The following is a 72089-nucleotide window of genomic DNA, read 5'->3' as shown; positions in this document are numbered from 1 at the left end:
CTCCCCTGACCCGACGGACACCTCCGCCTCCCCCCTAGACTCATACATGGCGACAACTGCCCTCCCGACTCTTCCACCAGACACGACTTCTTCCCTGGAGGCCCGGTTCTCGCTGGAGGAACTAGAGTTGGCCATCACTTCTCTACCGGCGGGCAAAAGCCCAAGTCCCTCCGCCGGGAACTGGCTCCCTCCTTGTTATCTGCATTTAATACTGTTTCTGACTCTGACCCGCCACCTCATTCATTCCTCAAGGCATACATAACAGTAATCCCTAAGGAGGGTAAAGATCCTTCCCAATGTCAAAATTATCGCCCCATATCATTACTTAATTCCGATACTAAACTGTATGCCAAATTGATTGCCAACCGTCTAGCTACCCATATGTCGGACCTGGTCCATATGGATCAGGTTGGATTTATCCGAGGAAGGGAGGCCAGAGACAACGTCTTGAGGACCTTCTCCGTGATCCATCAGGCTAAGTATTCCAAAACGCCGCTGTGCCTACTGTCTCTGGACGCGGAGAAGGCTTTCGACCGCGTTGACTGGTCTTTCCTTAGAGCTTCCCTCTCTCAAATTGGCCTGGGACCACAGATACTAGCACGCATCATGGCACTTTATTCGGTCCTGCAAGCACAAGTCAGAGTTAACGGACAACTTTCTAAACCTTTCTCCATTTGTAATGGTACGAGGCAAGGTTGCCCCCTCTCACCACTATTATTTGTACTGTGTATGGAACACCTTCTTGTGGCAATCCGTCAAAATCCCGATATTAAGGGACTAACACATGCCTCCTACCATCACAAATGCTCAGCATTTGCTGACGACTTACTCCTCTTCCTCTCTTCTCCCCTCCTCTCCCTCCCCTCCCTACTGACCACTATTCGCACCTTCACCTCCCACTCTAACTACAAACTGAACCTCTCCAAATGTGAGGCGCTTAACATATCACTCCCTTCGGTCCAACAATTGAAAGACAACTACCCTTTCAGATGGTGCACCTCCTCGCTCAAGTATCTAGGTGTCCAGGTCCCAAAATGCCTTAAAGAAATGTTTTGACTCAACTTCCCTCCAATCATGCTTTCCATTACCCGAGACCTGACCAGATGGGACCGGAGGGACTTCTCCTGATTGGGCAGGATTAATATTGTTAAAATGAATATCCTCCCGATGCTGCTATACCTCTTTTCATGCATTCCTACATCCATACCGAAGGCCTTCTTCCAGAGACTCTCTTCGTTCCTATCTGGTTTTGTCTGGTCACATAAGCCCCCGAGAGTGTCCCGACGTATACTCACTAGACGGAGGATTGACGGTGGACTGGGGCTCCCTGACTGCCTCTTTTACTTTCTGTCAGCAGTTCTGACGAGGGTCCTAGATTGTAGGGCAGAACAGGTCACCAAACAATGGGCAGTGCTTGAGAGACTAACATCACCGATTGACCCCAAATCGCTCCTGTGGCTCCAGAGTAGAATGTTAGCATCGGACACGCAAGCTAACATACCACCGGTCACTTCATCTATACTCCAGGCATACCGTTCCCACATGCGCTCATCACCTCTCCACAAACCAGATGGCCCCTTGACTCCTATATTTGGTAACGCGCCCAAATACTCTATTCCTTCCATAAACAGAGGACACATATTTTAGCACTCCAGGAGACGCATTTTAAGACTGACCATATTCCCGCACTCCCCACTAGGTATTATTCGACCTGGCTACATAGCACCAACACTGACACTAGGACCAAAGGAGTGTCTCTTGCTTTTCATAAATCTCTCCCCATCTCGGTTCTTGACACATGTATAGACCCTAATGCCAGGTATGTCTTTGCCAATTGTGACATTCAGGGTCGTCGATTAACTATTGCTTCTATATATTCTCCCAACCATAATCAGGTGCCCTTCCTACTCAGTGCTCTGGACACACTAGCGTCCTTTGCTACGGGACACATAATCTTCTGCGGAGATCGGAACCTACCCGTCTCCCTTGCTGGATACTTCCACGGGACACTCTTTGATATCCTATAGGAAACTGCGCGCCATCCGTGTCAGACTACACAAGCTACGACTGATTGATATTTGGCACACTTTCCACCCATCTGATCGAGATTACACCTTTTATTCCAACCCACGTTCATCATACTCCAGAATAGATTACATATTTTGTTCCCATCACCTTCTACCCTCGGTAAATTGTTCTCACATAGGCTCCATAACTTTTCAGATCATGCCCCAGTCTCGTTTTCCTTTATGCTTCCCTCTCTCTCTAAACCACACTCCTCTTGGAAGCTCAATGAGTCCCTACTCCTGGATGCATTGTGCCTTCAAGATGTCAAAGACACCATAGCTAATTTCACAGCAGACCACTGCTCTGATCCATCCTCCCCCCTCATTAAATGGGAGGCGATGAAGTGCGTGATTCTTGGTGTACTGATCAAACACGGCTCTAGATTAAAGAGGGAAGCATCAGCCAAACTCTCCTCTCTCCAGCTTGAACTTCACGCTCTTGAGACCTCCCATAAACAATCCCAGCAGGAGAGTATCCTGAGGGAAATCATCAGAGTACGGCAGGAACTCTTATCCTTACTGAATACCAAACATAGGTTCTACAGACAACTTACATGTAGATTCTTCTATGAATGGGGGAACAAGTCTGGCAAGATGCTGGCTAGAGCTCTCAAAGAAAAACGCTCTTCCCTCTTTATCCCGCAAATCAAAGGCTGCACGGGTTCCCCTGTTCATCTTACTACCGACATCCTTGAAACGTTCCGCTCGTACTATGCCTCCCTATATCACTTACCTGCCCCCTCCTCCCCTGACCCGACGGACACCTCCGCCTCCCCCCTAGACTCATACATGGCGACAACTGCCCTCCCGACTCTTCCACCAGACACGACTTCTTCCCTGGAGGCCCGGTTCTCGCTGGAGGAACTAGAGTTGGCCATCACTTCTCTACCGGCGGGCAAAAGCCCAAGTCCCTCCGCCGGGAACTGGCTCCCTCCTTGTTATCTGCATTTAATACTGTTTCTGACTCTGACCCGCCACCTCATTCATTCCTCAAGGCATACATAACAGTAATCCCTAAGGAGGGTAAAGATCCTTCCCAATGTCAAAATTATCGCCCCATATCATTACTTAATTCCGATACTAAACTGTATGCCAAATTGATTGCCAACCGTCTAGCTACCCATATGTCGGACCTGGTCCATATGGATCAGGTTGGATTTATCCGAGGAAGGGAGGCCAGAGACAACGTCTTGAGGACCTTCTCCGTGATCCATCAGGCTAAGTATTCCAAAACGCCGCTGTGCCTACTGTCTCTGGACGCGGAGAAGGCTTTCGACCGCGTTGACTGGTCTTTCCTTAGAGCTTCCCTCTCTCAAATTGGCCTGGGACCACAGATACTAGCACGCATCATGGCACTTTATTCGGTCCTGCAAGCACAAGTCAGAGTTAACGGACAACTTTCTAAACCTTTCTCCATTTGTAATGGTACGAGGCAAGGTTGCCCCCTCTCACCACTATTATTTGTACTGTGTATGGAACACCTTCTTGTGGCAATCCGTCAAAATCCCGATATTAAGGGACTAACACATGCCTCCTACCATCACAAATGCTCAGCATTTGCTGACGACTTACTCCTCTTCCTCTCTTCTCCCCTCCTCTCCCTCCCCACCCTACTGACCACTATTCGCACCTTCACCTCCCACTCTAACTACAAACTGAACCTCTCCAAATGTGAGGCGCTTAACATATCACTCCCTTCGGTCCAACAATTGAAAGACAACTACCCTTTCAGATGGTGCACCTCCTCGCTCAAGTATCTAGGTGTCCAGGTCCCAAAATGCCTTAAAGAAATGTTTTGACTCAACTTCCCTCCAATCATGCTTTCCATTACCCGAGACCTGACCAGATGGGACCGGAGGGACTTCTCCTGATTGGGCAGGATTAATATTGTTAAAATGAATATCCTCCCGATGCTGCTATACCTCTTTTCATGCATTCCTACATCCATACCGAAGGCCTTCTTCCAGAGACTCTCTTCGTTCCTATCTGGTTTTGTCTGGTCACATAAGCCCCCGAGAGTGTCCCGACGTATACTCACTAGACGGAGGATTGACGGTGGACTGGGGCTCCCTGACTGCCTCTTTTACTTTCTGTCAGCAGTTCTGACGAGGGTCCTAGATTGTAGGGCAGAACAGGTCACCAAACAATGGGCAGTGCTTGAGAGACTAACATCACCGATTGACCCCAAATCGCTCCTGTGGCTCCAGAGTAGAATGTTAGCATCGGACACGCAAGCTAACATACCACCGGTCACTTCATCTATACTCCAGGCATACCGTTCCCACATGCGCTCATCACCTCTCCACAAACCAGATGGCCCCTTGACTCCTATATTTGGTAACCCTGCATTCCCACCAGCTCGCCACTCCCCAGCCTTTCTCTCTCGCCGTCATGTTGACAGCCCTTCTCTCATAGCATTCCTAGATCAGGGTGATTTGAAACCGCTAGTAGAGATTGTGTCACCCGCCTCGCCCACAATACTACACCATTTGCAATATGCCCAGCTTAGACACTTTTTTTTTTTTTTTCTAAATTTTTTTTTATTTTGCAACATAATAGACTACAGAACCATAAATATATGCAATATTAAATAAGAATACAATATCAGTATATAACGAAACATAATTATTCGAGAAAAAAGAGAGAAAAATAATTAAACAAGGGTATTTAGGTACTACAATATCCACTGGCCAGGGGAAAAAAAAAAAAAAAAAAAAAAAAAACCCCTCTTATACAGAAACTAAATTACGTTAATGTCTTATAATCCATCTATTCCAAATCGCACTAAATTTGTCTGCTAGACCTCTCTTTAAGTAAATCGCTTTCTCCCAAGCGACCACCTGCTCCATCTTTTTAAGAAATTGTTTTTTGCTGGGAGGAGATGAATCTTTCCACAGTTGTGCTATTAGTTTCCTAGCATTGTACAAAACTCTCCCAATAGCCAGCTTTATATGAGCTGGAATGTCTAAATTATCTAAGTACCCTAGTATACAAGTTTTGAGATCCAGAGGCAGGTCAATATCCCATACAGCACCTATATATCCAATAATTTCTTCCCAGTACCGCCTGATATCTAAGCAGCTCCAAAACATATGTATAATGTCCGCGGAATCTTGGAGACACCGAGGGCATTTTGAATCTTTAATGTAACCTATTTTATGAAGAAGGGCCGGGGTTCTATATGCTCTATACACAATATATAATTGAGATAATCTCGCCCCTTCTCCCAGGGCCTGACTGGGAATATTATTCAGTACTGTTTTCCATTGTTCGTTACTGATATCCGCATCCCTCTGCCATTTCATAAAGGCTGGTACCGAGTGCATCGACCTGCCACTCGCGATAAGAAATTTATATATTTTCGAGATAAAACCCTTCTGTTTCTTCTCTTTTAGTATTACATCTAAGACTAAGTCTTTTTTTACAATTAAAGAGAAACATTTTTGTTGCGCGCTGGCCGCATGGCGCAGCTGTAGATATTGAAAGAATGCATTAGCGGGAACATTGAAATCCTCCTGGAACTCTCTGAAGGAACGGAGATTGCCAGCTTTAAACAGATCATTTAGCCATACTACCCCTAGTCTCTTCCAGTTGTCAAAGCCTTGTAATTTTTTAATTTCTAAAAGCTGTGGATTACCCCATAAGGGAGTATACTCATTAACTCTCCCCAACCCTCTCATATCTTTTACTTTATTCCAGACTCTATGTATTAAATTAAAGGTTGGGAGAGCTGAGTTTTTACTTTTCTTAAATTCATCTGTTTCTAGGGCTATTATTAAATGATTACGTGTCAAAGTGCTTGTTATCATAGTCATGCTAGGATTAGCAGACTCCGTATTGTCCCATCCCCTAAGGTGTTGGCACTGTGCTGCCAGGAAGTATATCCAAGGGTTAGACAAAGCCAATCCGCCCTCCTGTTTTAAGCAATACAGATGTTCTAATTTTAATTTGGGCTTACGCCCATTCCAGATCAACTCACGAAATTGAATATTAATTCGCTGAAAGAGACTGAAATTTATCCAAACAGGAGAGTTATGTAAAAAATAAAGGAGTTGTGGCATAACTGTCATTTTAATAAGATTCACCCTACCAACTGGGGAGAGATTTAATTTCCGCCATGCGGCACTTTTCATCTTAATGCGATTGAGCAAGGGTACTAAATTTAACTTTTCGTAGTCATGTACAGAGGATGATATTTCTATACCGAGATATTTGATTTGGGTCGCACATTCTAGACTTACTTTCTCGTCCACCTTTATATAAGATACCCTTCTATCCAGAGGCATTAAGTAGGATTTATCCCAGTTTATGCTAATTCCGGAAAATTTACTAAAACAAGTAAATGTTTCTATCGCCTTTTTAAGAGAGCGGCCCATATCATTCAGATATAATAGAGTGTCGTCTGCATATAGAGAAATTTTATTTACATAGTTTCCATACTGAAACCCTTTTATCTCGGGCGTAGCTCGAATAAATTCTGCGAGAGGCTCCATTACAATAGCGAACAATAACGGGGAAAGAGGACAGCCCTGTCTCGTTCCGCGTTGCAATGGAAAACTGCGAGAAGTCTGTCCATTTACCCTAATGCGTGCTAATGGGTCTTTGTACAGCAACCTTATCCAGGTTATAAACTTTGGGCCAAAGCCCATAGCCTCCAGAGTCGCCCAAAGGCAGGGCCATTCCACAGAGTCGAACGCTTTCTGCGCATCCAACGCAAATATGGCCCTGTCTTCTGGGGAGTCCGAAGGAACCTGTAAACTTAAAAAAAGGCGTCTAATATTTATAGAAGTAGATCTAGTTGGGATAAAGCCTGTTTGATCAGAATGTATAAGTTTTGCAATAATTTTGTTTAGTCTCAATGCCAAAACCTTAGCTAAAATCTTTACATCGCTTGTCAGCAAGGAAATAGGTCTATAAGATGCGGGATCCGCAGAGTCTTTACCTTTTTTCAAAATAACTACGATAATTGCTTCTCGCATTGATGCAGGGAGGAGGCCTGCATCCATGGAATGTTTAAAAAGATCTAAAAGTTTTGGCAGCAAGACATCCCCATATTTCTTATATAATTCAACGGGAAAGCCGTCAATACCAGGTGCCTTATTATTTGCTAATATATTAACTGCATGTTCTAATTCTCCTAGCGTAATCTCCGCCTCCAGAAATTCACGATCTTCCCCTGAGAGTTGTGAGAGTTTGATTTGTTTAAAGAATTCCCTCATATCTCTAGAGGGATATTCACTTCTTGACTGATATAACCGTGAGTAAAACTCCACAAACACATTTAAAATTCCCAAATTTTCCTTCCATTCCTTGCCATCTTTGTCTACTATTAAAGATATATATGGCAGGGGTTCTTGTGCTTTAAACACATTAGCTAATATATGCCCAGCCGCTTCACCTTCTGCATACTTTATTTGTAATTTCATCATTCTCCTATTATTCGCTGCTTCCAGCAAATGAGTTCTTAATTCCGTTTGGGCTTTAAGCATTACTTCCCCCGCTTGCCTAGAGGGGTCTGCCGAGAATCTAGACTCTGCTAAACAAACCAAGTCATGTAAAGTGTCTGTTTTTGAAGAGATTATACGCCTATAATTGACAATAGACTTTAGCAGAATCCCACGAAGATAAGCCTTCATTGCGTCCCATGTAATTTGAGTGGATGCAGTATTATTATTCAATCTGAAATATTCTGAAATCTCCAATTTTATATACTGAGTGTCTTCTAAGATAGACAGCCAATATGCGTTAAGCTTCCACATAGGTCTCACCGGGCTCTCATTTTGTACTATAATTTTTACCTTCAGGGGGGAATGGTCTGACAGGGTCCTGGGTGCATAAGAAATATCATTGATATATGGAAGAATCAGAAAATTTCCCAAGGCCAGATCAATCCTTGACAATGAGAGATACGTAGCTGAACAGCATGAATATTGTCTGGCTACTGGATATCTTATGCGCCACAGGTCCGTCAGACCGGCCTCTGTAACCAGGTTACCAAATGGGGTGATCTTAGAATTAGCTACATTTTGAGTGGCAGAGTATCTATCTAGAGATAGGTCTATGACATTGTTAAAATCCCCGATCACCAATAATAAAGCCTCGACATGTAGCAGCATAATAGAGAAAATTTTCCGCATGATGTTTGATGAGTATGGTGGAGGTATATATATATTCAGGATTAAGAATTCCCTATCATAGATATTACACACAATACCTACATATCGGCCCTGATCGTCCACATATTGTTTAATAAGTGAGAAAGGGAGCCTACGGTGGATAAAAACACTCACCCCTCTAGAGAGATTAGTGTAGGTTGAATGATATGCCGCCTTAATCCAGGATTTCTCAACAATGTGTAGACGATCCAGGGTTAGATGTGTTTCTTGAAGGCAGAACACTGATGCCTGAGAAGTAGATAGAAAATGAAAAACGGCTTCCCTTTTGTCATTGTCTAACAGACCTCGAGTGTTCCAACTAATTAAAGAGAATGACATAGCTGAGAGGTTTTAATAGTACTGATAAAAGAGTGAATGTAACATAAGAGAGGGGGAAACGAAAAAGAAGAAAAAAAAAAAAAAAAAAAAAAAAAGTGTTTACCAGTACACAGGCCATAATGTAGTACCTTGAAATAAATTTTATTAACACAACCCAAACACCCTTAACCATATCTATTTTCTCCATACTTGGAGAACGGGAGGTATCTATTCCTGTACCTGACCCTCTAAAGACACCCATAAGAGGTCACTGCCTCCATCCCCTAACCCACAATCCAAGCCCTAATATCTAACCAAAGCAACTCTTGCTGAGGGAGAAATTTATGTCACTCAGCCCCAGTATTACGTACTACATAGACAGACAGTCTAGGCAGGCCGTCTAGGTCTTAGAATGATAATGCTTAATACGGTCCTCATTATTATCAAGCCAGTTAGTTGCTGCCTCTGCACTATCAAAAAAGAGTATCGTATCCAAAGCCTTCACCCGCAGCCGTGCCGGATATAACAAGGCATATACAAGCCTCATTTGCTGAAGTCTTTTTTTAACCTCCTTAAATTTGAATCTGTTTTTCTGGACCTCCATTGAATAGTCAGAGAACAACAAAATGCGCATTCCATTAAATTCCAGGGCCCTTGAATCCCTCGCCTTGCGAGTTATAGTCTCCTTGTCTTTAAAATGAAGAAAGCGGGCTATAATAGGGCGGGGTGGTCGACCTGGAGACAGCATTCTAGACGGTACCCTGTGGGCCCGTTCTATAGCGGGGTTTAATATTAAGGATTCCTGACCAAATTTCTCTCTGATCCATTTTTCAATAAATTCCACAACATTTTGGCCCTCGACCTTCTCCGGAAATCCAACAAACCGAACATTATTCCGCCTGGAGCGGTTCTCCAAATCATCTAACTTTGACTGTATAACAGATATCTCTGTAGCATTCAGGGTAATTTGTTTACTGTGACCCCCCACTTCATCTTCTATCCTTGATATTCTTTCCTCTGCCTCTGTAACCCTGGAAGAGATTTTTTGAACTTAATTTCTCAGTATAGATATATCCTGTTGTATATGACCCATCTGTGTGGAGAGGCCAGTTATGGCCGAAAAAATGTCTCTTAATGTAGGTTCCTTCTCATGTTTATTTGGCTGACCATAATCCTTATTAGTGCATAGTGGTATACCCTGGACAGCATCTGCATTTCCTGCATTAGCCATAGATGTATATACCGGTTCAGGAGAGTTAATATCATAGGACCCCTGTTGCAAATGAATCACCTCCCTCTGGGGAGTATTGTTTGGTCTGGACGGACCTTGTAATTCCCTTAATGATAAAGAAGGTTCACTGCTTTCAATCACAAAGTCCTCCATGTATTCCTCAGTACCCCCCAGCGAAGTCTCAGCGACCACCGCCTCCTGTATTGCCAGTGCCTTTGCCAGAGCCTTAGCGCGCCTTTTAGCTGCCGCTGCTGCCATAGATAAAAGATTATCCTCCCCCTGCTTATAGCCTTAAGTCCCCTCAAACACTTCAGACCTCAAATAGGAGTATTACAATATGTGTGTTTTCACTCCAAGTTTACTTAGGGCGTATATCCACTCACCCCGGCAGGAGCTGTGTCTCTCAGATTCAGTGGTGCTTATCCAGCACTTCCACTTGTCCCCAGCACCTCCACTTGTCTTTGGTAGCTTGATGCTGCAAAGAGATCTTCCTCCAATCTATTTTACAGAGGGGTGGCTGCCCCTCTTCTCTGTTTCCCCTTGTGTTAGTGATCCCCGTGCGCCAGACCACCACGGGGAGGGGGGGGGGGGGGGGGGACGGGGAGAGGGATGGCGTGCGCAGCTTCAGCGTGTACCCTCCGGCGTTTCCGATCCCGCCGACTCTCCCGCCCCACGCCACACCAAGCCGATGCGCGTCAGCCAATCGAAGCAGGGCTCTCCTCCTCCAGCCGTGCCCGCCAACGCCGTCAGCGCCGGAGCTCCCAGCCGAGACCAGACAAAGCCACTGGGGGTATAGTATTCCTAGAAAGTCATATTCAGGAGGCTGTAGGCTGTAGGCTATAGTAGGGATCCAGCTGGGGGTACCGGGCTACGGGATCCAGGGACTCAGTGAGACATGGATATGCTGGGACTGTGGGTCGGCGGGTCAGCGAGGCAGCGTCAGCCTCCTACGTCATCCTCGGCCAAGCTCCTCCCCTCATCCTCGGCCAAGCTCCTCCCAGCTTAGACACTTTTACACCACCGCCCGCACTACATTACAACCCCACCGCTCCATTTCCCCATTTGAGAAACTCTGTATATCTCCCTCCAGGGCTGTTCGCCCAATCAGCTATGTATACGCTCTTTTCCTGGACTCTCTACGTTCCGATCCGTTGCCTTTCAGGCTCGGATGGGAGAGAGAACTTGACTGTGAGTTCTCGGATGGGGATTGGAACAAAGCTGTCCTCCTGTGCCATAGGGGGTCGATATCCAGCAAACAGCAAGAAACAAACTACAAACTTTTAACAAGATGGTATAGGGTCCCATCTTTATTATCCCGCATTTATCCGGGGGTGCCGGACATGTGCTGGAGATGTGGTGGGAGGGGTGGTACACTGTCACAGATATGGGTCCATTGCCCCTCACTGCACCCTTTTTGGTCCCAAGTCCTAGATATCATACACAAACTGACCTCTATACGTCTTGACCTTGAGCCAGCCCCTCTTCTCCTGTCAATTGTTCCCTCTTCTATCCCCTCGCAGCACACCCGACTGCTCAGATTTATGCTCCTTGCGGCTAGGTCTGTCATACCCAGACTATGGAAATCCCCTACCCCGCCGTCTCTTACGGCGTGGATCCAGGAGCTTTCACACATCCACCGCATGGAAGAGCTTATTGCTGACTCCCGCCAACTCCAATTGAAACATTATGCAGTCTGGAATCCCTGGACCACCTTCCTGTCCTCTGCGGAATATGCGTCTGTTCACACTGACTCCTAACACGGGAGACTCCCCTTTCGCGTTTCCCATGCGTGTTGCTCACAAATTAGATGTCCAATAGCTGCCGCCTGGGGTCTGTCTCTGTGCCCGCCCTCTGCCGAGGTATGTACTCTTTTCCCCCCCGCCTGCCATCTATTTCCCTTCTCCTTTTCCCCTCTCTCCCCCCTTTTCCTCACCCCACCCACAGATTCTATTTCCTCTTTTTTTTTCCCTCTCCTCCCTCCCTCCCCTTAGCTCCCTAGTCCCCATTGTTAGTTTAGATGGTCATACATTTGTTGCCGAGGACACATCTCCTATCTAGTGTTACCCTAATGGTACTACCCCTAGTAGTCTTCTCGAGATTGTTTCCCGAGATGGGTTTGGGGTCCGACCTCGATGATTCTCACCCCTGTGTTTTCTCATATTGACTCACCTATGATATTCTGTTGGGAAACTCTATGATGTAGCATTTTTGCACCTGAGATGTGATGTCCTATGTGCTTATATTTGTTTCTTATTTTCGACTATGTTGACTCTCTACGATTCATGCATTGTTTCAATGTCATATGTTGAAAACCTTAATAAAAATATACTGTTGAAAAAAAAAGAAAAAGAAAATTTGTGCCTGTACTGTGCTAGTACCGAACATTTCCTAGTGGACTGCCCTATTCGTCCTCCGCGTCTGGGAAACGCACGTACACACCCTGTTTATGTGGGAGTGGCGTGTCTTGGCATAAATTCTGCCCCTCCACGTCTGACTGTACCTGTGCGGATTTCTCCTTCTGCTAACTCCTCCTGCTGTGGCCTTCTTGGACTCCGGTTATGCAGGAAACTTTATTTTGGCCTCTTTCGTTAATAGGTTCGGTATCCCAGTAACCCGTCTTGTCAAGCCACTCTACATTTCTTCTGTCAACGGAGAAAAATTGGACTGCACTGTGCGCTACCGCACAGAACCCCTGCTTATGAGCATTGGACTGCATCACGAGAAAATTTAATTTCTTGTCCTATCCAACTGCACCTCTGAAATCCTCCTCGGTCTGCCATGGCTCCAACGTCATTCTCCTACCCTTGACTGGACCACCGGGGAGATCAAGAGTTGGGGTTCATCTTGTCTCAAACAATGCCTCACATCCGCTCCCACTTGTCTAACTCCTGAGGTTCCACCCTTACCGTTCCCTCCCAGGGCTTACCAGGACTTTTCTGATATTTTCTGCAAAAAGCAAGCAGAGATCTTACCTCCTCATAGCCTCCTTCCTGGTATCACTCTGCCCCGTGGCAAGCTTCACCCTCTGCCCCCCCTCCCCATTCCCACTTCTTCTGAAGTTCCTGCCGTAGATGATGTAACCCAGGACTTCTCCGTTATCTGGAAGGAGGCTCAAGAGTCGCTCCCACTGGCCTCGTCTCGTATGAAGGGACAAGCAGATAAAAAGAGGGGGAGACCTAAGGGGGGGTACTGTTACGCCGAGCGCTCCGGGTCCCTGCTCCTCCCCGGCTCCCCGGAGCGCTCGCGGCGTTCTCCTCTCTGCAGCGCCCCGGTCAGACCCGCTGACCGGGAGTGCTGCACTGTCACTGCAGGCGGGGATGACCCGCTTGCGGGTCGCATCCCAATCTACTCACCTGTCCCGTTCCCCGGCTGTCACGTCTTGGCGCGCGCGGCTTCGCTCTCTAGGGCGCGCACGTGCCAGCTCTCTAAGGTTTAAAGGGCCAGTGCACCACTAATTGGTGCCTGGCCCAATCAGTGTTAATTAACTCCTACCTGCTCCTTGCTTATAAAAACCCACTTCCTCTTCCTGTCCTTGCCGGATCTTGTTGCCTCAGTGCCTAGTGAAAGCATTTTGTGTATGCCCTTACCAGTGTTACCAGACCTTCTGCCGTTACCCTTGACTACGAACCTTGCCGTCTGCCCTGACCTTCTGCTATGTCTGACCTCGCCTCTTTCTAGTTCTCCTGTCCCACGCCACTCTCTGCAGTCAGTGAGGTTGAGCCGTTACCGGTGGACACGACCTGGTTGCTACCGCCGCAGCAAGACCATACCGCTTTGCGGCGGGCTCTAGTGAAAACCAGTAGTGTTGAGCGGCATAGGCCATATTCGAATTCGTGAATATTCGCGAATATATGGACGAATATTCGTCATATATTCGCGAATATTCGCATATTCGTAATATTCTCGTTTTATTTTTGCATATGCGAAAATTTACGTATGCGAAAATTAACATATGCGAAAATTAGCATATACAAAAATTTACATAGGCGAAAATTCCCACACCAGTCTCACACAGTAGTATTAGAGCCTTCTTTACACCACACAAGCTGGAAGCAGAGAGGGATGATCACTAGTGTTGAGCGGCATAGGCCATATTCGAATTCGCGAATGTTCACGAATATATGGACGAATATTCGTCATATATTCGCTAAATTCGCATATTCGTAATATTTGTGTTTATTTTCGCATATGTAAAATTTCGCACATGCGAAAATTAGCATATATAAAAATTAACATAGCAAAAATTTGCATATGAGAAACTTAGCATATGCAAAATTTCGCATATGCGAAAATTCGCACGCCAGTCTCACACAGTAGTATTAGAGCCTTCATTACTCCACACAAGCTGGAAGCAGAGAGGGATGATCACTGTGATGTGTACTGTGATAAAAAAAAAAAAACTAAAAAAAAAAAACGAATATTCGTAATTACGAATATATAGTGCTATATTCGCGAATATTCACGAATATTCGCGAATATGCGATATTCGCAAATAAAATTAGCATTGCGAATATTCGCGAGCAACACTAATGATCACTGTGATGTGTACTATGAAAAAAAATAAATAAATAAATAAATATTCGTAATTACGAATATTTAGTGCTATATTTGCGAATATTCGCGAATTCGCGAATATGCAATATTCGCGAATAAAATTCGCATTGCGAATATTCGCGAGCAACACTAATGATCACTGTGATGTGTACTATGAAAAAAATTAAAAAATATTCGTAATTACGAATATATAGTGCTATATTCGCGAATATTCGCAAATTCACGATATTCGCGAATAAAATTCGCATTGCGAATATTCGCGAGCAACACTAAAAACCAGTAGCAACTTAGAACCGGTCCACCGGTACGGTCCACGCCAATCCCTCTCTGACACAGAGAATCCACCTCCAGCCTGCCGAATCCTGACAGGGGAGCTATGTGCATAGTAATGTCAGTACATTGGGTCGCCTCAGGATTCAACAATGCAGAAAGAAGGTTTATACAGACGTCATCATTTACATCTGACATATGACCAAGGTAAAAACAATAAAAGTACCTGACCAACACGCTCCATAAACATCTTACCTGTTTCAGAGAATATGAGTAGACTTCATCTAACAGCATGGGGTAGGTCAATATCAGTATCTCCTAGTCTAATTGTACTGATCCCTAACTATAGATGCAGTAAAGTATACAATTAAGAACCTTTTGCAAAACTGTACCTAGTTCAGATTCTTTAATTGTCACCCATTTCTTCAAAACCTATGCAGAAAATAAGTAAGGAAAGAGAAGATTGCGTATGATGATCCCTTATAGATGTATCTCTGATAAATGTTAAATCTATGTCTGTGCATAACCATGGTTGGTCCAAAGGGAAAGATAATCACAACGGATTGTTAGGAGGTGACGTATGAGGAGAATCAGTAGGTGAACATGTACAAATAGCGGGGTGCAACAAGTATTTTAGTGAGTAATCTATATATATAAAAGTCTACGTGTTTGTGTGTATGTATGTATGTATGTGTGTATGTGTGTATGTATGTATGTATGTGTGTATGTGTGTGTGTATGTACGTATGTATGTATGTTCCACAAAAACTTTCAAACGGCTAAAGATATTAACATGAAACTTGGCACACATGTTACTTATATGTCAACAACAAACATAAGCTAGATGATTTAACCCTTACTCACCCCCATTTGCCAGGGGCGGGGCTTATGTTTAATGTCCCATGCAAGTCAATGGGAAATATGTTACCGCATAACTTCCAAACGGCTGGAGATATTTCGATAATACTTGGTCACATGTTACTTATATGTCCACTTAAAATATAGGATAGTTAATTTAACCCTTAACTACCCCCATTTGTGAGGGTCGGGGTTTTTGTTTAAAGTCCCATGCAAATCAATGGAAATGTATTTTCCCATATAATTTCCGTACGGCTGGAGATATTTCAATGCTTGGTACTCATATTACAGGTCGGGATATGAGGACAGCATGGAAGGTCGGGATAGGAGGTCGAGATAGGAGGTCGGGATATGAGGTCGGGATAGGAGGTCGGGTAGGAGGACGGGATAGGAGGACGGGATGGGAGGACGGGATGGGAGGACGGGATGGGAGGTCGGGATAGAGGGACGGGATAGGAGGTTGGGATAGGAGGACGAGATAGGAGGTCTGGATAGGAGGTCGGGATAGGAGGTCGAGATAGGAGGATGGGATAGGAGGTCGAGATAAGAGGACGGGATAGGAGGTCGGCATAGGAGGTCGGGATAGGAGGACGGGATAGGAGGATGGGATTGGAGGTTGAGATAAGAGGTCGAGAAAGGAGGACTGGATAGGAAGTCGGGATAGGAGCTCGAGATTGGAGGACGGGATAGGAGGACGGGATAGGAGGTCGAGATAGGAGGACGGGATAGGAGGACGGGATAGGAGGACGGGATAGGAGGTCGAGACAGGAGGACGGGATAGGAGGACGGGATAGGAGGTCGGGATAGGAGGACGGGATAGGAGGACGGGATACTAGATCGGGATAGGAGGACGGTATAGGAGGTCGGGACAGGAGGTCGGGATAGGAGGTCGGGATGTGGGGTTGGGATATGACAACAATATATGAGGACTGCATATGAAGTCAAAAGCCTCCTCCTTTGTTTATTTTCCTCCCCAACAAGGATTAGGAAGGAAAAACCGGGCAACGCTGGGTACTCAGCTAGTCTATATATATATAAAACTCAACGTGTGTGTGTGTGTATGTATGTATGTGTGTGTGTATGTTCCAGCATCACGTCCAAACGGCTAAAGATATCAACATGAAACTTGGCACACATGTTACTTATATGTCAACAACAAACATAGGATAGGTGATTTAACCCTTACACACCCCCATTTGCCAGGGGCGGGGTTTATGTTTAAAGTCCCATACAAGTCAATGGGAAATATGTGTTACTGCATAACTTCCAAACGGCTTGAGATATTTCGATAATACTTGGTCACATGTTACTTATATATATACACTTAAATTATAGGATAGTTAATTTAACCCTTAACTACCCCCATTTGTGTGGGTCTGGGTTTTTGTTTAAAGTCCCATGCAAATCAATGGGAAATGTATGTTCCCACATAACTTCTGTACGGCTGGAGGTCGACATAGGAGGTCGGGATAGGAGGTCAGGATAGGAGGACGGGATAGGAGGACGCGATAGGAGGTCGAGATAGGAGGACGGGATAGGAGGTTGTGATAGGAGGACGGGATAGGAGGACAGGATAGGAGGTCGGGATGGGAGGTCGAGATAGGAGGATGGGATAGGAGGACGGGAAAGTAGGACAGGAAAGGAGGACGGGAAAGGAGGTCGAGTTATGAGGACGGGAAATGAGGACGGGAAAGGAGGACGGGATAGGAGGACGGGATAGGAGGACGGGATAGATGGACGGGATAGGAGGACGGGAAAGGAGGTCGAGATAGGAGGACGGGAAAGGAGAACAGGAAAGGAGGTCGAGATAAGAGGACGGGATAGGAGGACAGGATAGGAGGTCGGGATAGGATGTCGGGATACGATGACGGGATATGACAACAATATATGAGGACGGGATATGAAGTCAAAAGCTTCCTCCTTTGTTTATTTTCCTCCCCAACAAGGATTAGGAAGGAAAAACCGGGCAACGCCGGGTACTCAGCTAGTAATGTTATAGAGGAAAGGAATACTTGGTGTAAGATTATAGAAAGGATAGACCTAGCTAGCGGGATGAGTAAATGGTAACTATCATAAAGTATGGGATACTTGGGGATATGAAGTTTAGAGTTAAATTAGAAAGGAATTAAACTGTGGAATACACATTAGTCAAGACACATCTGCCTATACACACTTCCATTAACAAACCTACAAAGAAATCTAAACCACACTTTAGAGGAAAACGTACAGCCCCTGCTGGGAGTTTTGATCCCTTTGTGTATATTGATGTTAAAGGAGTCCCAAGGGGGGCCCCAGAAGAGTTTTATAGCTAGAGGTCAAATAAAAAGACAGAGTTGAGTCAATAATATCCAAGATTTCCATGAGTAAAATGAATTATAACTATTATAACCAACTAAGATTAACACATTTCTTTGTAAATACTCTTCAAGGTTAGACCGAACAACCAGGAGTCACATCCGCTATAATATTCCAAAATGGTACGGCATTAGATAAAAAAGGGGGTATACAAGATGTTTGGGAGACTTGTTGCTCATATATCTCAGCCAATATAGAACCGGTAAAATAACCATACTCATAATTCTAATAATCTTGCTTTGTTGTGTGTTGTGTTTTGCCTTGCCTAAAGAAGAAGAAGTGTGAGACGACCGACAAGAATGCCACGCCAGTGATGACAAATGTGGACTTTGAGATTACAGATGAAGCCTATACCCCATTACAGAGCTTCAATGCCATCTATAACACCAGTGACCCATAGGGACAGCATCTGACTCCATATGTGTAAAGTCTGAGGCTAAGGGGGTCCATGGATAAGCCATGGGTCGTCTAAAGTACAGTGAAACATTCGAGAAAACACATTGGGGCAGATGAGTTAGGATGATGGAAATTAGGGAAACGGAAAATTGGTCATTTTAGGGGGGACTGTGATGGATATTTATATGTGTGTATACATACATTTTATATACTGTATATATAAAATGCCCATTTAGGATGAAGACTCCACATTTCTGTTACTTGTCCACTCCTCCCCTATCGGCTCTTCCCCCATCTGCTCTCTCTCTCTCATATCACCCCTCCCATCTTGTGAAGACTTTGAACAAAGAAAGCCCGGGAAAGTTACAGGAAGTGGAGTGCCATGAGGACAAGGCACATTCCTCATGATATTTGCACACTCCCTAAATGCTAGAACATCCCCTAACGGGGTGGGAACTTATGTTAATGACAAAGGTGATATAAGCTTGAACAATTCAGGATGCCTGTTCAGGATGCCGTGATTTCACCGCGGACATCCCGAAGAGCACCCAGAGCTAACCGGTAGTGATTTACTTTCACTTTAGACGTGGCGTTCAACTTTGAACGCTGCGTCTAAAGGTATAATAGCTGCCGTGTATGACGCAAGCACCATTCTGATGCTCGCGGTCAAACACAGGACATAAATGTGCGTCCTGATGCGCGAAATACAGCCAAACCAGGACGTACATTTACGTCCGTGGTCGTTAACACCTTAAGGACCAAGGACGTAGCAGTACGTCCTGAATCCTTTTCCTTTCTAGAACGCGGGGCCACGACGTGGCCCTGCCTCTAACAATGGCCAGGACCCGTGGCTAATAGCGCGCGGCAACGCGATCATTGCCGCGCGTTATTAGCCACGGGTCCTGGCCATTGTTAGAGGCTGGGCCCGACCCGCTATGACGCGGGGCCACTTTCTAGAAAAGGAAAGGACTCAGGACTTACCGCTACGTCCTTGGTCCTTAAGGTGTTAACGTCCACGGACGTAAATGTACGTCCTGGTTTGGCTGTACTTCGCGCAGCAGGACGCACATTTACATCCTGTGTATGACTGCGAGCATCAGAACTAGCAGCAGCCGGGGACCCGCCCGTAATGGCCGACATCGGCGATCGCGCGGATGTCCGATACTAACCCCTCAGATGCTGTGATCAATACAGATCACGGCATCTTCGGCATTGCGGTACTTTGAATGGATGACCGGATCGCCCGCAGCGCTGCCGCGGCGATCCGATCATCCAGCATGGCGGCCGGAGGTCCCCTCACCTGGCTCTGGCCGTCTCCCGGGGCCTTCTGCTCTGGTCTGCGATCGAGCAGACCAGAGCAGAAGATGACCGATAATACTGATCAGTGCTGCATCCTATGTATAGCACTGAACAGTATTAGTAATCGAATGATTGCTATAGATAGACCCATATGGGGGCATAAAAAGTAAAAAAAAAAAAAGGTTGAAAAATGTAAAAAAAAAAGTGAAAAAAAGTGAAAAATCCCCTCCCCCAATAAAAATGAAAATTGTCAGTTTTTCCCATTTTACCCCCAAAAAGCATAATTTTTTTTTTAATAAGCATATTTGGTATCTACGCATGCGTAATTGTCCGAACTATTAAAATATAATGTTAATGATCCCGTACGGTGAATGGCGTAAACTTTAAAAAGTCAAAAAATGCAGCTTTTTTTGTCACATTTTATTCAAAATACTATTAATAAAAAATTATCTAAAAGTTTTATATATGCTAATGTGGTATCTAAAAAAAAGTATAGATGAAGGCGCAAAAAATGAGCCCTCCAACTGCCCTTTATACGGAAAAATGAAAAAGTTATAGGTGGTCAAAATAGGGCGATTTCAGATTACTGTTTTTGTACAAAAAGTTTTAGATTGTTTTTTAAGCGGTACAAAAATATAAAAGTATCTAGCCATGGGTATCATTTTAATCGTATTGACCCACAGAATAAAGAACACATGTCATTTTTAACGTAAATTGTACAGTGTGAAAACGAACCCCCCCAAAATGTGCAAAATTTTGGTTTTCATAAAAATGTCCTCCCTAAAGAATTTTTTTGGGGGGTTTACCGTACATTTTATGGTAAAATGAGAGGTTTAATTACAAAGTACAATTGGTCACACAAAAAACAAGCCCTTATATGGGTCTGTAGATGGAAATATAAAAGAGTTATGGATTTTAGAAGGTGAGGAGGAAAAAACGAAAATGCTAAAATAAAATTGCCGTGGTCCTTAAGGTGAAAATGGACTTGGTCCTTAAGGGGTTAACTAATGGTGGGAAACCCTGCTGTGTATACCTAATGTGGGGGAACCCTGCTGCCTATATTTAAGGTTCTGATATTTTGGTTAGAATTATGTCGCTATTTATTCTTGGTGAATAATCATTTTTGATAAAATTATAATTTATTTAACCTTTAGTAAAACATTGTGGACGATTTTATCCACCAGCTCAGTTGTGTATTTATTTTAGAGTTAAGTTGGGTGGGACCTATGGGGCCATGTTCCTCATCAGAAGAGAAAATGCTGATTGTTTCCCCTGATTATCATATGAAAAGGTCTCGGAGTATCCCCGGTATCTCTTACAGATGTAAATAGGGGTGTGACCAATATGTCTCCACCCTGCAATACAATATGTAAATGAAGGCTGATCCCAGGAGGCCATAGAATGCTAAAACTGGTTGGACAGGTTCTGGCCTCATCATTCTTACTTTACATATTGTAGATGGGGGAGGGGAGGCCAATCTGATGGTGTAAAGGGTATAAAAGACCCCAGCATGGCTCCTATGGTTGGAACTTACCAGGAGAATATACTTGGGACACTGGAGACACTGACTGGAGATAGAGACCTGAGTGTGTGGAGGGTCCGTGTATGGTGACTAGAACATCTCTGAGGTGACTGTAAGTAGAAGGAATTATAAGATATTGTAATTGTTTCATATTTGTTGTTTATGCCCTATGTATATTGTATGTGGGCTGGTAGGGTTGTGTCCAGGGCGGCTTTTTAGTCCCAGTCTGGCCCTGTCTGCGGCCATCACTGAACCCCACAATAATTGTAGGAAAGAGACTAGGATGATTGTTGATCCTATGTGATCACCACTTGAGGAGATCCTTGTGAAGATTGGTTCATACCTTCTAGGGGGGATGTAACACTCACGTGGATAGAAGATAAACTAAGGTTCCTTTATGTTTTTTTCCTCAGGTCTATAATATTGAATCTTTGCAGGAAAGTTCTGGAAGAACAATGGGCGGACTAGAAAACCCCATATCAGAGAATGGTAAGAGCCTTTCATACATCTTATGTTTTATTCTGTCATTATAAATTGCAGACTGAGGTTCCTTAAGATATTTCTTCCTGCTTTTTAGTGGTGGAGATGTATATTGTATTGATAGACATCATAGACAGGGAGTGGGCGCAGTGTAGAACACAGGTCAAGGAGACGTGTTTCAGGCGTTGATATCGCCCTTAGTCATACTCAAAACTATCTGGCCACAGCCATGTGTATATAAAGATCACATGATCTCCTACCAATAGGATTGGAAAGCATATTTACTCTTAACATACATGATCATAAGAGAGGAAAGTATTATAACATTATAATTGTATAAGTAAACATTTTGGTCTCTTTTTATTGTTATCTTGGCTATTTTTGCTCAGCTTGCTGGGTGCTGTAGTACCTTACATGTTTTGGTATGCTTTTCTGTCTGGAGAGTATTGCAATTCCCTGTATTCTTTGTTCCTTTTTTCACTTGTGATCATGTAAGTAAAGGGTTAATATTTTCATCAGTTACTACATGAAGAAGGTCATGTGATATTTAGTCATAGATGGCCTGGACGTGATAGTTTTTAGTATGTCAAAAAAAAAAAAAAAAAAGACCAAAATGTTTACTTATACAATTATAATGCTATAATACTTTCCTCTCTTAGGATCATGTATGTGAAGGGTAAACATGCTTTCCAATCCTATTGGTAGGAGATCATGCGATCTTTATATACACATGGCTGCGGACAGATAGTTTTTAGTATGACTAAGGGCGATATGAACGGCTGAAACGCGTCACTTTATCTCCCTGACCTGTGTTCTGTCATTTTAACGTAATGGAATAAAGAATCTTGGATTTCATCCTATATCTCTGCTGGATCTTCTTGTTCTTATATAGAATCTGTTCCATGTGACTTGTAAGTATCTAATATGATGTTCATATTCAAGAGGGGATCAAACATATAAGTCTGGACACTATAGGCCTTTAGGTGTAACCTCTCTTCTGGGTAAAATCTTTGAAGGTTTTCTAAGAGGTTCTATCCTGAGGTATCTCAGTGACAATAACCTTATCACACACATCAGTATTGGTGTATGAGGGATCGGTCCTGTCAATCCAATCTGATCACATTCAATGAGATTCACTCCCCCTTGTATAAGAAAGATACCGGAAAAGGAAGGGGGCTGTATAAACATAAAGGTTTGTTTTCTTTATATTCTGTAAGTACCTAAAAATAATTGAGCCTGTTATCTACATGTGTTGACTGTATTGTGTTTTACTCATTATATTGAATTTAACATCGATCTCACACAGGAGAGAAGACATTATTATGTCCAGAATGTGTGAAGTGTTTTAGGAATAAATCACGTCTCTTGGAACATATCAAAACTCACACAGGAGAGAAGCCATTTTCATGTCCGGAATGTGTGAAGTGTTTTAGTAAAAAATCAAGTCTCGTGGATCATATGAGAACTCACACAGGAGAGAAGCCATTTTCATGTCCAGAATGTGTGAAGTGTTTTAGGAATAAATCACGTCTCTTGGAACATATCAAAACTCACACAGGAGAGAAACCATTTTCATGTCCGGAATGTGTGAAGTGTTTTAGTCAAAAATCAAGTCTCGTGGAACATATGAGAACTCACACAGGAGAGAAGCCATTTTCATGTCGAGAATGTGTGAAGTGTTTTAGTCAAAAATCAAGTCTCGTGGAACATATGAGAATTCACACAGGAGAGAAGCCATTTTCATGTCCAGAATGTGTGAAGAGTTTTAGTCATAAATCATATCTTGAAAAACATAAGAGAACTCACATAGGAGAGAAGCCATTTTCATGTCCAGAATGTGTAAAGAGTTTTAGTCATAAATCATATCTTGAAAAACATATGAGAACTCACACAGGAGAGAAGCCATTTTCATGTCCAGAATGTGTGAAGTGTTTTAGTCAAATATCAAATCTTGTGAAACATATGAGAACTCACACAGGAGAGAAGCCATTTTCATGTCCAGAATGTGTGAAGTATTTTAGTCAAAAATCTAATCTTGAGGAACATTTGAGAACTCACACAGGAGAGAAGCCATATTCATGTCCAGAATGTGTGAAGAGTTTTACACAGAGAGCAAGTCTTTTACATCATTTGAGAACTCACACAGGAGAGAAGCCATGTTCAACAAAAAACAAACCTCCCACAACCCTCCACAGCTCTTAAAAATCACATGTGGTGTACAGTATTTACTATAATATATGGCACATGGGGGCCCCATGGTCCTACTACAGCAAGAGCAATATATAGGAAAACATTCTGGGGAAAAAAAAAAACCTTAGCCAGTGACAAGCCACCACCCAACAAACACACTCGTATTTCCATCACACCAAGTGACTTAATTTTTTTGGGTTGCCTACCCCTTGTATAAAGTATGAATTCACATGTGGTGTACAGTATTTACTAAACTATATGGCACATGGGGGCCCCATGGTCCTCTATTGTTCGGGGGCCCGGCCAGGAGTGGACTGACAATTCATGTGCAGCCTGAGCAATAGAGGACCATGGGGCCCCCATGTGCCATATATGATAGTAAATACTGTACACCACATGGGAATTAATACTTTATACAAAGGGTAGGCAACCCCAAAAAATTAAGTCACTTGGTGTGATGGCAATATGAGTGCGGTTTTTGGGGGGTGGCTTGTCACTGGGTAAGGTTTCATTTTTTATTTTCAGAATTTTTTCCTATATATTGCTGTAGTACCTCCCCCCCCCCCCAGTCCCCAGTATTAGCCTTTCCCTCCCACAAAATGCAGACCCCAGAATCACCCTCCCTATGCATTATACAAACCCCAGAATCAGCCCTCAGTATTACCTCCATGCATAATACAGGCCACAGTATTGCATCTTCTCTGATCATTGCTGTTTACTCTTCCTCTTCTTCTCCATCTGGCCTGGACCTCCATGAAGAGTTCTTCCAGCCATGACTTGTCTCTTCAGAATCGGACAGACATATATTTTAGGCTCCTTTCTCCAGCACCATCCCCACCTCTATGCAAACTTCCCATCAATATTGCCCACTTTGTGCCCCTATACACACATACTGCCCTCACACATGCGCGCACACAGCCTCCATACCCACTTAAGGACGCAGGGATGTTTCATTTTTGCATTTTCGTTTTTTTTCTCCTAGCCTACTAAAAGCCATTTTCCACCTACAGACTCATATGAGACTTGTTTTTTGCACCTCCATTTGAACTTTTTAATGACGCCAATTATTTGTGAGGCATTTTAGAGGCTTCGGTTTCTACTGCAAAGCCCTTTTTTGGTAAAATTGACACCTTATCTTTATTCAGTAGGTCCATACAATAAATGATACCTACTTTATAAAAGTTTTGATTTCATTTACTAAACTACTTTACTACTTTTTGGACAAAAATATTTTTTTCCTCATACAGGGATTTATGAGGGTTAATTTATTGCGCAGTGACCTGTAGTTTTTATCGGTATCATTTTTGTTTATGAGGGAGTTTTTGATTCCTTTTTTTTCCTGGTACATGACCAGAAATGCGCAATTCTGGATTTATTTTTATTTTTTAAACAGGTACAGTTATATTTTAATTGTTTGGACATTTATGCAGGCGCTGATACCACATATGTGCTTGTACATTTTTGTTTATACTGTTTAAACTGAAAAAATGGGAAAAGTGAGATGATTGAAACTTTTATTAGTTAACGGGCTTATTAGCTTATTAACATTTATTATTATCATTTTTTATTTTACACGCCATCTCAAAAAAGATTGCATGTACTAAACAATGATGTGCCATAGCACAGCATTAATCAGTGTTCTTGGCGCTCCATACATTTATACCCCGTGTCCCAAAGGTGATATACATACACAGCCCCATATACACACATACACAGCCCCCATGTACACACATACACGCTCCTATATACACACATTATTGCCGTCATATACACACATACACGCAGCCATATACACACATACACGCCACCATATACACACATACATGCTGACATATACACACCGACATATACACACATACACAGCCCCATATACACACATACACAGCTCCCATAACACACAAACACTGCCCTGTATACACGAACACACACATACACACCCCCATATACACCCCCCTATACACACACATACACCCCCCCATATACACACATACACTGCCCTATATACACCCATACACACCCCCATAAACACACATACACAGCCCTATATACACACCCCCATATACACACATACACAGCCCTATATACACACCCCCATATACACACACACATACACAGCCCTTGTAACAAGACTATACTACATGCCTGGACTGTTAAAATAGCTGGAGTTATTCACATGGATATTGTATGAGAAATGCCATTACCAGAGAATGCAACCGGCCGTTCGGTAGTTATACTTGTGACGGATCCTAGAGTCACCCTACCTACTTGGATGGATTTAAGAAAATCACTATTTGTACCCCTCAGTTTATGTTGTCCAGTGACATAAAGCTAAGAGTTAAAATACTTTTATTTACTGTTTTCATACACTTTCTGTGCACAATACACCTTTGGCACTCAAGGCACTGTATAGGGAGAGCTAATTACCTTTGTTGGATTATCTCCCAGACTACTTGTCACCTGGATTACCTTTGTTGGATTATGTCCCAGACTACCTGTCACCTGGATTACCTTTATTGGATTATCTCCCAGACTACCTGTCACCTGTATTGTCTTTACTGACCCTTCCCCCTGTGATGTCCTTCCTATAAAAGAAGACACTTGTTCCACAATAAACAGTTCTTCTTGACCCTTCAAACGTAGCCTCGTCTCGTTCTTGAAAGGGGATTATTTGGGAATATTACTCTGCTCTTTTTACAGCCAAACCTGACTCTCCCTCTGGATATCGTGAATAGGATTATACCAGCTTTACTTTGATACAGCAGCTTGCAGGGAAAAGGACGTCATCAACGGCTGATACCCTCTCTCTACCTGGGTAGCCGTTACAGCCCTATATACACACCCCCATATACAACCCCCCTTACACACACACATACACAACACCCACACACACACACACTGCCCCATAGAATTAAGTACCACTACCTCATTAGTAATTAGGGATGTCGGCTGCTGCTCCTCTGTTGCAGGGAGAGGGAGGGATGCGTCGGCCGACGTCACTAGCCGGCGTCCTCTCCCAATGGCTGGTTATTGATGTGCTGCGCACAGGCACGTTTCACACCAGCAATTCTTCACTACACCGGCCCAACGGGCAAATGCCCGGTGTGTCCTATGGCCAGTCCAGCCCTGACTACTACTCCCATCATGGACAGACCATGCCCATGATGGGAGTTATAGTCCATGGACTTAGGTGCAGATTGCAGCAGGTCATTATCCAGAGATCCGCTATCAGCGGTATATGCGGCTACACTGCGCTGCTGCCGGCTCCTGTATACACTGTCATAATTCATAATCCCCGCCGCCGGAACATGGGCGCTCTGATTGGTGAAATGCTTTTCTCCAATCAGAGCTCCCGTGTTCCGGCGGCGGGGATTATGAATTATGACAGTGTATACAGGAGCTGGCGGCAGCGCAGTGTAGCCGCATGTGCTGCCAGCTTTTACAGTTAATAAATGTAAATCGCAGCGGATCTCTGGATAGCGACCTGCTGCGATCTGCACCTAAGCACATGTACTATAACTCCCATCATGGACGGAGTCTGTCCATGATGGGAGTAGTAGTCCTAAACCGTGTGTTGGTCCCCCATGTCCCTGTAAAGTATACATCTGTATACATCTGTAAAGTATACTAATAGCAGTGCATCTGCTGGCCGGCATTGCGCTGCCTTCCCTGGCTAGCAGCATGATACGCTGGTGATAGTATACTTCACAGATAGCGCTGTGAGGGACTCGTGTATGCGCTCGCTGGGGGGGGCACATATAAGCACTGCTGGGGTCAATATATATAGGTAGCGGGGGGCAATATATATAGGTAGTGGTGGGGGGCAATATATATAGGTAGTGCAGCGGGGAGTGTTAGTTAATGTGGGTGTTAATGTCCTTTTCTGCAGACATATGTACTTTCTATAAGCCAGGTTGGACATGGAATACATATGCGACTTTTGAACGGAGATGCAACTTTTTTTTGTCAAAAATAGCAACTTTCGCATTTGATAAATACATGACCACTGCAAAGTACAAAAAATTTACTACGTGAGTAGATTTCAGAAATGTGCTTTGGGATAAGCATGCATAAAAAAGTCGCAGCATGTATAGAAAAGTCGCATTTGCGCAAGTACATGCGACTTTTTTATGCAAAAAAAAAATCTACTGCAGAGCAAGATAAATCTCCTTCTATATGTTTTTAATGGGATTGAAAAAACGGCCACTAGGTGGCTCTGTTCTGTTCCCTACTGCAAGTCAAACAGTTAGTTTGGTCTCCTCCCGGCCTGGCAGGAGACCAATCTCAGGAAGTGAATGCAGGGCATGGTGAAGCACAGCATTCACAGGCTTCAGAGATGTTATGCCAGCTGGGGAACGCCCACTTTCTCCTGCTGTGAGCTCACACAATATGAGCAAGGGGAAAGGTGTGATATTGTCAGGATCCGGACTGGTATGTGGGGAGGACACGGGTGGTGGATCCTCTGTGTCAGTGAGGTGATGGCGTGGGCCATACCAGGGGAACGGAATCTAAGGGGTTACTGGTTTTCACCAGAGCCTGCCGCAAAGCGGGATGGACTTGCAGCGGCAGGTAACCCCCAGGTCGTTCCACCCGATAGCGACTCAACCTCACTGACAGCTGAGTCAGGCGCGGTACACAAGGACAAGGCAAGAGCAAGGTCGGACGTAGAAGAAGGTCTGGGCAGGCAGCAACGGTTCGTAGTCAGGGGCAACGGCAAGGGTCTGGATACACAGGCAATGGAACACAGAGAAATGCTTTCTCAGGGCACAAGGCATCAAGATCCGTCAGGGACAGGAAGGGGAAGGGGTTTTTTATGGTATGGGGAGTGCTTGGAACTAAATGGGCCAGGCACCAATTAGTGGTGCACTGGCCCTTTAAATCTGAGAGACCCGGCGCGCGCGCACCCTAGAGAGCGGGTCCGCGCGCGCCGGGACTGAGCAGAAGGACGGGGCCGGTGAGTGACACGGGATGCGACCCGCGGGCGGGCACGTCCCGCCGCGGGGATCGCATCCCTGCCGAGAGACACAGAGCAGCGCTCCCGGTCAGCAAGTCTGACCGGGGCGTTGCAAGCAGGAGTGTAACGCCGTGAGTGCTCCGGAGGAGAAGCGGGACCCGGAGTATTCGGCGTTACAGAACCCCCCCTTAGGTCTCCCCCTCTTTTTGGAGCCCAGGAACCTATGGATGAGCTCCTTGTCGAGGATATTGTCCTCGGGCTCCCAAGAACTCTCTTCAGGCCACAATTCTCCCAGTCAACAAGAAATTTTTTTTTTTAATTCTGACGACCTTGGAGGCGAGGAGTTCTTTTACCGAGAAAACGTCAGAGGACCCAGGGACAGGAGCAGGAACGGTGACCTTGGGGGAAAAGCGGTTAAGAATGAGAGGTTTCAGAAGGGATACATGAAAGGCGTTAGGAACACGAAGAGAAGGAGGAAGATGGAGCTTGTAGGAGACAGAGTTGATTTGTCTTTTGACTCTAAATGGCAGGATGTAACGAGGACCCAGCTTGTAGCTAGGGACACGAAACCGAATATATTTGACAGAGAGCCACACTTTGTCACCAGGGGCCGAGACAGGAGGAGTTCTTCTCTTCTTATCCGCATGTTTCTTCATGCGAGAAGCGGCCAGTGAGAGCGACTTTTGAGTCTCTTTCCAGATAGAGGAGAAGTCCAGGGTCAATTCATCTACGGCAGGAACTCCAGATGAAGTGGGGATGGGGAGGGGGGGAAGCGGGTGACGGCCGTACACCACAAAGAACTGAGACTTGGCGGATGACTCCGAGTTTTTGAAATTGTACGAGAATTCAGCCCAGGCTAACAGGTCGACCCAATCATCTTGGCGGGAGGAGACAAAATGTCACAGGTAGTCACCAATGATCTGGTTCACTCTCTCCACTTTTCCATTGGACTGCGGGTGGTAGGAGGAAGAGAAATTTAATTTGATCTTTAATTGATTACAGAGAGCTCTCCAAAATTTAGACACAAATTGAACGCCTCTATCCGAGACGATATGCGTGGGAAGCCCGTGAAGACGAAAAATCTGCAGAAAAAAATGCTTCACCAACTGTGGCGCAGAAGAAAAGCCTGGAAGCGGAATAAAGTGAGCCATTTTGGAAAAACGATCAGCGACCACCCAGATGACAGTGTTGCCCTGGGATACAGGAAGATCAGTGATGAAGTCCATGGCTATGTGGGACCAAGGCTGTTCAGACACCGGCAGCGGATGGAGAAGACCTGAAGGCTTCTGACGTGGGGTCTTGTCACGTGCACATACTGTACAGGCTCGTATGAAATCGGTCACATCCTTTTCCAAGGAGAACCACCAATAGTGTCTGGCAATCAACTGTAAAGTCTTTTTGATTCCAGCGTGACCAGCCAGAAGGGAGGAATGGCCCCATTTGAGGATCCGGAGGCGAAGACGGGGAGGAACATAAGTCTTTCCTGGAGGAATAGGCACCAGAGAAGCAGGAGCAGAAGAGATCAGGCACTCAGGGGGGATGATGTGCTGAGGAAGGGTCTCGGCTTCAGAGGCTTCGGTGGTACAAGATAGAGCATCAGCTCTGACATTCTTGTCTGCGGGACGAAAATGGATTTGAAAGTTGAAACGGGCAAAAAACAACGACCACCTAGCCTGGCGAGGATTTAGCCGCTGGGCGGATTGGAGATAAGACAGATTTTTGTGATCTGTGTAGATGGTGATGGGGTGAAGGGATCCTTCCAGAAGATGTCTCCACTCCTCAAGGGCCAACTTAATCGCCAATAGTTCACGGTCTCCAATGGAATAGTTTTTTTGTGGAGGAGAAAAGGTTATGGAGAAAAATCCGCAAGTGACATTTTTTCCTTTAGCAGATTTTTGTAGGAGAACAGCTCCGGCTCCAACAGAGGAGGTGTCAACCTCGAGGAAGAAGGGCTTCTGAGGATCTGGTCTGGACAAGACTGGAACAGAGGAGAAGCCGGTTTTGAGGTGGTTAAAGGCTTCCTCCGCCTGTGGCGGCCAGGATTTCGAATTAGCATTTTTCTTAGTCAGTGCTACGATAGAAGCAACGATGGTGGAGAAGTGGGGAATGAATTGACGATAATAATTTGAAAATCCGAGAAATCTTTGGAACGCTCGCAGGCCAGTGGGACGAGGCCAATCCATTAGTGCAGAAAGTTTATCAGGGTCCGTTTGAAGACCTTGTCCGGACACAATGTATCCCAGGAAGGGAAGACTGCTGCGTTCGAATAGACACTTCTCAATTTTGGCGTAAAGTTGATTTTGGCATAGTTGCTGGAGCACTTGACGAACATGAAGGCGATGTTCCTCTAGGTTGGAGGAAAAAATGAGGATGTCGTCAAGATAGACTACCACACAGGAGTATAGCATGTCCCGAAAAATCTCATTAACAAAGTCCTGAAAGACTGCTGGGGCGTTGCATAGACCAAAGGGCATGACTAGGTATTCATAGTGACCATCTCTGGTATTGAAGGCGGTTTTCCATTCATCACCTGCTCGAATACGGATGAGGTTATATGTGCCCCTTAGATCAAGTTTGGTGAAAATCTTAGCACCTCGCAGTTGGTCGAAGAGTTCGGAGATGAGATGCAGAGGATAGCTTTTTTTTACGGTAATTTTATTGAGACCACGGTAATCAATACAAGGGCGGAGAGATCCATCCTTTTTAGCGACAAAGAAAAATCCAGCTCCAGCTGGAGAAGAAGATTTCCGGATAGAACCTCTTTTGGAGGTTTTCTTGCATGTACTCAGACATAGCTTGTGTTTCCGGGGCAGAAAGTGGGAAAATCCTACCACGGGGTGGTGTGGTACCAGGGAGCAGGTTGATAGGGCAGTCATAGGGTCTATGTGGAGGTAAGACCTCTGCTTGCTTTTTACAAAAGACGTCCGAAAAGTCCTGATAGGCCTTAGGAAGACCTGGCAATGGAGTAGCTGTGGAGACCAGGCAGGAAGAAACTGGGTGGAGACATTGCTTGTGGCAAGAAGATCCCCAACTCTTAATGTCCCCGGTGAGCCAGTCGAGGCTAGGCGAATGACGTTGGAGCCAGGGCAAGCCCAGAAGAATTTCAGAAGTGCAGTTGGGTAGCACAAAAAATTCAATATGTTCATGATGGTGAACTCCAACACTCATGAGTAGCGGTTGAGACCAGTCTCTCTCCATTGACGGATGAGATGAAGAGAGGTTTGACAAGACGGATAACTGGAATGTTGAATCTGTTGATTAGGGAGGTTTCAATGAAACTTCCTGCTGAACCCGAGTCCAAGAAGGCCACAGCGGAGAAGGAAGTAGCATTAGCGGGTACAGCAATCCGCACAGGTAAGGTCAATCGTGGAGAGGAAGAATTCACACCTAGCAATGACTCTCCTACGTTAACTAGGTGAGTGGGTGCGTTTCTCAGACGCGGAGGACGAGTAGGACAGTTCTTTTAGGAAATGTTCTGTGCTTGCACAGTATAGGCACAGGTTTTAATTCCTACGGCGAGTCCTCTCTTGTTTTGTCAGGCGAGACCGATCCACTTGCATAGCCTCCTCGGCAGGAGGCACAGGAACAGATTGCAAAGGATGTTGGAAGAGAGGAGCCTGGGAGGGAAACCGCCTGGTGCGTACAAGGTCCTTTTCCTGAGGAAGCTCCTGGCGTCTTTCTGCGAAACGCATGTCGATGCGGGTGGCCAAATGGATGAGTTCAGACAGGTTAGCAGGAATTTCTCGTGCGGCCAGGACATCTTTGATGTGACTATATAGGCCTTTCTTGAAGGTCCCGCAGAGGGCCTCATTATTCCTGGTTAACTCAGAGGCGAGGGTGCGGAACTGGATGGCGTATTCGCCCACTGAAGAACTCCCTTGGACAAAATTCAGCAAAGCAGTCTCGGCTGAGTAAGCCCGGGCTGGCTCCTCAAAGACACTACGTACTTCAGAGAAGAAGGACTGGATTGTAGCAGTGGCAGGATCGTTGTGGTCCCAAAGCGGTGTGGCCCATGACAAGGCCTTTCCAGACAGCAGGCTGACCACGAACGCCACCTTAGACCGTTCTGTAGGAAATTGGTCTGACATCATCTCCAGTTGTAGGGAACACTGGGACAGGAATCCACGGCACAGTTTAGAGTCTCCATCAAACTTGTCTGGAAGAGACAGGCGGAATCTAGGAGCAGCCACTCGCTGCGGAGGAGATGCAGGAGCTGGCGGAGAAGATGGTTGCTGTTGTTGCGGTAGAAGCTGTTGCAGCATAGCAGTCAACTGAGTCAGCTGTTGTCCTTGTAGCGCAATCTGCTGTGATTGTTGGGCGACCACGGAGGTTAGGTCAGCGACACTGGGCAGCAGGACCTCAGCGGGATTCATGGCCGGATCTACTGTTAGGATCCGGACTGGTATGCGGGGAGGACACGGGTGGTGGATCCTCTGTGTCAGTGAGGTGATGGCATGGGCCGTACCAGGGGAACGGAATCTAAGGGGTTACTGGTTTTCACCAGAGCCCGCCGCAAAACGGAATGGACTTGCAGCGGCAGGTAACCCCCAGGTCGTTCCACCCGATAGCGACTCAACCTCACTGACAGCTGAGACAGGCACGGAACACAAGGACAAGGCAAGAGCAAAGTCGGACGTAGCAGAAGGTCTGGGAAGGCAGCAACGGTTTGTAATCAGGGGCAACGGCAAGGGTCTGGATACACAGGCAATGGAACACAGAGAAACGCTTTCTCAGGGCACAAGGCGACAAGATCCGGCAGGGACAGGAAGGGGAAGTGGGTTTTTATGGTATGGGGAGTTCTTGGAACTAATTGGGCCAGGCACCAATTAGTGGTGCACTGGCCCTTTAAATCCGAGAGACCCGGCGCACGCGCGCCCTAGAGAGCGGGACTGAGCAGAAGGCCGGGGCCGGTGAGTGACACGGGATGCGACCCGCGGAGAGACACAGAGCAGCGCTCCCGGTCAGCGAGTCTGACTGGGGCGCTGCAAGCAGGAGTGTAACGCCGCGAGCGCTCCGGAGGAGAAGGGGGACCCAGAGCGCTCGGCGTTACAGATATACAGCTTTTTAAAGCTCGGAAAAAATGTTTAAGGGCAGGAGCGGTGTTAGGAGTAGTTAGGGTATGTAATCTGAGCTAGTTTAGAAAATATGGTTTAATAACAGGTACTCTTTTACCCTTGGCTTCCTTCCTTTCCATATAATATCCTTCAATATTAATTCAGTCTCTCTCTCTCATAACCATATTGGGACTTTTTTTTTGGTTAAATTATAATTGGGGGAGTATAACCATCTTTATTAGGCTAATTCTATCTGCCATATCTTACATTTTGATACCATTTGATATAAGTGTGCACTAACTACCTTATTATTATAATTTTTTTCATGCCAAGAAGATTAGATGTATAACATGTGGATAGGCTCCACAGGCAGATCCTGAGCCTCCTCTTCTTGGGAGCTGGGGTGCATATCTGTGACAGTGCCTCCACTCAGCGGATAATCCGGGATAGGGATGTAGGGTCCCACTGGGAACTTCGTAGATACAATGAGACTGACAAACTAACTTGAAATAATTTTATATGTCAAGAAAAAATGAACAACCATGCATAACACAACACAATAAGAAATTGTATAATACAAACTCAGGTAAAGCAATGCAGATATAGGTTTTCTTTGATCTTCGCCCACCCTGATCTTCGCCCTAATGGCTGTTGGTGCACATAGAAAAGATGGGGCCCTTCCTAAGTGCTGCTCAGCAGGTTCTGTGGAGTTAGTTTGAACTCTGTCAATGTCCATCACTGGACCTCAAGGCCTTTACTTTAGGACATGGGTACTCAATTGGTGGACCGCGCTATACATTATGCTGCCACAGCAGGTCCATTTCCTTCATCCCCAGCTCAGGCTCTTTAAAAATCTGTTCAGGGCCAGACAGGTCAGGGGCTGTTGGGAGCAGAAGCCCACGTCTGCTCCAAGCCCCTGACAGGTCCCCTCGTCTGACCCCACAGCTCACCGGCAGTGCACACAGAAGCACAGAAACAGCACCCTCAGTGCTACCTCACATTTTACCAGCGGCACTGGAGGGTGAGTGTACTGGCTGGGGGAGGAGTGAGAAGACCAAGGGGGAAGGTGAGGAGACCCGTGCATGGACGGAAGGATGGGGAATGTGTGTGTGAGGAGACCGTAGATGGATGGATGGATGGGGAGGGGTTGGTGAGTAGTGTTGAGCGGCATAGGCCATATTCGAATTCGCGAATATTCGCGAATATATGGACGAATATTCGTCATATTCGCGAATATTCGCATATTCGTAATAGTCTCGTTTTATTTTCGCATATGCGAATATTCGCATATACGAAAATTAACATATGCGAAAATCCGCATATGCGAAAATTAGCATGTGCAAATTTTCGCATATGCGAAAATTCGCACACCAGTCTCACACAGTAGTATTTGAGCCTTCTTACACCACATAAGCTGGAAGCAGAGAGGGATGATCACTGTGATGTGTACTGTGAAAAAAAAATATATATAAAAAAAAATAAAAAAACGAATATTCGTAATTACGAATATATAGCGCTATATTCGCGAATATTCGCGAATTCGCGAATATGCGATATTCGCAAATAAAATTCGAATTGCGAATATTCGCGAGCAACACTATTGGTGAGGAGACTGTGGATGGATGGGTTGGGGGGGGGGTGAGGAGAATGAATGGATGGGGGGGTGAGGAGACTGTGGATGGATGGATGGGGAGAGAACAGCGGCATCATTCATTTTGTGCGGCACAGTGGCATCCTTAATTCTGGGGGCACAGTGACATAAATAACTCTGGGGTACAGTGGCATCAATTATTTGGGGCACAGTGGCATCAATTATTTGGGGCACAGTGGCATCAATTGTTTGGGACACAGAGGAAAAATTAGTCGGTACAGGGCACACAGTATTTGTCGAAAATGTATTTGGGGGCATAGCGTGTGGCAGTAATATTACAGGGGAATAGAATGTGGCAGTAATATACCAGTGGCAGTATTATATTCAGGGGCCCAGTGCATGGCAGAATTATTTTCAGGGGTACAGTGTGTGGCAGGAATATACCAGAGGTACAGTGGGTGGCATTATTATTAGAGATGAGCGAATCGAAGCTGACGAATCCGAATTCGTCACGAATTTCATGAAATATTTGATGCGCAACGAATGCGAATATTGCCGCGATTCGATCGCGCGAATCGCTTTATTAAACTTCATTTTACAGCGTTCCAGGCTATTGGAGACGTAAAATGGCGGATTCACGTGTGAGTACATGGGGCAGGGGATTATGGGAGGGCGGGAAACAGCGGCGGGAATGAAGGTAGGCGGGATGACCCTTAATCACATGTGAGATGCAGCCTATCAGCATTCATTAACCCCTGTGATGTCACAGCCCTATAAAATACTGTTTAAAGAGTAGTGTAGCGTATTGAAATACCCTCATATACGCACTAAGTATGTCAGGCAGAGAAGTGCCAGGACGTGCACAGAGGAGTGGCAGAGGCCTATATACTTCAGGCAGAGTTGGCAGCAGACTAGGGGGCGAGTGGCAGCAGGAGTCGCAGCAAGAGGACTGAGCTCCTGTTATCAGCCAGCGGTCGTGTCTCGACCAGCAACCCATCTGCCGTCATCGATTGGTTAACACGCTTATCCACATCATCACAAGTGACATCTGACACCCCCAGTCAACAGTTGGTGGGTTCCTCAGACACAACCCTCAGTTGGCATGGCCCGGGAGCAGTCCCTGTCCTCCCATTGCCTTTGTCCTATGCTGTTCCCTCTACTAGAGAAGTATCTTATGCTGTGGGTTCAGCTCCACTATTTACTGAGGACAATCTAATAGAGGACAGTCAGCAGCTACTAGACAGCCAAGAAGGGGAGGAGACATGCGCCGCTTGCTCCGATAGGAGGCCAAGTAGTGATGCGGAGAGTGACGTGGGAGGCGGTGTTGCAAGGGTTCAAGGTCCTGAAGCAGACACTGTTGGGGAACCTGAGGAGGACCTCAGTGACGTGCACATACCTGTTGATGATGATGAAGACGATCGCAATTGGGAGCCGGGTGCAGAAGGGGCTTCATCATCATCAGGAGAAGAGAGTTGCAGGTTGCCCTTGAGGCAGCAAGGCGGTAGCACGGTTGGCAGTCAGCGTGGTGGCAGGAGTGGAAATTCAGGAGCCCAGGGGAGACCACCTGCTTCGCGGCAGCCTACCTTTCCGGGAGGTAGTGGAACAGGGGTTCCTGGAGACGGCGCCAGTAGCAGTCAATTAGTTTGGACTGCAGGTGGGAAGATCAGCTACTCAGCGGTGTGGAAGTTTTTCATCAGGCATCCGGAGGAGGTTCACGTAGCCACATGCAAGATCTGTCGGCAGAAGGTGAAGTGTGGCCAGGGTCCCAATGTTGGCACCACGGCCCTGCGTCAACACATGCTTCGCCACCATAAAGCGGCCTGGGAGAACCGTGGCTCCCATGTAGTGGTCCAGCCTGCTGCATCACCCAGTGGCCATCCGCTCCCTCCTTTTTCCAGGAAAGGCTCCACCACCTCAGCCGAAGGGAGCTGTGTGTCAAACCCTCCTTCTGTCGCTCCTGCTTCTCCCGTTTTTAGACATGTGCAATTTGTTTCGGCACGAATGTCTAATTTACCAAATGTTACCGTTTTCGGGCATTCGGACCGATCTGAATGCACTAAAACATATTTTGAACATTCCCGAATAGCCACAATAATATGAATAGCAAAATAACAAATGCATTCGTTATCCGTAAACGAAAGTAAAGAATTAATTCAAATTATTTTTTATTGGTCCTTGCGCTAACACTGTTGCGCTACACACTGTTTATGTTACTGTTACCAGGGTGCCTCCAGCTGTTGCAAAACTACAAGACCCACTCAGCATGCCCTGACAGCCAAAGGCTGTCTGGGCATGCTGGGAGTTGCTGGAGACACACTTTGGTAAACATGCGCAAAGCTTTTTTTTTAAAATTCATTTTCAAATTCCGCTTGCTTTTCTCAGAAATGGGTTAGTAGGTCAATGACATGCATAGTAATTGCCGCGGGAACACTTTTTAATTGATAAAACCGCAGGCTTAATTGGATAATTGCCGTTTAGAACGTTGGGACCCCAAACATTCTAAACGGCAATTATCCAATTAAGTCTGTGGTTTTATGAATGAAAAATGTTCCCACAGCAATTACTATGCATGTCATTGACCTACTATAACCCATTTCTGAAAAAAGTGAGCGGAATTTGAAAATGAATTAAAAAGCTTTGCGCATGTTTGCCAAAGTGTGCCTCCAGCTGTTGCAAAACTGCAACTCCCAGCATGCCCAGACAGCCTTTGGCTGTCAGGGCATGCTGGGTGGGTGTTGTAGTTTTTCAACAGCTGGAGGCACCCTGGTAACAGTAACAGTGTTAGCACAAGTGACATGACATGTTATACATAAATCACCTGACAATCAAACACATCAATCATTCATACAGCATTCATTCATTCATTCATTTACTCATTCATTCAACATTACATTATGTATTAATAATAAATCACATAAAATTATATTATCTTACCTGTCTTCCAATGTTCCGATCTCTGCGTCTGCCCTCTTTTCCTGCACACGCTCCCGATAATGGTGCCCTGCTTAAAAAAGATTTACCCGAATGTACCCGAATACCAAATGCATCCGAAAGAAAATAAAAACCTGAATACCGAATGTATCCGAAAAATCAAACCGAACACCTGAATACCGAATGTATCCGAAAAAATTACCGAACTGAAAATTTTATCCAAAACGAAAAAACGAAACAAAACGAAAATTTTTCTTGTGCACAAGTCTACTATGTACATATGACCCACTGAGGATATAAGGGATTGTATGTGAAGAAGAGGAGCCCTATGGGCCCATCCCCAACTATGCCCCCAGGACCTAGAATAAGCCCCTTTAATTAGGGACATCTCTGGGATGACCTGGTTGGTCCACAGTCCTGGATCCGGTCAGGGAATAGACAGATGCTGCACCTATATGTTTTCCCCACAGAGACCTGGTGGGGCCAATTCTGGAATAACAAGTTATATGAGTGAATGGCGGAGGAATAAGTGTATAAATGGTTCTAGTATACAGCGCTGGAGAGGGCGGAGGGAAGTTTATTCTTCTTCTCCTGCCCACAGTTACTATGGGAACTCTAGATTCACTGAGTCACTGAGTCTGTGCAGGAGTCACATGATCAAACAGAGATCATGTGACAGGAAGTGTTCAGTAACAATCCTAATAGCAGAGTCCGGAATCTTCTCTGCACACTTGTCTATACCCCTGATGGCTGAGGAATAGGAGGACATAGGGTGAGTGGGATGTCCTCAGAGCGGAGCCCTCCTTTATACCTGTATACCCCCCGCCTGCACTTTCTATCTGTCTACAATAACACTACATCTGCTTTGTATATAGTATTATCCCCCTGATTGGGAGATTTGTATTACACTATTATGTATTGTGATGTGCGGATCACAGTCATTTATTCTACACAACACTATGCAAATTAACCCGATAACGACCACGGACGAGTATAGACGTCCAGGTTGGCGGCCGTTCCGGCACCTAGACGTCTATACTAGTCCATGCTTCTCGTGGGTGCTGCCCAGTGCACCCACGATATCGCGGCAGGGACTCAGCTGTATCACACAGCCGGGACCCTGCCGCACTGCCGGGACCGAAGTAAACTTCAGTCCGGGCAGTTTAACCCTTACAGCCGTGGTCGGAAGTGACCACGGGCTGTAAGTGTTATGACAGAGAGAGGGAGCTCCCTCTGTCACCCCTGCAGCTCATCGCAGTGCGATTGTGGGGTGCTGTGTGTGATCCCCTATGTAAAATGACTGATGTAACTACAAAGTAGAATTGGTGGCACAAAAAATAAGCCATCATATGGATTTTTAGGTGCAAAATTGAAAGGGTTATGATTTTTAAAAGGTGAGGAAAAAACTAAAGTGCAAAAACAGAAAAAGCGTTAAAACTTTTGGACACTACCATCAACTTTGATAGCGGCATCTAAAGTGTTAAAGGGATACTCCGCCCCTAGACATCTTATCCCCTATCCAAAGGATAGGGGATAAGATGTCAGATCGCCGCGGTCCCGCTGCTGGGGAGCCCCGGGATCCCCTCTGCGGCAGCGCGCTCTTATTACAGCACAGAGCGAGTTCGCTCTGCACGTAATGACGGACGATACGGGGGACGGAGCAGCGGGACGTCATGGCTCCGCCCTTCGTGACATCGCGGCCCGTCCCCTTAATGCAAGTCTATGGGAGGGGGCGTGACGACCGCCACGCCCCCTCCCATAGACTTGTATTGAAAGGGGTGGACCGTGACGTCACGAGGGGCGGAGCCATGACGTAACGATGCTCCGGCCCCTGTACTGCCCGTCATTACGTGCAGAGCGAACTCGCTCTGTGCTGTAATGAGAGCGTGGTGCCGCAGCGGGGATCCCAGGGCTCCCCAGCAGCGGGACCGTGGCGATCTGACATCTTATCCCCTATCCTTTGGATAGGGGATAAGATGTCTAGGGGCGGAGTACCCCTTTAATGTCAAACATCAGCCTGATTGGTGATGTCTGGCATTAGCCGAGGGTTCTAGCTAATGATTTATACAACACAGTGGGAGCAGGCACTGTGCGTACACATACGCCTTGTGTCCTTAGGGCTCATTTACACGGATGGATCCCCGGGCTATTTTACACTGCGGATCCCCCGACAATGGACCCTACAGTGCTGCCTTTATCTGTGCCTGGTCATAACAGCAATCCTCCGCTACGAGCAGACACGCTTTGATGTGTATACTCGCACACATCGCGGCTGCTCTCGGCCTAGCTCAGAGAGCAGGAGGAGCGGCCATGATGTGGGCGAGTATACACATCAAAGCGTATCTGCTCGTAGTGGCGGAGCAGGCACATATGGAGGCAGCACTGTAGGGTCCATTGTCGGTGGATCTGCAGCGTAAAATACACTGTGGATCCACACCTGAATGAGCCCTTAGGGTACGTTCACACATACAGGATCTGCTGTATATTTTCTGCAGCTGATTTTGCTACCTATTGAAGCTAATGGGTTGCAAAATCAGCTGCACAAAATATGCAGCAAAAAATATGCAGCTGACCCTGTACATGTGAATGTACCCTTAAGGGGTTAATGATAAAGTAGCAGTGTGTTCACATGTTGTCCTTACAGATGGGTCACTTTCCCTCCTCCAGTGTCCACAGGTCTCCAACAGGTCACATTACCAGAACAATTTGTGGAAAAATCGCGGCAAAAATTGCGCGATTTTACCGCAATTTACGAAAAATCGTGGTAAAAACGCGCAATTTTGCCGCGATTTTTCCCAAAAATTGTTCTGATAATGTGACCTGTGGACACTGAAGGAGGGAAAGTGACCCCACTGGACTGCTACTATACACATGACCTAGCCCCAGGATAGACTGCTGATCAGAGGGGAGAGAGGGAGGACATGGGACATCACTCACCTCACATGAAGCTGCTCTGTGTTCTGGAGGCCTGTCAGCTCTCGGCCCCGCCCTCTCCAGTGCTGGGGGCGGAGCCATCATCAGGTACCTTCATCCCTGCTCTGCCTGTCTCTGCTAATGATACGCAGGGATATCCCCAGCAGCTGCAGCGGGCTCTTTACCCAGCCGGTCAGTGCGCCCCAGGCCCCGATACTAGTATTGGGACATCCCTATTTATTTTAAATTGGGGGGGCACGGCCTGATCTAGGGGGGGCCATGGCCCCCTCTGCGCCCCCCCCCCTAGCGACGCCACTGTGGGGGTTCTGTATGGTTCTGGCAGCTAAAACCCTTTGCAGGCATGAAGTGCAGCCTAAAATCCATTCGGCCTAAAATTATGCCCTGAAAGCCAAATGGCGCTCCACTCCTGGGTCCTACCACACGGCCAAGGAACCAAATATGGCCTAAGTGGGGGTATTTCCAAACATGGGCCGAGCAGCTTAATAAAATATAGGGTGCATTTCTTGCAATATCAGAAGTGATCTACAATAAATATGTCCCACAAATGATGCATTTGTGAAAAAATGCAAATTTCGAATTTTTAACACTGACTTTGTAATAATTCCTGCCAAAAAACTATGGTGTTAAAATACTCACTGTACCCCCTAGCAAATACCTTGAGGGGTCTAGTTTTTAAAATGGGGTCATTTGGGGGGGGGGGGGGGTGTTCCTTTGTTCTACCACCTTCAAATTTCTGCAAACCTTGCATAGCACATAAAAAAAGAAGTACTTTTCAAATTTTCTAGATTTTCTAAATTTCAAGTTAAATTGTTAGGCTTCTAATTAATTTAAAATGTTAATTAAAAAAAAAAAATCTGTCAAAATGAAGTAGACATCTGAAAGTATAAGTTTCATAAACTATTTGGTCAGTAAGTATAAATATATGCAACCTATTAAGTGTTAAAATAGCAAAAATTCGTAATAAAAAAAAAATCATGATTTTTTTGCATTGTGAAAAAAAACTACAAATGATATCGTCTTATTTTTACTATGTACATGAAGGACGACTTGTGACAAAAAAACAATGTCAGAATTATCGTGATTGGCAAAACCTTACCAGAGTTATTCTCTAATAAAGACAGACATCTCCGATGGGAAAAAAAACAGGCCTGGTTTTTCAGGGGCGTACAGGTTTATTTGTATTGGTCCTTAAGGGGTTAATGACCCAAACATAGACAACTAGTCACCAAGTATTGGCCATTTCCTTCATGTATGTGAGTTTTTGCCTGGACTTGTATCAGACCAATAATAACCAACTGGACAGTGGGAGAGATTTATCAATACCTGTCCAGAGGAAAATTTGCCAAGTTGCCCATAGCAACCAATCAGATCCCTTCTTTCATTTTGCAGAGGCCTTTTCAAAAATGAAAGAAGCGATCGGATTGGTTGCTATGGGCAACTCGGCAACTTTTTCTCTGGACAGGTTTTGATAAATCTCCCCCAATAAGTTTACTTTAGAAGGGGTGTGAATCATAAGCTCAGGGTACAAACTGATAGAAATAAATAGATTATTTTGCACACTGGCTACAACTCCTCTTAATGGAAATTATTTTGGTGGAATTCTTTCTCTATATGGCTTAAATAACACAACAATTGGGCAAATGATATGTGGTACCCAAGACCAATTTGATAAAGTGTCCCTTGGTGAATAAATGTAAATACAAGTATAAGTAGAAAGTCACCAATTAGGCTCTCGATATAGTAAAACTTAGTAATAGTACAGAACAAATTATATTACTGCATACCACTAAGGGGCTGGGATGCGGAAAGAGGTACAAGTGAGTACCTGCGCTAACAACCCTGCCTAGATAGGGGGAGGGGCTCCTATCACTAAGTGTGGAATGGGGGTGAGGAAATCAATACAATACCAATGAATTATATACATACACACAGTGAAGTGGTGAACCTCTCTTGCCAACGCGTTTCACCCATTGGTTGCAAGGGCTCATCAGGGAGTAAGAGGAGACCACAATAGGGTAATGATATTAGAGAAAACAATTCATATATAAAAAATAACAAAAATTATACCCAGGTCAGTCTGGGACCACAAAATAGAATTTACACAAAAACCCTGTGGCCAAAGCTCAGCGCACGAAAGGTCCCTTATAAAAGACCACCTACTAAAGCTTTTAATGTAATCTATTTTAAATTGGTGAAGTGCAATTTTAAAATAAGCGCTTGTCCTTAATTGCCTTGTGAGTGGCGTGAATTGGCCAAAATCACATCCACTCCTGACTAATACTCCTAGAGGCACCTGGATCTCACACCTCAGACACAGACTGACAGATAGCCACTGAGATAGTAACAGCTGACCCCCACCTCCATGGGGAATAGTTTATCAGCTGTTATAGTGCGGCCTACAGGCTCTTACACTTATCACCTATCACAGTCATTAGATGTAACACAATGGTGCGGCCTACAGGCTCTTACACTTATCACCTATCACAGTCATTAGATGTAACACAATGGTGCGGCCTACAGGCTCTTACACTTATCACCTATCACAGTGATATCACAGTCATTAGATGTAACACAATGGTGCGGCCTACAGGCTCTTACACTTATCACCTATCACAGTCATTAGATGTAACACAATGGTGCGGCCTACAGGCTCTTACACTTATCACCTATCACAGTGATATCACAGTCATTAGATGTAACACAATGGTGCGGCCTACAGGCTCTTACACTTATCACCTATCACAGTGATATCACAGTCATTAGATGTAACACAATGGTGCGGCCTACAGGCTCTTACACTTATCACCTATCACAGTCATTAGATGTAACACAATGGTGCGGCCTACAGGCTCTTACACTTATCACCTATCACAGTCATTAGATGTAACACAATGGTGCGGCCTACAGGCTCTTACACTTATCACCTATCACAGTGATATCACAGTCATTAGATGTAACACAATGGTGCGGCCTACAGGCTCTTACACTTATCACCTATCACAGTCATTAGATGTAACACAATGGTGCGGCCTACAGGCTCTTACACTTATCACCTATCACAGTGATATCACAGTCATTAGATGTAACACAATGGTGCGGCCTATAGGCTCTTACACTTATCACCTATCACAGTCATTAGATATAACACAATGGTGCGGCCTACAGGCTCTTACACTTATCACCTATCACAGTCATTAGATGTAACACAATGGTGCGGCCTACAGGCTCTTACACTTATCACCTATCACAGTCATTAGATGTAACACAATGGTGCGGCCTACAGGCTCTTACACCTTAATGAGAACGTTTTATAAATACACTGTTGTGTATTGTGTACATGTACACCCTGAGTCCTTAAAGGGTTAACCCTTTAGATGCTGTAATCAATGTCAATCAAAGTATCTATAGGTAAAATGGAGGTTTAGGGGGGAGTCTTGGGTTCTCATCGGACCCCCTCAGTGCAGTTGTGGGGGTCTGATGAGTGCAAATGGAGGCAGACAGGATTTTCAATCTACCTTTGTTGTCTGCCAAGAAGACTGTACAAGAAGATTGTCAATAATACTGACCAGGGCTTTTATGACATAATACTGAACAGTACATTGTAATCTAATGATTGCTTATAATAATTTGCTATAGAGACTTAAAAGTGTAAAAAAAGATATTTAAAACAATGTATAAAAATATAAAAGCCCCCCCCCCCCACCAATAAAATACAACATCGCCCACATTTCCTATTAATAAAAATGTAATATTTGGTATTTCCCCTTGCAGAAGGGTTTCAACTTTTTAAACATAATGAGGGAGATTTTTCAAAACTTGTGCAGAGGAAGAGTGGTGCAGTTGCCTATAGCAACCAATCAGATTGCTTCTTTCATTTTTAAAGAGGCCTGTGGGGAAAAAAAATCTGATTGGTTGCTATGAGCAACTGCACCACTCCTCCTCTGCACAAGTTTTGATAAATCTCCCCCAATGTTTATAATCCGCAGGGGAAACAGCGAAAACGCTGAATTTGTGATTTTTGGTCACATCATGTGTCAGAAAAAAATTCATAAAAAGCAAATAATTTCCATTAATACAATTATGGTCCTGATAAAAACTACAGATCATGGTACAGAAAATGACCATCATACAGTCCTGTATATAGAAAAATAAAAGTGTTATATTCAGGACCGGACTGGGACCGAAAACAGGCCCTGGCATTTTAGACTAAGCAGCCTATTCAAGCATGGGTGTGGCTATGTTAAGGCGGAGCCACAAAGGGGAGTGGCAAATGTCAATGATATCACCTACATATTACTCTATTAATATCATATCGTTACTGACCAAATGTGAGCAATAGGATATAGGGCTGCACAATATATCGCAAAAGCAATCGAATTGCGATTTTTGCCTTTTGCGATATGGCGATACGGCCCCTTGGAAGACATGCGATTATCTGCTCGGGCTGGCTCCCGTGGTGGGGGGCCGGCCAGAGCAGGTAAAAACTAATTTAAATACTAAAAGTCAGTGTTTCCCAACCAGGGGGCCTCCAGTTGTTGCAAAACTACAACTCTTAGCAAAGGCTGTCTGGGCATGCTGGGAGTAGTAGTTTCACAACAGCTGGAGGCACCCTACTAGAAAAACACTGAGCTAAGGGCACAGAGAGAAAAATAAAAAAACTTTCTGCTCACCTAGTCCCAGTCCCTGCAGATTCGTCCCCGTGCGCTCCGGAGCTTCCTCTCTTCTTAGTGCAGTAGGACCTTTCCCTTTTCAGCCAATCACTGGCCGCAGTGGTGTCACATGTCAAGCCAGTGATTGGCTGATAGGGAAACTCAGTGTATTGCTGCAGTACAAGAATACAAGAAAGTGACAAGGGAGAGGAATGTGACAAGGGGGGGGGGGGGGGGGGGAATGTGACAGAAGGGGGGGGGAGTGACAAGCGGGGGGGAATGTGACAGAAGGGGGGGGAGTGACAAGTGGGGGGGCAATGTGACTAGGGGAGGGGGAATGTGACAGGGGGTGGGGAATTTTACAAGGGGGGGGGGAATGTGACAAGGGGGGGATGTGACAAGGGGGGGGAATGTGACAGGGGGTGGGGAATGTGACAGGGGAGGGGGGGAATGTGACAAGGGGGGGAGAATGTGACAAGGGAGAGGGGGGATGTGACAAGGGAGAGGGGGGGATGTGACAAGGGAGAGGGGGGATGTGACAAGGGGGGGGATGTGACAAGGGAGGGGGGGGGAATGTGACAAGGGGGGGAGAATGTGACAAGGGAGAGGGGGGGATGTGACAAGGGAGAGGGGGGGATGTGACAAGGGAGAGGGGGGGATGTGACAAGGGGAGGGGGGGGATGTGACAAGGGGGGGGATGTGACAAGGGAGGGGGGGGAATGTGACAAGGGGGGGAGAATGTGACAAGGGAGAGGGGGGGATGTGACAAGGGAGAGGGGGGGATGTGACAAGGGAGGGGGGGGAATGTGACAAGGGGGGGAGAATGTGACAAGGGAGAGGGGGGGATGTGACAAGGGAGAGGGGGGGATGTGACAAGGGAGAGGGGGGGATGTGACAAGGGGAGGGGGGGGATGTGACAAGGGGGGGGATGTGACAAGGGAGGGGGGGGAATGTGACAAGGCGGGGGGAATGTGACAAGGGAGGGGGGGGAATGTGACAAGGCGGGGGGAATGTGACAAGGCAGGGGGAATGTGACAAGGGAGGGGGGAAATGTGACAAGGGGGGGAAATGTGACAAGGGAGGGGGGGGAATGTGACAAGGGAGGGGGGGAATGTGACAAGGGAGGGGGGGAATGTGACAAGGGAGGGGGGGAATGTGACAAGGGAGGGGGGAAATGTGACAAGGGAGGGGGGAAATGTGACAAGGGGGGGATGTGACAAGGGGGGGAATGTGACAAGGGGGGGAATGTGACAAGGGGGGGAATGTGACGAGGGGGGGAATGTGACGAGGGGGGGGGAATGTGACGAGGGGGGGAATGTGACGAGGGGGAGGAATGTGACGAGGGGGGGGAATGTGACGAGGGGGGGGTGTGACGAGGGGGGGGTGTGACGAGGGGGGGGGGTGTGACGAGGGGGGGGGTGTGACGAGGGGGGGGGGATGTGACGAGTGGGGGTGTGTGACGAGGGGGGGGGGAATGTGACGAGGGAGGGGGGAATGTGACGAGGGGGGGGGGGGGAATGTGATGAGGGAGGGGGGAATGTGACGGGGGGGGGGGGAATGTGACGAGGGGAGGAGAATGTGACGAGGGGGGGGGATGTGACAAGGGGGGGAGATGTGAAATAGGCGGTGGGCATAAAATGGGTAGGTAGATGTGAAATGGAGGTGATTGGACATGAAATGGGGGGATTTCACCATTTTTTTTATTATATCGCAATCACACATTTTCCCCATATCGTGCAGCCTTAATTGTGAAGAAATAAAAGTTGTGTTTTCAGGTCAGTGTCATATATTGTGAATAGTAGTCCCCCCCCCCCCTTCATATCTCAGTGAGGTTCAGGACGGCACTGCCTACTGTAATCCATGGAATACTCACCTAGAGTCGTCCTCATGTCTTGTCATTTTCTGTCATGTTGAGGTCTCGTTCCTCTTTGTGTCATAAACCTTCTTTATATGTGCAGGAAATATGGAGGTTTGGTCTGTGAAATCCTTATAATATGTTTTATGTGATATAATATGGAGAATTACATCTATGTGAGATAAAGATGGAGAGTCCTGTGTATGGTGTCATGTCTGGAGGTGGAGGGACACAAGACATCATGGTTCCCAGTATACATGTTGTTGTGCTCTCCCCCTCCCCCACCTTTTCCCCACAGGTTGTTTCTGTACTTAGTTATTCTGCCCAGCAACAGCTGTTCTGATAAGAGATGGATTCCTGGTTCTGATTGGACGCCCAGATTCTGCCCAGCAACTGTGATCTTCTGCCCAGCGATGCTTCTGCCCCCAACAGCATTCTGATTGGCTACTAGTGTAGAGGTGGAGGGACACAAGACATCATGGTTCCCAGTAAACATGAGGAAATGCTTTACTTTTTAGATTTTTTTGATGTCATGACCACAGTGCTCTCTGTGACCTCTGCTGTCCATTTTAGGAACTGTCCATAGTTACATAGTTACATAGTTAGTACGGTCGAAAAAAGACATATGTCCATCAAGTTCAACCAGGGAATTAAGGGGTAGGGGTGTGGCGCGATATTGGGGAAGGGATGAGATTTTATATTTCTTCATAAGCATTAATCTTATTTTGTTCCAGGAATGTATCTAATCCTGTTTTAAAGCTGTTAATTGTTCCTGCTGTGACCAGTTCCTGAGGTAGACTGTTCCATAAGTTCACAGTTCTCATGGTAAAGAAGGCGTGTCGCCCCTTGAGACTAAACTTTTTCTTCTCCAGACGGAGGGAGTGCCCCCTCGTCCTTTGGGGGGTTTAACCTGGAACAGTTTTTCTCCATATTTTTTGTATGGGCCATTAATATACTTATATACGTTTATCATATCCCCCCTTAAACGTCTCTTCTCAAGACTAAACAATTGTAACTCCTTTAATCGCTCCTCATAGCTAAGATGTTCCATGCCCCATATTAGTTTAGTCGCGCGTCTCTGCACCCTTTCCAACTCCGCAGTGTCCCTTTTATGGACAGGTGACCAAAACTGAACAGCATATTTCAGGTGAGGCCGTACCAATGCTTTATAAAGGGGGAGTATTATGTCCCTGCCCCTCGAGTCCATGCCTCTTTTTATACATGACAATATCCTGCCGGCTTTGGAAGCAGCAGCCTGACATTGCATGCTATTCTGTAGTCTGTGATCTACAAGTACACCCAGATCCTTCTCTACCAGTGACTCTGCCAGTTTAATCCCCCCTAAGACATACGATGCATGCAGGTTATTAGTACCCAGATGCATAACTTTACATTTATCCACATTGAACCTCATTTGCCAAGTGGATGCCCAGACACTTAGTCTATCCAAGTCATCTTGTAACTTATGCACATCCTCTATAGACTGTACCGTGCTACAAAGCTTGGTGTCATCTGCAAAGATAGAAACAGAGCTGTTAATACCATCCTCTATATCATTGATAAATAAATTAAACAACAGCGGTCCCAGTACTGAACCTTGGGGTACACCACTAATAACCGGGGACCAATCAGAGTACGAATCATTGACCACCACTCTCTGGGTACGATCCATGAGCCAGTGTTCAATCCAGTTACAAACTAAAATTTCCAAACCCAAACACCTTAACTTACCTGTCAGACGTCTATGAGGGACAGTATCAAACGCTTTAGCAAAATCCAGAAACACTATATCCACAGCCATTCCTCTGTATACACAGCCCCCCTCTATATACACAGCCCCTCTCTATATACAGAGCCCCCCTCTATATCCACAGCCATTCCTCTGTCAAGGCTTCTACTCACCTCTTCATAAAAGCAAATTAGATTGGTTTGACAACTTCTATCCTTAGTAAACCCATGCTGGCTATCACTTATAATACAATTATCCCCTATGTATTCCTGTATGTAATCCCTTATAAGTCCTTCAAACAATTTACCCACAATGCACGTTAAACTTACCGGTCTATAGTTTCCTGGGGAAGACCTAGAGCCCTTTTTGAAGATTGGCACCACATTCGCCTTGCGCCAGTCCCTTGGCACAATACCAGACACCAGAGAATCTCTAAATATCATGAACAGGGGTACAGATATTACTGAACTTACCTCTCTAAGAACTCTTGGGTGTAGTCCATCCGGTCCTGGGGATTTGCTTACATTTATATCACTTAACTTACCTTGTACCATCTTACCTTGTACCATCTCTACATTAAGCCAGTTCAGTACATTACAGAGCAGGAGAAAATCCCCATAGCAAATGTATGCTGCTCTGGACAGTTCCTAAAATGGACAGCAGAGGTCAGCAGAGAGCACTATGGTCATGACATCCAAAAAATCAAAAAAGTAAAGCATTTCCTCTGTAGTATATAGCCACTAAAAAGTACTGGAAGGATTAAGATTTTTTAATAGAAGTCATTTACAAATATGTTTAACTTTCTGGCACCAGTTGATTTAAATAAAAAAAGTTTTCCACGGGAGTACCCCTTTAACGACGCAGGACGTATATTTACGTCCTGCGCCGGCTCCCGCGATATGAAGCGGGATCGCGCCGCGATCCCGCATCATATCGCGTCGGTCCCGGCGCTCATCAACGGCCGGGACCCGCGGCTAATGCCACACATCGCCGATCGCGGCGATGTGCGGTATTAACCCTGTAGAAGCGGCGGTCAAAGCTGACCGCCGCTTCTAAAGTGAAAGTGACCCGGCTGCTCAGTCGGGCTGTTCGGGACCGCCGCGGTGAAATCGCGGCGTCCCGAACAGCTTGCAGGACACCGGGAGGGCCCTTACCTGCCTCCTCTGTGTCCGATCGGTGAATGACTGCTCCGTGCCTGAGATCCAGGCAGGAGCAGTCAAGCGCCGATAACACTGATCACAGGCGTGTTAATACACGCCAGTGATCAGCATGAGAGATCAGTGTGTGCAGTGTTATAGGTCCCTATAGGACCTATAACCCTGCAAAAAAAAAGTAAAAAAAAAGGGTTAATAAAGGTCATTTAACCCCTTCCCTAATAAAAGTTTGAATCACCCCCATTTTCCCATAAAAAAAAAGTGTAAAAAAAATTAAAAAAACATATGTGGTATCGCCGCGTGCGTAAATGTCCGAACTATAAAAATATATCATTAATTAAACCGCACGGTCAATGGCGTACGCGCAAAAAAATTCCAAAGTCAAAAAAAGCTCATTTTTGGTCACTTTTTATACCATTAAAAAATGAATAAAAAGTGATCAAAAAGTCTGCTCAAAACAAAAATCATACCAATAAAAACTTCAGATCACGGCGCAAAAAATGAGTCCTCATACCGCCCTGTATGGGGAAAAATAAAAAAGTTATAGTGGCCAGAAGATGACATTTTTAAACGTATAAATTTTCCTGCATGTAGTTATGATTTTTTCCAGAAGTGCGACAAAATCAAACCTATATAAGTAGGGGATCATTTTAACCGTATGGACCTACAGAATAATGATAAGGTGTCATTTTTACCGAAATATGCACTGCGTAGAAACGGAAGCCCACAAAAGTTACAAAATGGCGTTTTTTCTTCGATTTTGTCGCACAATGATTTTTTTTTTCCGTTTCGCCGTGCATTTTTGGGTAAAATGACTAATGTCACTGCAAAGTAGAATTGGCGACGCAAAAAATAAGCCATAATATGGATTTTTAGGTGGAAAATTGAAAGGGTTATGATTTTTAAAAGGTAAGTAGGAAAAAACGAAAGTGCAAAAACTGAAAAATCCTGAGTCCTTAAGGGGTTAAGGCCATTTTTTGCAAATCTGACCTGTGTCACTTTATGCATTAATAACTTTGGGATACTGTTTCGCCGAGCGCTCCGGGTCCCTGCTCCTCCCCGGAGCGCTTGCGGCGTTCTCCCTTCTGCAGCGCCCCGGTCAGACCCGCTGACCGGGAGCGCTGCACTGACATTCGCGTTGGGGATGCGATTTGCATAGCGGGACGCGCCCGCTCGCGAATCGCATCCCAAGCCACTTACCCGTCCCGGGTCTCCGGCTGTCATGTTCTGGCGCGCGCGACTCCGCTCTCTAGGGCGCGCGCGTGCCAGCGCTCTAAGATTTAGAGGGCCAGTGCACCAGTGATTGGTGCCTGGCCCAATCAGTCTAATTAGCTTCCACCTCCCTGTGTATATTACCTCACTTCCCCTGCACTTGATTGCCGGATCTTGTTGCCTTGTGCCAGAGAAAGCGTTAGTGTTGTCCAAAGCCTGTGTTCCAGATCTTCTGCTATCCACATTGACTACGAACCTTGCCGCCTGCCCCGACCTTCTGCTACGTCTGACCTTGCCTCTGTCTAGTCCTTCTGTCACACGTCTTCTCAGCAGTCAGCGAGGTTGAGCCGTTGCCGGTGGATACGACCTGGTTGCTACCGCCGCAGCAAGACCATCCCGCTTTGCGGCGGGCTCTGGTGAAAACCAGTAGCAACCCTAGAACCGGTCCACCGACACGGTCCACGCCAATCCCTCGCTAACACAGTGGATCCACATCCAGCTAGCCGAATCATAACAGATGCTTTTACTAATAAATTTGATTCTGAGATTGTTTTTTTGTGACATATTCTAATTTAAGATAGTGGTAAATTTTCGTTGATCATTGCATAATTTTTTTGTGAAAAATTCAAAAATTTGGAAAATTTTGCATTTTTCTGACATTGAAGCTCTCTGCTTGTAAGGAAAATGGGCGTACCAAAATAAATTACATATCAATTCCCACTAGTAAAAATCCGACACTCATACTAAATGAGGCCCTATGTCTATTTTATGTTGGCATCATAAGGTTTTCATGTTTTTACTTTTTGAAGACATTAGAGGCCAAGTATAGCAGCAATTTGCAAAATTTTCACGAAAAATTCATAATCTGTATTTCCAAAGGTGATCCAGGAATGCAGCGCCATAAATGTACGGCGCTGTGCGCTAAGAACTTCTTATTAGTGCCGTACATTTACAGCACATGTCCTTAACCTCTTAAGGACGCAGGGCGTATGGATACGCCCTGCATCCCGAGTCCTTAAGGACGCAGGGCGTATCCATACGCCCGTGGGAATTCCGGCCCCCACCGCTAGCCGGTTGGGGACCGGAGCCGGATGCCTGCTGAAATCTTTCAGCAGGCATCCCGGCATATCGCCCAGGGGGGTCATTATGCCCCCCCATGTCGGCGATCGCCGCAGATCGCTGGACAATTCAGTCCAGCGATCTGCGGCGATTCCGGGTCAATCGGGTCTCCAGTGACCCGGTGACCCGGAATTACTGGCTGTTCGGGGCCGTCTCTGACGGCCCCGAACAGCCAGAGCCTGCAGGGGTGAGGTGGCACTGGTGCCACCTCACGATCGCCCTGATTCGTCGGCCGGATTACCGGCCGACCAATCAGGGCGCCTGCTGCGGGTGTCACTCCCGCACCCGCTCCGCCCCTCTTCCGGAGGGCGTGAGCGGGTGCGGGAAGACGACCCCGGGTGCTGGGGACCCCGATCCCCGGCGTCAATGTTGGGATCGGGGCCCCAGGAGCGACGGCGGCGGCGAGGGACAGCCTGCGATGGAGCAGCAGCAGGAGGTGAGTTACAGCCTCCTGCTGTTGCTTAGCAACAGCTCCCAGCATGCAAAAAGGGCATGCTGGGAGCTGTAGTTATGCAACAGAAGGAGGCAGACCACCACAACTCCCAGCATTCCCTTATGGGCATGCTGGGACTTATGGTTTTGCAACAGCTGCAGGCACATTTTTTCTATGGAAAAGTGTACCTTCAGCTGTTGTATAACTACAACTCCCAGCTTGCACAAACAGCTAAAGTGCATGCTGGGAGTTGTAGTGGTGCATCTGCTGGTTGCATAACTACAACTCCCAGCATGCCCGTTGGCTGTCGGTGACTGCTGAGAGTTGTAGTTTTGCAACAGCTGAAGGCACACTGGTTGTGAAACTTAGAGTTTTTTTTTTACCTAACTCAGTGTTTCACGACCGGTGTGCCTCCAGCTGTTGCAAACTACAACTCCCAGCAGTCACCTTACACCATGCACCGTACATGCTGGGAGTTGTAGTTTTGCAACAGCTGGAGGCACACTGGTTTTGAAACACTGAGTAAGGTCACAAATTCCGTGATACATAACCAGTGTGCCTACAGCTGTTGCAAAACTAAAACTCTCAGCATGTACAGTCTGTCAGCGCAGGCTGGGAGTTGTAGTTTTGCAACAGCTAGAGGTCCCCCCCAATGTGAATGTACAGGGTACACTCACATGGGCGGAGGATTACAGTAAGTATCGGGCTGCAAGTTTGAGCTGCAGCAAATTTTCTGCAACAGCTCAAACTGCCAGCGAGAAACTACTGTGAACCCCCCGCCCGTGTGACTGTACCCTAAAAACACTACACTACACTAACAAAAAATAAAATAAAAAGTAAAAAAACACTACATATACACATACCCCTACACAGCCCCCCTCCCCTCCCCAATAAAAATTAAAGCATCTGGTACGCCACTGTTTCCAAAACGGAGCCTCCAGCTGTTGCAAAACAACAACTCCCAGTATTGTCGGACAGCCGTTGACTGTCCAGGCATGCTGGGAGTTTTGCAACAGCTGGAGGCACGCTGTTTGGGAATCACTGGCGTAGAATACCTCTATGTCCACCCCTATGCAATCCCTAATTTAGGCCTCAATTGCGCATGGCGCTCTCACTTTGGAGCCCTGTCGTATTTCAAGGCAACAGTTAATGGTCACATATGGGGTATCGCCGTACTCGGGAGAAATTGGGCTTCAAATTTTGGGGGGTATTTTCTGCTTTTACCCTTTTTAAAAATATAAAGTTTTTGGGAAAAGAAGCATTTTAGGTAAATTTTTTTTATTTTTTTTACATATGCAATAGTCGTGAAACGCCTGTGGGGTATTAAGGTTCACTTAACCCCTTGTTACATTCCCCGAGGGCTCTAGTTTCCAAAATGGTATGCCATGTGGGCTTTTTTTGCTGTCCTGGCACCACAGGGGCTTCCTAAATGCGGCATGCCCCCAGAGCAAAATTTGCTTTCAAAAAGCCAAATGTGACTCCTTCTCTTCTGAGACCTGTAGTGCGCCAGCAGAGCACTTTTCACCCCCATATGGGGTGTTTTCTGAATCGGGAGAAATTGTGCTTCAAATTTTGGGGGGTATTTTCTGCTTTAACCCTTTGTATAAATGTAAATTTTTGGGGAAACCAAGCATTTTAGGTACATTTTTTTATTTTTTTTTACATATGCAAAAGTCGTGAAACACCTGTAGGGTATTAAGGTTCACTTTACCCCTTGTTACGTTCCCTGAGGGGTCTAGTTTCCAAAATGGTATGCCATGTGTTTTTTTTTTTGCTGTCCTGGCACCATAGGGGCTTCCTAAATGCGGCATGCCCCCAGAGCAAAATTTCCTTCAAAAAAGCCAAATGTGACTCCTTCTCTTCTGAGACCTGTAATGCGCCAGCAGAGCACTTTTCACCCCCTTATGGGGTGTTTTCTGAATCGGGAGAAATTGGGCTTCAAATTTTGGGGGGTATTTTCTGCTATTACCCTTTTTAAAAATGTAAAACTTTAGGGAAACCAAGCATTTTAGGTAAAAAAATGTTTTTTTTTTTTTACATATGCAAAAGTCGTGAATCACCTGTGGGGTATTAAGGTTCACATTACCCCTTGTTACGTTCCCCGAGGGGTCTAGTTTCCAAAATGGTATGCCATGTGGGGGTTTTTGCTGTTCTGGCACCATAGGGGCTTCCTAAAGGTGACATGCCCCCCAAAAACCATTTGACGCTCCTTCCCTTCTGAGCCCTCTACTGCGCCCGCCGAACAATTAACATAGACATATGAGGTATGTGCTTACTCGAGAGAAATTGGGTTTCAAATACAAGTAAAAATTTTCTCCTTTTTACCCCTTGCAAAAATTCAAAAATTGGGTCTACAAGAACATGCGAGTGTAAAAAATGAAGATTGTGAATTTTCTCCTTCACTTTGCTGCTATTCCTGTGAAACCCGTAAAGGGTTAAAACGCTTACTGAATGTCATTTTGAATACTTTCGGGGGTGCAGTTTTTATAATGGGGTCATTTATGGGGTAATTCTAATATGAAGACCCTTCAAATCCACTTCAAACCTGAACTGGTCCCTGAAAAAAAGCGAGTTTCAAAATTTTGTGAAAAATTGGAAAATTGCTGCGGAACTTTGAAGCCCTCTGGTGTCTTCCAAAAGTAAAAACTCATCAATTTTATGATGCAAACATAAAGTAGACATATTGTATATGTGAATAAAAAAAAAAAATTATTTGAAATATCCATTTTCCTTACAAGCAGAGAGCTTCAAAGTTAGAAAAATGCAAAATTTTCAAATTTTTCATAAAATTTTGGGATTTTTCACCAAGAAAGGATGCAAGTTACCACAAAAATTTACCACTATGTTAAAGTAGAATATGTCACGAAAAAACAATCTCGGAATCAGAATGATAACTAAAAGCATTCCAGAGTTATTAATGTTTAAAGTGACAGTGGTCAGATTTGCAAAAAATGGCTGAGTCCTTAAGGTGAAAAAGGGCTCAGTCCTTAAGGGGTTAAAGGGTTAAAGGGGTACTCCGGTGGAAAAAAAAAATTTCAACTGGTGCCAGAAAGTTAAACAGTACATTCAGTATGTATCGGCTGCTGTATACTACAGAGAAAGTTCTTTTCCTTTTGTATTTCTTTTCTGTCTTACCACAGTGCTCTCTGCTGACACCTCTGTTGTTGGGGTTAATAACTCATTTATAAATAATGAATTATTAATTATGGTCAACAAAAATATGAAAAATATTATAACTAGGGATGAGAGAACTTTTCAAAAATGTTATTCGGCCGATTCGCCGAATTTTCCGATAAAGTTCGTTTCGTTCCAAATTTTTCGCGGCGAATCTATATTAAATAAGGCTATTTCTAGCCTACATACAGCCTCTATAGGGGTATAGAACACTTTGCTGTGTTCTAAAACACATATGGAGTGTGCTGGGGTAGTGAAATATTACTGTTACTCAGAATAACATGCAGATTACCGGCATCGCTCTTAGAATCACTGCCGAACAGCAGCACAATGACAGAGCCTGGTGGTGGCATCGGTGTCAGAAGACCATATAGTGGCTGAATGGCACAGCGTGGAGGTGTTGGCAGAATGAGGAGACCATATAGTGGCTGAATGGCACAGCCCGGAGTTGCCAGCAGCATGAGTAGGCACTAGGCCTTCACAATCCCTAGGATTAAAAGATGAATTAAGAAATTTAAACCGAAGATTTTGGATAGCGGGTGCTACCTATGAGAAAATGTGAAATTCCCAGACCCAGGCCCAACAGCGGCATCAGTAACCCATATATTGCCTGAATGACACAGCCTGGAGTTGGCTGATGCACAAGTACACAGCAGGGCTTCACAATCCCCCCCCCCCCCCCCCAAAAAAAAACACCACAATTTTAGAAATTTTTGAAAAATATTTTGGATAGCGGGTGCTACCTATGAGAAAATTTGAAATTCCCAGACCCAGGCCCAGCAGCGCCATCATTTTTTGATTTGAAATTGAAAACAACCTTTGCGTGTCCCGGACCCTAGCGTGGGGGTACGAAGGACCAAATCCAACAAGCCCCCACAGAGCTCATGTGGCCGTGAGATTTAGGCGCAACGTCTCCATTGTTTCCAAGACTTCTCGCCAAGGCAAACCATGTGAAGAACAACGTGACACCGCCGTGACCTGCACACATGGTATGCTGAAGGGCCATTGAGACTTGTCCGGGCAGTGGAGGCTTAAGACACAGTGGAGGATGTGGAGGCGGAGTAGCACACTGTCGCAGGACCAACGGGCTGACAGAGTGTAGCAGGAAGCAGCATTGAGTACACACCAGGGCTTCAGAATCCCAAAGAAAAAACAACCATTTTTAAAATAATTTTAAGAATATTTAGGACAGCAGGTGCTACCTATATATTGCTTGAATGACACAGCTTGGAGTTGGCTGATGCATGAGTACACACTAGGGCTTCACAATCCCTCCAAAAAAACACAACAATTGTAGAAATTTATGAAGAAGACTTTTGGATAGCGGGTGCTACCTATGAGAAAATGTGAAATTCCCAGACCCAGGCCCAGCAGCACCATCAGTAAACCATATATTGCCTGAATGACACAGACTGGAGTTGGCTGATACAGGAGTACGCACCAAAGCTTCACAATCCCTAATAAAAAAGACAAACATTTTTGACGAAAAATGTTAACGAAAATTTAGGACAGTGAGTGCTCTCTATATATTACCAGAATGACTCAGCCTGGAGTTCGCTGCAACATGAGGAGACCATTGAAATGTGTGATTTTTTTATTTGAAATTTAAATCAAAATTGGTGTCCCGGACCCTGCCGTGTGAGTACAAAGGACCTAATCTCACAAGCACCCACAGGGCTCATGTGGCCGTATGATGTAGACGCAATGTCTCCATAGCCCTGACTGGCCATTTTTGTTTTTTGTACCATTGTTTAAGAACAAGCGCATATCCAAGAGTCCAGAAGACTCTATAATGCAGGATGGTGGACCACCAAAAGACATTCTTCTATAAAATAATGTTTTTTATTAAATAAAGAAGCAGAGTTCATCCCTCTGCGTATTTTTTTTGAAAATTTTACTTAAAAAATCACACACAACAATCGTTCAATGGTGTAATGGTTGTTATTGTGGAAAATTCAAGTTTATTACTGTGATAATTATCAGAAAATTTGAAAAAAACACTACCCAAGAGTGTTTAATAACCCAATACATTGCACCATAAATGTTGAAATTTAAATTAAGCATGTATGTATATATTTCAAAAATCCTAAAATTATAGGCCCAAGCCCAGAAGCATCATGAAGTCAAGTAGTTCCTGAAAGACACAGGAGCAGTCAGGAGTAGGCATCAGCAGTACCCAAGAGGCTTTAATAACCCCTTACATTGCACGATCACTCGCGAGATCGAGCAATAACAGGTGTGTTATGCCCTCAGATGTCCGGGGCTGCACAAGCGCTACACTGAACGGACCAGCATGTGTCTATCTTTCACCGACAGGTGCGGGTAACCCGCTGAACTCCGTTCGCGATAGGGATCAGGGATTGCAATTATTTGCCAGGAAAGAAGAATCACAACTAAGCGCGGGTCATAAGCTCGGGTTCATTAAGTCCCTGCCCTTTGTACACCCCGCATGTCTCTACTACCGATTGGATGGTTTAGTGAGGTCCTCGGATCGGCCCCGGTGGGGTAGGAGAAGGCCCTAGCAGAGTGCCGAGAATTTAAAGATCATAGTTTAAATTTGCATTAAGCATGTATTAGCTACTGCTAAACTTCCAAAAATTGAAGGCCCAAGGCCTGAGGCATCAGGGAGGCAATTATTTACTGAAAGACACAGAATGAGTCAGGAGCAGTCAGGAGCAGTACCCAAGAGGGTTTCATAACCAACCCCTTACATTTAAAGATCAATGTTGAAGTTTGCATTAAGCATGTATTTAACTACTGTTAAACATCCAAAAATGGAAGGCCTAAGGCCTGAGGCATCGGGGAGGCAAGTAGTTCCCGAAAGACACAGAATGAGTACGGCATTCGCAGTACCCAAGAGGGTTTCATAACCCCTTACATTTAAAGATCAATGTTGACATTTGTATTAAGCATATATTTAGCTACTGCTAAACATCCAAAAATGAAAGGCCCAAGGCCAGAAGCATCAGTGAGGCAAGTAGTTCCTGAAAGACACAGGATGAGCCAGGAGCAGGCAATCGCAGTACCAAAGAGGGTTTCATAACCAACCATAATTGGGAAATGTTGGTTTAGCAGCATGGTCAATCTACTCTGAGGCATCTGGCATTGGTGGCTGGAAATCCTGGCTGATCCATCCATGATTCATCTTGACAAACATCAGTCTCTCCACATTTTTAGTGGACAGACGAGTTCGCCTTGGGGTGACTATGGCTCCGGCCACACTAAACACCCGCTCTGATGGCACACTACTGGCCGGGCAGGACAGCTTTTCCAGGGACAACTCTGCTAGTTGTGGCCATAAATCAAGTTTGGCTGCCCAGAAGTCCAGCGGATCTTCAATGGTTGTTGGCATGGTCATGTCAAGGTAAGCCACCACCTGCTGGTTCAGGTCCTGCTCCATGTCTACCTGCTGATGATGAGTTGCTTCACTATGCGTGTGAAGAAAGCTACTCATCAGCGACTGTAGACTCAGGCTGCTGCTGATTGAGCTGGTACTGTTCCTGCCACCCCTTCCCTCCCCAGCAGCCATGGCAGTGGAAGGTGAGCGCAGAGGGCCCCCCGAGTCAGACCTGCGAGCGGATGGACCATGTGGCCGATAGGCATCAGCCAACTGACTAGGTAGAATCTCTCTGTAGTAGGTCAGTTTGTTCTCCCTCTCAGTGGGTGTAAAAAAGGCCCCCATTTTGGGACGATAGGGAGGGTCTAATAAGGTGGAGATCCAGAAGTCATCCCGCTGACGAATTTTGACAATTCGGGGGTCACTACGCAAGCAACTGAGCATGCATTGTGCCATTTGCGCCAGTGACTCGGAGGGACTACCTGCCTCCATCTCCACTGCATACTGCCACGGTGTGTCTGGGTCCTCTGTCTCAACTTCCTCATAACTAGTGTTGCTCGCGAATATTCGCAATTCAAATTTCGCGAATATAGCGCTATATATTCGTAATTACGAATATTCGTTTTTTTTCTTTTTTCTTTTTTCAATATTCGCTTATGCGAATATTCGCATATGCGAATTTTCGTATATGCGAATTTTGTATATGCCAATATTCACATATGTTAATTTTCGTATATGCGAATTTTCGCATGTGCGAAAATTAAACGAGAATATAACGAATATGCGAATATTCGCGAATATATGACGAATATTCGTCCATATATTCGCGAATATTCGCGAATTCGAATATGGCCTATGCCGCTCAACACTACTCATAACCCTCCAGCTCCTCTGGCTGCTCCTGCTCCTCCTCTCCTGTCCGAAGACTAGAAACAACGGCCATCTCTTCCACCGTAAACTGTGCTCCGCTCTGCCCCTCATCATCCTCCTCCTCCAGTTCAGCCCCCACAGGGCTCATGTAGCCTTGAGATGTAGGCGCAATGTCTCCATTGCTGTGACCAGCCATGGTTTCAATCATTTGTTGTAGGAAATGTAGGAGTAGAATTACGTCGTTCATGGCGTAATCCAGGTGACTCACAAATAATGTGGCTTCTTCAAAGGCCCTCAGCAAATGGCAGGTGTCACGTATGAGCTGCCACTGGTTCACATTGTAGTTACGCAGGGGAGTACTCCTATCTGCTTGGATCATCAAGAAATCGGAGATGGCTTTTCTTTGTTCGTATAGTCTGTCCAACATATGGAGGGTGGAATTCGAACATGTGACAACGTCACAAATAAGACTATGTTGTGGGATACCGTTCTGATGCTGCAGCTCAAGGAAGGTGTGCTTGGCGGTGTACGAGTGGCTGAAGTGCATGCACAGTTTCCTTGCCATTTTCAGAATGTTTTGCAAATGGGGTGAAGACTTGAGGAAGTGCTTGATAACCAGATTCAACACATGTGCCATGCAGGGCGCATGTTTCACACTTCCTTGTCGCAGTGCGGACACGATGTTCTTCCCGTTGTCGGTCACCATGGTTCCCATTTCCTGATTTCGTGGAGTAAGTCATACTCTGATTTCTTTACAAATGAACTTTAGCAATTCCTGTGTGACTGCGTTCGCCAAGGCAAACCATGTGAAGAACAGCTTGACACCGCCGTGCCCTACACACATAGTGCGATGAAGGGCCACCGAGATTTGGACGTGCAGTGGAGGCCGAGGACACGGTGGAGGATGAGGAGGCGGCGTTGCACACTGTAACAGGACCAACTGCCTGGGAGCATGAGCGTGGAGGAGGAAGCGGTGGGACCTGTCCAAGTTGCTGTTGTGGCTGTGTAGGAACCACATTTACCCAACGGGCCGTAAAAGACAAGTAATGTCCCTACCCGTAGTTACAGCTCCACACGTCGGCGCTGCCGTGCACTTTTTAACACACCTACAGGCTCAAGGACTGGCCCACCTTCTCTTGTACAAACTTATGCAGGGCTGATACTGCCTTCTTCGCAAAGAAATGATGGCTTGGGACTCTCCACCTCGGCTCGGCACAAGCCATCAATTCTCTGAAAGGTGCAGAGTCCACCACTTGAAAAGGGAGGGACTGCAACACCAGCAACTAGCACATTCAACTTCTGCGCCGTTGGATGAGTGGGCACATACTGTTGTCTCTTGAACATGGCTTCGCCGATGGATTGTTGGCGGAATGGCTGACTAAAAGCGGGAGAAGCAGGAGCGACAGAAGGAGGGTTTGACACACAGCTCCCTTCGGCTGAGGTGGTGGAGCCTTGGCTGGATGAAGGAGGGAGCGGATGGCCACTGGGTGATGCAGCATGCTGGACCACTACATCGGAGCCACGGTTATCCCAGGCCGCTTTATGGTGGCGAAGCATGTGTTGACGCAGGGCCGTGGTGCCGACATTGGGACCCTGGCCACACTTCACCTTTTGCTCACAGATCTTGCATGTGGTTACGTGAACCTCCTCCGGATGCCTTATGAAAAACTTCCACACTGCTGAGTAGCTGATTTTCCCACCCGCAGTCCCCACTAATTGACTGCTACTGCCGCCGTCTCCAGGAACCCCTGTTCCACTACCTCCCGGAAAGGTAGGCTGCCGCGAAGCAGGTGGTCTCCCCCGGGCACCTTTGGCTCCTGAATTTCTACTACTGCCACCACGCTGACTGCCAACCGTGCTACCGCCTTGCTGCCTCAAGGGCAACCTGCAACTCTCTTCTCCTGATGATGAAGCCCCTTCTGCACCCAGCTCCCAATTGCGATCGTCTTCATCATCATCATCCACTGGTGTGTGCACATCACTGATGTCCTCCTCAGGTTCCCCAACAGTGTCTGCTTCAGGACCCTGAACACTTGCAACACTGCCTCCCACGTCACTCTCCGCATCACTACTTGGCCGCCTTACTGATGAGGACAGTAATATGCGTAACTATACGCAGAAAAAACTCTGTATTTTTGTAAAACACCAGCCGGTGAATACTATTGTTTGGACTTTGACGATATGGAGCACCTTGACAGATTTACAGGTATTAAATGGTACAATACTTGGATGTACCTATGCGGTATGCACTGATGAGGGCAATAATATGCGTAACTATACACAGAAAAAACTTAGTATTTAAAAAAAAACACAGCCGGTGAATACTATTGTTTGGACTTGCACAGTATGTAGCCCCTTGACAGATTAACAGGTACAAAATGGTACACATGCACTACAGTCCACTGAACAATCACGTATTTTTGAACAGCAGCAGGACCCAACAGTGCAGCACCACAAAAAAACTAAAAATACAGCTATTAAACCCTAAATTTCACTCTGTCACACAATTTTGAGCAGCAGAAGATTTGTGGAGCAAAAAAAAACTCACTTGAGCTGAAAAATGAGGAGATAAGATGCTTCAGAAAGTTCAGGCAGCTTGGAGATCTTTATGAGGCAGCTGACAGCTATCTGCCCCTCTCTGCTGCATTTGAGGAACTGTCCAGGGCAGGAGAAAATCCCCATAGCAAACATATGTTGCTCTGGACAGTTCCTAAAATGGACAGCAGAGGTCAGCAGAAAGCACTGTGGTCATGACATCAGAGAAATGTAAAAAGTAAAGCATTTCCTCTGTAGTATATAGCCCCTAAAAAGTACTGGAAGGATTAAGATTTTTTTTAAAGAAGTAAATTACAATTCTGTTTAACTTTTTGGCACCAGTTGGTTTAAAAAAAAAAAAAAAAGTTTACCACGGGAGTACCACTTTAAGTTGGGTGGGACCTATGGGGCCATTTTCCTCACAGGAGAGAAAATGCTGATTGTTTTCTCTGATTATCATATGAAAAGGTCTCGGAGTATCCCCGGTATCTCTTTAGATGTAAATAGGAGTGTTACCAATATGTTTCCGCCCTGCAATACAATGTGTAAATGAAGGCTGATCCCAGGAGGCCATAGAATGCTAAAACTGGTTGGACAGGTTCTGGCCCCATCATTATTACTTTACATATTGTAGGTGGGGGAGGGGAGGCCAATCTGATGGTGAAAAGGGTATAAAAGACCCCAGTATGGCTCATATGGGGGGAACTTACCAGGAGAATATACTTGGGACACTGGAGACACTGACTGGAGATAGAGAACTGAGTGTGTGGAGGGTCCATGTATGGTGACTAGAACATCTCTGAGGTGACTGGAAGTAGAAGGAATTATAAGATATTGTAATTGTTTCATATTTGTTGTTTATGCCGTGTGTATATTGTATGTGGGCTGGTAGGGTTGTGTCCAGGGCGGCTTTTTAGTCCCAGTCTGGCCCTGTCTGCGGCCATCACTGAACCCCACAATAATTGTAGGAAAGAGACTGGGATGATTGTTGATCCTATGTGATCACCACTTGAGGAGATCCTTGTGCAGATTGGTTCATACCTTCTAGGGGGGATGTAACACTCACCTGGATAGAAGATAAACTAAGGTTCCTTTATGTTTTTTCCTCAGGTCTATAATATGGAATCTTTACAGGAAAGTTCTGGAGGAACAATGAGTGGACTAGAAAACCCCATATCAGAGAATGGTAAGAGCCTTTCATACATCTTATGTTTTATTCTGTCATTATAAATTGCAGACTGAGGTTCCTTAAGATATTTCTTCCTGCTTTTTAGTGGTGGAGATGTATATTGTATAGATAGCGCTCATCATAGACAGGTAGTGGGCGCAGGGCAGAACTTAGGTCAGGGAGAGAAAGTGACGCGTTTCAGATCGCCCTTAGTCATACTAAAAACTTATCTGTCCGCAGCCATGTGTATATAAAGATCACATGATCTCCTACCAATAGGATTGGAAAGCATGTTTACCCTTCACATACATGATCATGATAGAGGAAAGTATTATAACATTATAATTGTATAAGTAAACATTTTGGTCTTTTTTTATTGTTATCTTGGCTATTTTTGCTCAGCTTTCTGGGTGCTGTAGTACCTTACATGTTTTGGTATGCTTTTCTGTCTAGAGAGTATTGCAATTCCCTGTATTCTTTGTGTCATTCTTCTCTTGTGATCTTGTATGTAAAGGGTTAATATTTTCCTCATTTACTACGGGAAGAAGATCATGTGATCTTTAGTCATAGATGGCCGGGACTAGATACTTTTTAGTATGACTAAAAAATAAAGACCAAAATGTTTACTTATACAATTATAATGTTATAATACTTTCCTCTCTTATGATCATGTATGTGAAGGTTAAACATGCTTTCCAATCCTATTGGTAGGAGATCATGTGATATTTATATACACACGGCTGCGGACAGATTGTTTTTAGTATGACTAAGGGCGATATGAACACCTGAAACACGTCACTTTATCTCCCTGACCTGTGTTCTGTCATTTTAATGTAATGGAATAAAGAATCTTGGATTTCATCCTATATCTCTGCTGGATCTTCTTGTTCTTATATAGAATCTGTTCCATGTGACTTGTAAGTATCTAATATGATGTTAGTATTCAAGAGGGGATCAAACATATAAGTCTGGACACTATAGGCCTTTAGGTGTAACCTCTCTTCTGGGTAAAATCTTTGAAGGTTTTCTAAGAGGTTCTATCCTGAGGTATCTCAGTGACAATAACCTTATCCCACACATCAGTATTGGTGTATGAGGGATCGGTCCTGTCAATCCAATCTGATCCCATTCAATGAGCAGGGCCGTTCTAATTGTCTTTGAGTCTGTGAGATAGAAAGGGTTTAAAAATATAGGAAGATATGTGTTAATAACTGACTATAAGAAACAGTGAGGGGTATTAAACCCTTTCTACCCCATCATGTACTATAATGATATGGTGGTATGCACTTTAATGACCCAAACATAGTCATCTAGTGACAAGTATTGACCATTTCCTTCATGTAGATGAGTTTTTACCAGGACATAAAATTGTATCAGACTACACTTCTGGTAAATACATGTATATGTGTGGGAAATGGGCTGAATATAAGATAAGATTCACTCCCCCGGAGCCTGAGATTCACTCCCCCTTGTATAAGAAAGAAACCAGAAAAGGGAGGTAGGGGGCTGTATAAACATAAGAAAAGTTTGTTTTCTTTATATTCTGTAAGTACCTAGAAATAAGTGATCCTGTTATCTACATGTGTTGACTGTATTGTGTTTTACTCATTGTATAGAACAAACCCCAGCACTGCTCCCGTAAAAAATGTACTTCTTTATTTTATAGCATAAACACCACAGGTACACAAAGACCAGGTAGACACAATTGACGCGTTTCAGCCCGTCAAATGGGCCTTAGTCATGACTAAGGCCCGTTGACGGGCCGAAACGCGTCACCTGTGTCTACCTGGTCTTTGTGTACCTGTGGTGTTTATGCTATAAAATAAAGAAGTAACATTTTTTGGGAGCAGCACTGGACATTGGCTTTGTTCTATATATTAGCATAGTGGAGCGGTCCGCACCAGTCCGTGCACTGCAGGACACGGAAGTGAGCTGAATATCTTCACACAGCTTGCTTGTGTTTTACTCTTTGTATTGATTTTAACATTGATCTCACACAGGAGAGAAGCCATTTCCATGTCCAGAATGTGTGAAGAGTTTTAGGAATAAATCATATCTTGTGGAACATATAAAAACTCACACAGGAGAGAAGACATTTTCATGTCCAGAATGTGTAAAGAGTTTTAGTCAAAAATCAAGTCTTGAAAAACATATGAGAACTCACACGGGAGAGAAGCCATTTTCATGTCCAGAATGTGTGAAGTGTTTTAGTCAAAAATCAAGTCTTGAAAAACATATGAGAACTCACACAGGAGAGAAGCCATTTTCATGTCCAGAATGTGTGAAGAGTTTTAGTCAAAAACCAAGTCTTGAAAAACATATGAGAACTCACACAGGAGAGAAGCCATTTTCCTGTCCAGAATGTGTAAAGTGTTATAGTCGTAAATCACATCTTGTGATACATATGAGAACTCACACAGGAGAGAAGCCATTTTCATGTCCAGAATGTGTCAAGTGTTTTAGGAATCAATCAAGTCTTGTGGAACATATGAGAACTCACACAGGAGAGAAACCATTTTCGTGTCCAGAATGTGTGAAGTGTTTTAGTCAAAAATCAAGTCTTGTGGAACATCTGAGAACTCACACAGGGGAGAAGCCATTTTCATGTCCAGAATGTGTAAAGAGTTTTAGTCAAAAATCAAGTCTTGAAATACATATGAGAACTCACACAGGAGAGAAGCCATTTTCATGTCCAGAATGTATGAAGAGTTTTACATGGAAAGCAAGTCTTGTGCATCATATGAAGAATCACACAGGAGAGAAGCCATTTTTTGTGCTTGGAATGTAGTAACTGTTTTACTACGAAATCACATCTTGTTATTCATCAGAGAACTCACATAGGAGAGAAGCCATTTTCATGTCCGGAATGTGGGAAGTGTTATAGTCATGAATCAAGTCTTGTGGAACATATGAGAACTCACACAGGAGAGAAATCATTTTCATGTCCAGAATGTATGAAGAGTTTTATATGGAAAGCAAGTCTTGTGCATCATATGAAGAATCACACAGGAGAGAAGCCATTTTTTGTGGTTGGAATGTAGTAACTGTTTTACTACAAAATCACATCTTGTTATTCATCAGAGAACTCACATAGGAGAGAAGCCATTTTCATGTTCACAATGTGGAAAATCATTTACCTAAGAAGCAACTCTTGTGGGACACCAGAGAACTCACACAGGAGAGAAGCCATGTTCATGCTTGGAATGTGGAAATGTTTTAGGCTGAAATCACGTTTTTAAACATCAGATGATTCACATAGGAGAGAAACCATTTTCATGTCCTGAATGTATAAAGTGTTTTACTAATAAAAAAAATCTTGAGGGACATCTGAGAAGTCACACAGGAGAGAAGCCATTGTCATATATAGTATGTGGCTAATGTGTTAACCAAATATCAAATCTGTGGATCATCTAAGAACTCAGACAGAGGAGAAGTTATTTTCATGTTTAGAATGTGTAAAATCTGAAGATCAGGGGGGAGATCACCATTATAGGGACACTAGAAATGCCCGGCTACAATACTGAAAACCATTACTGCTATTTCCACATCCAACTGGGTTTGGACTAAATGGACTGTATCCCAAAGTTCTTCTATGTGAGAATAAAGTATGAAGACTTCTCTTTGTTTCTTCTATTCTTTTTGTATCTGTAGAATTCAGACATTATTCTTTATACAGAACAGAAGAGACATCCTGTGGGACATGACTTTTCTGGACATGGGTTTTATCGAAAAATAACAACAATATCAACCAAAGTTTGCAATATTCCCAGAAAGGGTGGAGCCTGTCTACAGGTGGGTGGGACTTCCAGCTATTTCAGAGTTGGGGCTTAAATGACCCAGGATTGTGTCACATCTTTACCTCAGCAGTTAAAGAGGTACTTTTTTTTAAATTAACTGCTGCCAGAAAGCTAAACAGATGTGTAATTTACTTCAATAAAAAAATCTTAATCCTTCTAGTACTTATCAGCTGCTGTATGTCTGACCACAGTGCTCTCTGCTGACACCTCTGTCCATTTTAGGAACTGTCCAGAGCAGGATAGGTTTGCTATGGGGATTTGCTCCTACTCTAGACTGTTCCTGACATGGACAGAGGGGTCAGCAGAGAGCACTATGGTCAGACTGGAATATACTACACAACTTCCTCTGGAGCATACAGCAGCTGATAAGTACTGGAAGGATTAAGATTTTTAAATAGAAGTAATTTCCAAATCTGTTTAACTTTCTGGCACCAGTTGATTTAAAAAACTAGTTTTCCACAGGAGTACCCCTTTAATAGATATAATGGTGACATGTAGTACTCACAGGCAGAGACCTAAAGTATCCTCTCTCTATATAACAGACTGGGGCGGCACTGTCCTCTCACTATAGATCTCTACAATAATAATAATTAGTTTTTTTCATACAGCTTCAACTTATTCCACAGCACTAAGCAGAGATTGTCATCACTCCATTTGGTCCTTGTCCCCAATGGGGCTCACAATCTAATCTCCAAACTGACCCATTATTGTGTTGGAGGAAATACACACGAACATGAGGAGAACAGCCTGAGAATACAAGAAGCGATCACTCTGATGTCTGCTATTAAAGGGGTACTCCGGTGAAAAACTATTTTTTTAAATCAATTGGTGCCAGAAAGTTAAACAGATTTGTAAATTACTTCTATTTAAAAATCTTAAACCTTCCAGTACTTACCATATATACTCTAGTATAAGCCGACCCGAATATTAGCCAAGGCCCCTAATTTCACCCCAAAAACCCAGGAAAAGTTATTGACTCGACTATAAGCCTAGGGTGGGAAATACATCATCCCTCCCTATCATCATACAGACCCCTGTCATCACCCCCCCCCCTCATCATCACCACCTGTCAATCCCTTCATCAGTGGTCTTCAACCTGCGGACCTCCAGATGTTGCGGACTGTCCATCTTCACCGGGAGTCCCTCTTCTCCGCTCCGGGCCGGCCCCGGACTAGTGACAATGCCTTGATGACATTCATTCACAGGGACATTCATGCGTAGGGACGTCATGGTCTGCTGCGCACAGACGTCCCTGTGCGTCATCGTCAAGGCATTGTCACTAGTCCGGGGCCGGCCCGGAGCGGAGAAGAGGGCCTCCCAGTGAAGATGGACAGCCCTGAACGACTAACCCTCCTCACCGAACGGTCCCTGCAGCATAGATAGCCCGGACCAGCTCACCCTTCCTTTCCACCGAGGGGAGGTGAGTAGAAAACTAAAAGGGGTGTCTGGATGATGACGAAGGCCGCAGTGGTCTTCAACCTGCGGACCTCCCGATGTTTCAAAACTACAACTCCCAGCATGCCCGGACAACCGATGCTGGGAGTTGTAGTTTTGCAATATCTGGAGGTCTGCAGGTTGAAGACCTCTGAGAAGGGATTGACAGGCGGAGAGTTCACTCGAGTATAAGCCGAGGGGGGCGTTTTCAGCACGAAAACTTGTGCTGAAAAAATCGGCTTATACTCGAGTATATACGGTATCAGCTGCTCCCCAGGAAGTTCTTTTTAAATTTATTTTCTGTCTGATCACAGTGCTCTTTGATGACACCTTTGTCTGTCTCAGGAACTGTCCAGAGCAGGATAGGTGTTTGCTATGGGGATTTGCTCCTTCTCTGGACAGTTCCTGACATGGACAGAGGTGTCAGCAGAGAGCACTGTAGTCAGACAAAAGAAATAAAAAAAATAAAAGAACTTCCTGTGGAGCATACAGCAGCTGATAAGTACTGGAAAGGTTAAGATTTTTAAATAGAAGTAATATAGAAATCTGTACACAAAGAGACGTGTTATCAGCTCACCTGGACTCAAGGCGCACGGCAATCCTCAATACGAACACCATACAAGTGGAACAGCAGCCAGCGCCTGTTAAAACATTACATTTATTGGAAACAATAAAAAATCCATATGGATGGCAGTGCAGGAACACAGAGAATTAGAATCCAGGCAAAACTTGGAGAATTACCTCTTAGCCGACATGTTTCAGGCTCAATGGCCTTTAGTCATGGCATACATGTTTGTACATTAGTCTTACTTTTTATACTGACCGGAGTACCTGTCTCTCCACCCCGTTCACTCCCACACCAGGGGAGGGAAGGGGCAAGAGAGAGGAGGAACCCCGATGCACTATGCACAGATTCAATTACAACATTCAGTGTGACTAAAATCAACAAAACATATGAAATAAAAACAAAAGAAAAAGACAAAAACTCCTTCAATAATGTCATATTAGATCTGTTCTATTATTAAGGCCAAACGGCTGTATACTATTCAAGAGATATATCCACATGGTCTCTTTATTCCGGAGACTTTGCACAAGATCACCACCCCTTTTTAGATGGTATTATTTTTTCAATCCCTGAAAATTTCAGGGAGGACACATTTCCCTGATGTTTGACAAAAAAATTTTTTGGAACGTTAGACATGCTGTTGGTCAAAGGACCAGCAGCATGTCTAATATGTTCCTGTATACGTTTCTTTCATTTTCTCTTAGTACTTCCTATGTAATTCACATGGCATTCGGTACAGGTGATTTTATACACTACATATTCACTATTGCAGTTAATGAATGTTTTCACATGATGTTTGGTATTATCCACTGTACCCTCTACACTTAAACACTTCTCCGCAAATTTGCATACAACACATCTGGACTCTGAACATTTATAAAAGCCTTTAGTGGTTAGCCAGGATTCCTTGGGCTTAACATCACTGACCAGACTAGGTGAAAGTATAGAAGACAATGTGGGCGCCCTACGACTCGAAAAACGTACCCCGTCTTTCGTTACTCGATCCAAATCAGGATCGCATGATAACATAGGTATATATCGTTTAATGATGTTCCTAATTTGATTCTGATTTGAATCGGTGCATAGTGCACCGGGGTTCCTCCTCTCTCTTGCCCCTTCCCTCCCCTGGTGTGGGAGTGAACGGGGTGGAGAGACAGGTACTCCGGTCAGTATAAAAAGTAAGACTAATGTACAAACATGTATGCCATGACTAAAGGCCATTGAGCCTGAAACATGTCGGCTAAGAGGTAATTCTCCAAGTTTTGCCTGGATTCTAATTCTCTGTGTTCCTGCACTGCCATCCATATGGATTTTTAAGTGTTTCCAATAAATGTTAAGTTTTAACAGGCGCTGGCTGCTGTTCCACTTGTATGGTGTTCGTATTGAGGATTGCCATGCGCCTTGAGTCCAGGTGAGCTGATAACCCGTCTCTCTTTGTGTACAAATTTTGTATGTTCCTCCATACATCGTGCTCCTTGGACTGAACTACATATTATTTATCATGGCAGAGGGAGGAACAGACAATGCCACTATATCAACACAGGCTCTTAAAAACGTTGATGATTGTACAGAATGTATACATGCGGCTAAAAGCCTGTTTTACGGTGAAAGTATGGCTCTGGATTATAATATTAACCAGTTAATGCCCAACTTGGAGAAATTATAAATGAAAGAGGCTAGACTATGGTGGGATGTTACCACATTAAAAACCTATGTTGAAAAAGAACTTGTTCCAAGAGGACTAAGGCTGAAAAAGATTCCCACATGTATCTTTAATGAGGAGTTCAAACAAAAATGGGATAAAATCCTTACAGATCGCTCCTTGAAACTAATAGAGCTTATAGTGGCCTATGAGGAGGCACTGTTACAAGACATCACCGGGGAGATTAAAGAAACTCAGGAGA

At 45.1% G+C, this 72089-nt stretch overlaps 1 protein-coding gene across 1 annotated transcript; it reads left to right on the top strand.

Moving 5' to 3' along the window:
• Positions 1–21460: 21460 nt before the first annotated feature.
• On the top strand, positions 21461–67811 carry LOC130357527 (oocyte zinc finger protein XlCOF6-like). Its single transcript, XM_056560222.1, is given in 6 exon segments — positions 21461–21512; positions 22810–23661; positions 43616–43860; positions 64332–64407; positions 66390–67156; positions 67158–67811. Coding segments are annotated over 6 exon segments (2247 nt in total). The 5' UTR covers positions 21461–21478; the 3' UTR covers positions 67431–67811.
• Positions 67812–72089: the final 4278 nt, after the last annotated feature.

The sequence above is a fragment of the Hyla sarda genome, chromosome 2 (genome assembly GCF_029499605.1).
Source record: "Hyla sarda isolate aHylSar1 chromosome 2, aHylSar1.hap1, whole genome shotgun sequence".
Classification (NCBI taxonomy): Eukaryota; Metazoa; Chordata; class Amphibia; order Anura; family Hylidae; genus Hyla; species Hyla sarda.
The sequence above is the reverse complement of the archived record's forward strand: the minus strand, read 5'-3'. Positions and strand labels throughout refer to the sequence as shown.